General features: G+C 38.0%; 5 protein-coding genes and 1 long non-coding RNA gene across 6 annotated transcripts; all 6 read right to left on the reverse strand.

Moving 5' to 3' along the window:
• Positions 1-10,696: 10,696 nt before the first annotated feature.
• Positions 10,697-11,332, reverse strand: LOC149813611 (uncharacterized). Its single transcript, XR_016428196.1, has 2 exons — positions 11,099-11,332; positions 10,697-10,985 (listed from the first exon to the last, which is right to left on the reverse strand). It is a non-coding gene; the product is annotated as an uncharacterized LOC149813611 (long non-coding RNA).
• Positions 11,333-12,901: 1,569 nt separating this feature from the next.
• LOC149813612 (hyperosmolality-gated Ca2+ permeable channel 1.8-like) lies at positions 12,902-16,286 on the reverse strand. The gene is made up of 6 exons (XM_089991158.1): positions 16,157-16,286; positions 14,896-14,997; positions 14,286-14,405; positions 14,069-14,149; positions 13,499-13,839; positions 12,902-13,151 (listed from the first exon to the last, which is right to left on the reverse strand). Exons 1-6 carry the CDS (start codon positions 16,271-16,273, stop codon positions 12,902-12,904), a joined length of 1,011 nt encoding a protein of 336 aa, XP_089847284.1. The 5' UTR covers positions 16,274-16,286.
• Positions 16,287-34,869: 18,583 nt separating this feature from the next.
• Positions 34,870-35,244, reverse strand: LOC149813613 (uncharacterized). Its single transcript, XM_089991160.1, has one exon. It carries the CDS (start codon positions 35,242-35,244, stop codon positions 34,870-34,872), a length of 375 nt encoding a protein of 124 aa, XP_089847286.1.
• A 2,782-nt stretch (positions 35,245-38,026) lies between these two features.
• On the reverse strand, positions 38,027-38,584 carry LOC149813614 (uncharacterized). Its single transcript, XM_089991161.1, has 2 exons — positions 38,453-38,584; positions 38,027-38,386 (listed from the first exon to the last, which is right to left on the reverse strand). Exons 1-2 carry the CDS (start codon positions 38,582-38,584, stop codon positions 38,027-38,029), a joined length of 492 nt encoding a protein of 163 aa, XP_089847287.1.
• Positions 38,585-42,121: 3,537 nt separating this feature from the next.
• LOC149813615 (transmembrane 9 superfamily member 2-like) lies at positions 42,122-48,071 on the reverse strand. Its single transcript, XM_089991761.1, has 8 exons — positions 47,849-48,071; positions 47,374-47,578; positions 46,111-46,151; positions 45,414-45,999; positions 45,181-45,318; positions 44,883-45,039; positions 44,315-44,799; positions 42,122-42,547 (listed from the first exon to the last, which is right to left on the reverse strand). The coding sequence occupies exons 2-8, from the start codon at positions 47,517-47,519 to the stop codon at positions 42,328-42,330; spliced, it is 1,773 nt and encodes a 590-aa protein (XP_089847887.1). The 5' UTR covers positions 47,520-47,578; positions 47,849-48,071; the 3' UTR covers positions 42,122-42,327.
• Positions 48,072-62,058: 13,987 nt separating this feature from the next.
• On the reverse strand, positions 62,059-69,163 carry LOC149813616 (uncharacterized). Its single transcript, XM_089990875.1, has 2 exons — positions 67,707-69,163; positions 62,059-62,286 (listed from the first exon to the last, which is right to left on the reverse strand). The coding sequence occupies exon 1, from the start codon at positions 69,097-69,099 to the stop codon at positions 67,753-67,755; it is 1,347 nt and encodes a 448-aa protein (XP_089847001.1). The 5' UTR covers positions 69,100-69,163; the 3' UTR covers positions 62,059-62,286; positions 67,707-67,752.
• Positions 69,164-72,089: the final 2,926 nt, after the last annotated feature.

The raw sequence follows: 72,089 nt of genomic DNA on the forward strand, positions 1-72,089 counted from the left end.
TTTGTTTGATTTATGCATTCACTATTGTTACCCAAAATAAGCATATCATCAACATATAGACAAATAATAATAATTGAGCTACTATCTACTTTACTGTAGACACATTTGTCCGCATCATGAATTTTAAAACCATTATGCACCATAGAACTATCAAATTTTTCATGCCATTGCTTAGGGGCTTGCTTTAACCCATATAAGGATTTCTCAAGTTTGCAAACTTTGCGCTCTTGCCCTAGCACTACAAAACCTTCAGGTTGCTCCATATATATCTCTTCATCTAATTCTCCATTCAAAAAGGTCATTTTCACGTCCATTTGATGGATTTGAAGCTTATATATGGCAGCCATGGCAATCAGAATTCTAATAGTAGATATTCTGGTTACAGGAGCAAAAGTATCAAAATAATCAATACCTTCTTTTTGTTTAAAGCCTTTTGCAACCAAACGTGCTTTAAATTTATCGATTGAACCATCAGCTTTTAATTTCTTTTTGAAAATCCATTTGCAGCCAATAGTTTTGCAACCAACAGGTAAATCCACTAATTTCCAAACATTATTAGACATAATTGATTCTATTTCATCATTAATAGCTTCTCTCTAAAAGCCAGCATCTTGAGAAGACATAGCCTCTTGAAAAGACACAGGATCATTCTCAATTAGAAATGTATAAAAGTCAGAACCAAAATTAGTTGGTTTTCTAATGCGTTTACTGAGTCTAACTTCAGTTTCTGGTTCATCAACACATTCATTAGAATATTCAATCATGTCATTTAAAGGAAGTTCATCTACTATAATCTGACTGCCATCAAGAAGAGAATCAAATGCATTTTTATGTTCTATGAAAGATGCATCTCTAGATTCTACAATAACATCATTAACAATGTCCAAAAATCTATATGCTTTACTATGTTCAGCATACCCAACAAATGCACATTTAAATGCTTTAGGTCCAACCTTCTTCCTTTTATTTTCTGGAATTTTAACATATGCTAAACAACCCCAAACACGAAAATAACTAAGATTAGGTTTCTTACCAAAACACAATTCATAAGGTGATTTATCAGATTTGGAATAAGGAACTCGATTAAGAATATAACAAGCAGAAAGTATAGCCTCTCCCCATAAGTTGGAATGCAAACCCGTATTAAGAAGCATAGCATTCATCATTTCTACAAGTGTTCTTTTTTTCCTTTCTGCTACTCCATTTTGTTCAGGAGTTCTAGGTGCTGAAGTTTGATGGATAATGCCATTATCTCTACAGAATTTATCAAATTCTTCTCCTAAGTATTCACCTCCTCTATATGTTCTTAAATGTACAATATTTGTTTTAAACCTATTTTGTACTTCAGCAAGATAAAGAAAAAATTTGGAAAAAGCTTCAGATTTATGTTTCATCAAATAAACATAACAAAATTTCGAGTAATCATCTATAAAGGTAATGAAGTACCTATTGCCACCACGACTTAAAACATTATCCATCGTACACACATCAGAATGCACTAATTCAAGCAATTTATAATTCTTTTCTACACTAGGAAACGGGAGTCTAGTTAACTTAGTTTGAATGCATGTCTCACACTTATGTTTATGTTCTATTCTAACATGACAAGGAAGAAGACCAAAGTTATTCATATTATGAATGCAACGAGAATTTATATGTTCTAATCTTGAATGCCAAAGAAAATATGAGTCAACCATATAAACAGAAGTAGTAGCTTCATTTATGCTCATCTTGAACATACCACCAGTGGCAAACCCTTTTCCTACAAAGATTTTTCCTTTGGTCACAGTTACAATCCCAGACTCAATAACAATCTTAAAGCCATTTCGTGACAGTAGATCTGCAGAGATTAAATTTTTTCGAACTTCTGGAGCATAGTGGACATTTTCAAGTGTCAGGACTTTCCCGGAGGTGAACTTAATTTCCACACTCCCTTTTCTCAGCACTTTAGTTGAGGAAGAGTTTCCCATAAAGAGATTGCATCCCTCCCCCACTACTTCATATGACTTGAACAAGTTCCTGTCGTTTGCCACATGAACAGTGCTTCCAGTATCCAGGTACCAGTCCTTATTTGCAGCCACCATAAAGGTTTCAGAGATTACAACAACAAGCCTTTCTTCTGACTCATTTGGCTTAGGACCAGTCCTCTTCCGTTCTCTGCATTCTCTAGCAAAATGGCCAAACTTGCCACAAACATAGCAACTAATTTTCTTTTTATCAGTTGGATTTTTCCCTTTCACAAAATTCTTTTTGATTTTCTGGGTTTTCATGATTTTGCCACCCTTGTTACTAACAAAATTCACTTTAGGATAACCTTCTTTAGGACTCGAATTCTTTTTGTCACGAAGACGAGTCTCTTCCTCAATTCAGATGTCCTTAAGAAGGCCATCTAAAGTGATTTTCTCATTTTTATGTTTTAGGTGATTCCTGTATTCTTTCCAGGAATCTGGCAGCTTCCCAATGATGACAGCAACTTGGAAGTCATCATCAAGATACATACCTTCTCCTTTGATCTTATAGGCCAGTATTTGCATCTCATGAATTTGAGCAAGTATCGGCTTATCATCAACAATAGAAAAATTAACATACTGATCTACGATAAACCTTTTGTTACCAGCATCTTCTGCATTGTACTTGATCTCGAGAGCATTCCACAACTCTCCAGCCGACTCCAATGGTGAATACAGGTCAAAGAGTGAATCGGCTAAAGTGTTCAAGATATGCCCTTTGCATCTGTAGTTGTCAGTATGCCACTTCTCTCGCTCTTTCTTCTGTTCTTCTGTCTCAACTTCTCCACCAACGACAGTGGGACAGGACTTTTTGAGGACATAGTCGATATGCAGCTCGGACCGCAAGAACGATACCTTTGATTGCCACCGCTTGAAGTTTGACCCATCAAATCGATCGAGTTTTTCAAGGTCACGGCTAAGCAAATTGATGGAGTTGGATGTCAAACCAGAGGCCATAATGAAGTTCTAAAATTGTTACTCCAACCTGGTGAAAATTGGATTTCTGAAAAGAGATTTCAAGCCTAGAGGCATGTTCTTAAGATCGCTATCTTTAGAACTTCAATCGCCCCACTTCGGAAATTCTGAAGATGCAAAAAAGGGTTTAGTTACGACTGAGTTCCCAGAATACAACTAGGCTTGAACCTCAAGAGAGTCACTGCTTCGCAAGAACAGATGACCTCTACCACACATGAACTCTGCAAGCCAAACCGAGAAGAAAGAAAGGAGAAAACTGGAGAGTCAGAGATTCTGATGATCTTCAAAAGACGAAAATAGAAGAATTTATAGACTTTTAGAGAGGCCAAAACGTTTTGCGATAAATGAGATTAATGGCCATAAATCTGACGGTTTGAAAATAGGACGAAAAGATACCTGAACGGTCACCCACCTTTGACTGTTAATCAAAGGCCTCCAAAACCGTCCAACAGTCACAAAGCGCCTTAAACTCAATATAAATGATATTAAAACTTTTCAAACGGCCAGATATCTCAAAACTGAAAAATTCAAAATGGATATTTGCGTCTCATATGCACCTCGCACCGCTGCGAGCGTGCGAAGTGTGCCATCAAAACGCCACATTGCGCCTCAAACGCCCTTGCGCACGCACGCGCGAACGGCGCGTCCGTTGCTGCACGATGCGCAGCAACGTCCGCAAGCCACCCACGGACACAAGGCTTACCAAAGTAAAGAATAGAGAACAAAGTCTGTATTTAAACAACTAGAAAAACTGATTTCTCTTAGATATGGGACTAAACTTTTTAAAACACTTTTGGTGGAAAGAAATCATCAATTTTAAAACTTTCCTAACATTGTAACCATAGTCCTTGATCTACATATGAATAATGATGAATCCACAATGCTAGAGAAAAATCTTAGTGACAATAATAAGGTTTCAAATTTGTCATACCACGCTCTTGGGGCTTGTTTTAGCCCATACAGAGTTCTCTTGAGCTTACACACAAATTCGAGTCTTCAATTATCTTGGAACCCATGTGGTTGTTCTAGGAACATTGTTTCATTTAAATGATCATGTATAAAAGCATTCTTCACATCAAGTTGACGAATCTCTCAATTATGAACAAGAGCCAAGGTAAGAACAATGCAAATAGTGGCAGGTTTAATAACTAGAGAGAATGTTTTCATGAAATCAATACCAGGGATTTGGTCGAAACCTTTAGCAACCATTATAACCTTGAGCCTTTCAAGAGAGCCATCACTTTTCAGCTTACTTTTATAGACCCACTTACATTGGACATGCATATTTGGTTACCGAGGAACCGATCCCACGTGTCATTCTTATGCATGGCTTTTATCTCTTCTTGTATAGCCTTATTACAACTTTTATGGGCTAAGGTTGATTTCAGAGTTCTAAGCTCAAGAGGAATACCACAAAGTATTTAGGATTTGGTTTAACTATTTCATCTTTTATGGGGGGTCACCATATGATGACCACTAATAGACATTGGATCAGATTGAGACTCATCAATATGAATGTCAAGACTAATAGAATCAACCTCGTGATAAAAAATCTAAAACTGGACCTTTAAAAGCAGAATTAGATTCACTTATGGTTATTAACTATTCTGTTTTGTCTGCATATTAAGGTTCGGTCTTGTTTCCTGCATGACATATGGATCGATTCTCGGATATGATCCGGATGACGTCGCACTCTGTTTATTTGAACCTCCCTGAATACCCTGATTGTCTCACTCTTTAAGGTTGACTAGCTCTTTTGACTGACTGTTAGTTGAGAACAAAGTACCTAGTTTAGAATATGAAAACAAAGATTCATCAAATACCACATGTCTAGAGATATAAACTTGACTAGTAGGAGGAAAGAAACACTGATAGACTTTATATTGGTCACTATACCCCAAAAAAACACATGGTAAGATTTTAAGGTCAAATTTGTTAGAGAAATAATTCTAAAGATAGGGACAACACCAACACCCAAGCTCAATTATAGACCTATGACATCTTTCTGTCATGCTGTTTTGTTCAGGCATTTTGGGATAGCTAGCAGATGCATGAAAAAACAACTGATTTCATCAATCGCTTATAGAAGATAATCTAAGTTTACATCATCCTCAACCTATCATTGAGTCAGAAGCAGTTTGCATGTGCATGATCAACCTTCGATCGGACATGGTGGCGAGTCTTGTCACTTTTGAAGAGCTTGCTTCCAAAGCCACAATTCAAATATTGTTTTAATTCAAGTCCCCAAACTCTCCACCTTCATCAGTTTGAAATTTTTTTATTTTTTTTCTAAATTGTGTATGAACCATACGATGTAGTTAAACAAATTTTAAACATAGATCAAACTTATATCTTAAGGGAAACAACCAAGTATACCGTGAAAACTCATCAACAAATAAGGTATAAAAATAAAATTTCTAGTGGGACATGACAAGGGTAGGGCCCCCATAAATCACAGTGATTTTTTCTAAACACCTCTTTACAGTGTTCTTCAACGGGCAAAAATGGTAAGCTGACACATTTTTTTTCATCTGACAATTGGCACATATATCAGTCTTAACATAATTCAATTTTATTGAAATTAAATTACTTTTTAAAAGAAAATCAACAACTTGAGCATGAACATGACCAAGTCTTTGATGCCACGTATCCCAATTAATTAATATCTCTAAATCTAGTAAAAAATAAAACATGATTGGTATATATGCCCCTCGCCAACTCTACTCCTGGTTGCCACCACTTTGTCTGTTTGCTTGTCCTTAATTACAAAACCACTTGATGAAAAACTCAAATATATATACCACATCAAAAGTTAATTGACTCACAGAAACTAAGTTTTTTTCATCTCAGGAACAACAAGAACATTTTCTAAATTGACTAAATTATCACCACTACTAACCTTAGTAGTAGATCCAACATGAGTAATTTCAAGTTTTTCACCATTACATACTATAATCTTCTTTGGACCATAATATTTTGAATACATATAGAGGTTACCTGAATCAATAGTAATGTGAGAAGTAGCTCTAGTGTTAGGAAACCAGGTTTGATATTGTGTATCTGCAAGTTTCATTGCAGCTTGAGAAACATCTTCAACTTGATAGGCATGATGACATCATCATAAGTGGGAATAGGTGGCTTTAGCATAGTAGCAACAAAGGCATCATAATCATTGCCTAGGCTATTCAATAGCCAAAACACCACATCATCAATAGCCAAAACACCTCATTTAACTGGTTTGCCTATGGCAGTTAGTTCATCACAAATTTTCTCAATGATTTTTCTTTCGCTATGATTGAAGTTTCTGGGTTAGAAGGAACTCACATTCTTTATATATATGTGTGCAAACGCCTTAACCAGAGTATTCTAGACTTCAGTAATGTCCGAAAATCAAGTACAAGCTCCAGAACTTCTTTAGACGGTCTCACTAATCTACCCACAAAGGAGTTGTTCAGACTTCCTTCATGCTACAAATTCAGGATTTGGTTGATCACCATAAGCTCCTGGAATAATGGCAGGTGGCAAGAATTTCTTCATCATTGAGCCCAAACATGTCCTGGCTTTCAATGAGGCCAATAAGTTGGGTCTTTTATAACAAAAATTTGATTGGTTGAACTTAATTGTAACAAAATTTGCTACATTAAGGTTGAATGGGAATGAAATCTTTGAAGCGATAGAAGACATCTCACTTGGGAGATTAAATAGCCATTAAAGGTGATGAAGCTCCCTCTTTCGGGTCGTGAAACTCTGATACGATGAAAACAATTGATGCTTAAGCACAAACACACGGGCACACACAATTTACTGTTAGAAAAGTTTTAAAATTGGTAATTTCTTTCCACCAAAAGTGCTTTAAAAGGTTTAGTCCCATATCTAAGAGAAACCAGTTTTGGTTTAAATACAGGCTTTGTTCTCTATTCTTTACTTTGGTAAGCCTTGAGTCTTTGGGTGGCTTGCGGACGTTGTTGCGCATCGTGCAGCAACGGACGCGCCATTCGCGCACGGCGTTTTGATGGTGCACTTTGCACTTTGCACGCTCGCAGCGATGCGAGGTGCAAATATCCGTTTTGACTTTTCGGTTTTTAGTTATCTGGCCGTTTGAAAGGCTTTAAGTTGCAAGAATTTCTCCATCATTGAGCCCAAACATGCCCTGGCTTTCAATGAGGCCAATAAGTTGGGTCTTTTATAACAAAAATTTGATTGGTTGAACTTAATTGTAACAAAATTTGCTACATTAAGGTTGAATGAGAATGAAATCTTTGAAGCCATAGAAGACATCTCACTTGGGAGATTAAATAGCCATTAAAGGTGATGAAGCTCCCTCTTTCGGGTCGTGAAACTCTGATACGACCAAAACAATTGATGTTTAAGCACAAACACACAGGCACACACGATTTACATGGTCCAGTGATATCACCTAGATCCACAGTATAAACTCTGCTCAATAAGAGGCGTGAAGTTTTGTTTGTATACTTATATCTTTTGTACAAGGATTCAATTAGGAGTCTTACACCAATTAACAACTCTTAATTAAGAAACGATAATTATAATTATCCTGACAGAGACTCCTCTATGTTGGACGTCTCATCAAAGTCCTTATTCATTATCTTGCTAATTAAAGTTGAACTCTTGATCTTAGATATGAGATCCGAAGCAATCATACACCCTTGTTGTGAGGCAACCATGGTAACTTACAAGGTAGTAGTAGGGTTCTTGCTGAAAAAAAAACCGAACCAACATGAAAATAAAAGGCATGTTTGCAATGCCTTTTGATTCTTGAATTTTCTTAACATCTTGTGATTGTAAATCAAAATCACAACAATTATGAATTGTGATTGCGATTGCCAGCTTTGATTGTTTGTGCTTTGAATCTTGTGAAAGTTTGTAATAAGATTGGCGTTGTGACCAACAACTTTATAGATTGTGATTGTTCATCTCGCTTGTGATTAAATCAAATGTCTCTTGGCATCTGGTCCAACTTGAGACTCCACATGAAGAATTTGCTTGAATATGACATTTTTTTTCTTTCTTTTCAATATTTTTTTGAAAAAATCTTTTCAATATTATTCCATGACTTAGATTTTATTGACCCAATGGTTGAAGCTTTTGAATCAAGCCGTTGGTTGGTTAACAGTCAGAATTTTAAACACTGACCACGTTTTTCAATGTCTACTTGATCCGAGGCAAGTTCCTTGTGGAGGAAGGCACATTAAAATAAATATTTACAAGTTTGAAATTTTTCAATGCATGTATTTTCAACCATGGTACAAATCTCACTTATCGGGATTTCTTCTCAAATGAAACTAGTGAGAAGGGGAAAAAAACTTTTTTTAAAATGAATGTACAAATCTTAATATGTTTAAAAATTTAAAATATTTAAACCCCAAAAAAGGTTTAAATCACAGGATAGGATATTGTGGACAAGAGAAAAATTGGATTTATTGTGATTTTTAACAAGATTTTAGTTTCACAGTTATATCTTTGTTGTGCATTGTGTCAAGATATTGTGATACTAACGTGATTAAGCAATGAAAATTACTTTTTCAAAACAAAAGATTTTCCCATCATTGAGAAAACCCGGAGACCGAGATTTGTGACATTTTTTTTAGTCACCGAGATTTGTGACATTGGTTGGACATAAGCATGAAAAACAGATCTGATCCGGGTGGACCATGCTTTGACCGCATCAAAACTAGCCCTTCACTAGCTCTGGATCCGATATGGATTCACCATATATTCCAGTTAGAATCTGACCCGTGTACTAGTGGATCCAGTTATACTGTATATAGACATTGTCATGAAGCAGATCCAAGTCAACTTGTTTTTTCTGGACCTGGGCTAATTAAACAGGATTCCTTCTATGTAGGGATGGCAGTGGACCGGGGGAAAGCGGGGCCCCACCCCGCCCCGTTTGGACCGGGGATGAAGGGTATGAAACGGGGATGGAGGCAGGGACGAAGGTTAAAATCCATCCCCGTCCGGGGGTGGAGGCGGGGATGGACGTGCACTTTTCCCCGCCCCGCCCCGTCATCCCCACCCCGACCACTTTTCCCCGCAATATCCCCGCCCCGCCCCGCCTCATCCCCGTTTGAACCGGGGATGGAGGCGGGGGTGGAGGATAAAATCTTGAGGCGGGGCGGGAGTGGAGACCTTGTCCCCCGCCCCGCCCCGCCCCGCCCCACTGCCATCCCTACTTCTATGGGTGCACAACATTGTAAATGGAACCTGTTGGAAGGTCATGCCCATACCTGACCCAATGAGAGAGAGAGAGAGAGAGTCAATCAGGTTGGGACCCAAAATTTGGGTCTGGGGCCGGACCTGGCTCATCCCGGAACCAGTACTCGAAGTCCATAGGTGTACTGGGCCCGCTGAGGAACCCTATGCAAAATACACAGCCTCAAATCTGCCTAAAATCCAACCAAGAGAAAATGAATCAAGGAAAAATTGTGAATCACATCATGAACACTAATGAGAGACGAAGGAAATTATGATACCGTTGACAGTTCCATCATGATTGTCCTGTTCCCAGAGTCCCAAATGGGTTGGACTCGGTGGATCCAGATCTGGGTCCACCTTTTGATGATTTTCAACCAAATCAGTGTCCACATCTAATCAAGCCAGGTAAGTTCATGGTCCAGGTGGGTTTGGATAATTTTACATGATCCAGTAGGTAGGACCAGAATGGATCCGCTTCTGCTTCTATACTCCGCGAAGAGGGAATCCACTTTCGTGTCAAAAGCTACGTCACAAAGACAACAGACACGAATCGGGACTCAACGTGGGTACAAAACGTGAATTTTGACAGTTTTTTTTTAAATTTTCTATATTAATATTTTTGATATCTTATAAAATTATAAAACAATACCTGCACGTGTCATAATGTTCTAACATGTCATGTTTCCTGGACACGGGACACTGAATGGCATGTTCCTGTGACATAGGTCCAAAGGTGCACAAAACAGGAACTCAACTGAGCTGGGATTGGTCCATGGAGTCTAAACCAGGAAGGTGAGACCAGATTGTAGTGTTCTGTGATTGGCTGGACATGTATAGAAATGCTTCAACGTAAGTTCATTTTGGGGTCTTGGACCAATCCTCCATTAAAATCTGATCCAACTTGGCCCAGACCCAGTTTGATATTTCAAGAACTAAACAGGTCGCACTATCATAATTTGGGGGTGTCAATGGGTCTGGTTTACCCGGACCCAACTTGGACCAAACCCTATAGGGTCCGGGTATGGTGATAAAAAATAAGACCCGATTAAGACCCAGGTTAGGACCCAAAAGTCCCATTAATACATGGATCCTGGTATAGTTTGTGAAATTGTATACCAGACCTGGGCCCGACCCGAGGTCCTATTAAGACCCACAAAATTTTCAATGTAAAAACGATAAAAAAATATTATTTTACTGGGTATGGTCCGGGTCTGGTTCATGTAGTTCTTATAGGGTCCAGGTATGATTTTTCTTCTAGTGGACCCAATTAAACTCAGGTCTGGACCCGATACCATACCTGAAAATTGGTCCCAATTCTGGTTCTACCTGGGTCCGAACCAAACCAGACCCGTTGACCCATTTGTACAGGGGTCTCGGGTTCAAATCTCATGGGAGTTATCACCTAGTTTGAGCCGATCAAGAGAGAGAGAGAGAGAGAGAGGCACACATTTCCCCTACAGTGGTCTGAAGTGAAAAAAAAGAACTTAAAAGGAATCTTAAGGAAAGAACAAGTTTAAGAGAAATTCATGCATAGCTTGCATAGCTTGTTGTTGTATAAGAGGATTCAATGTCATAGTGGTACACATAATGTGGTGGAGAAGGAGAGCTGAGTTCACTTGTGATTGGTGTTGTTGCATGAGACTCATTCTTGTCACCCCTCACTTCTCCCATCTCCAAATCTTCAATAACTCGGAAAATTGGGTGCAAGTAAGCATCAGCTAAGTAGGCCTTTAGATTCAGATCTGGTTCCGTCGCCCGCTCGGTCATGTCCTTAGCCATGGCCTCCTGGCAGTTGAACAATGCAAAATTATAAGCAGAGTTGCATTTGTGATGTGTTGGACTAAATGGGATAACTAGGTAAATTCTGATGAGAATATCAAAACAAGCATTTAGCTCACCTCAAGTGGATGCTTTCGGAATGCGGGTTCAAATCTGCGCTTGCAGTATTTGTGGAACCAGAATGTTAGTACAGGTAGAACAATAAGGAGGGGAGTTGAGTCTGCTGCTTTCTTCGTGCTGAGAAGACCAAGCAGAAGGAACTGGGATATAATCAAGCTTGCGATTATGCGCCCATGAAGGTGGGGCCAAAATGCAGCTATACTCTCATATTCTTGATCATAAACATTGATTATCTGGAAAGTCAAGAAAGTGAAAGTACTTGAACTGTTTACGCACCATATGACATAAAAGGGATAGTTGCAGGTATGAGGTACAGAAAATGACAAGATGAAGACAACCACAGGTGGTTGACATAGCATCAATACATTCAAACATGTATCATGGACATGGATGCATGTGATTGCTATCATGTTAAAAAATTCGGTGATTTTAAGAAATGTAAATGCATTGAAGGAGAAGATACTATAGAATCTACAATCAGAAAAAGGAATACAAGAGAAGTTACCAAATTCAAAAGCTTATAAAATCTTTATCTAATAACAAAAAGGAAATAATGAAATATGCAAAAATGTACAAAAGGTACTAACATATTACCACTAGAAATTTAACAATTCATGCCGAAAAATAAGCAACTGATGTATAACAACAAACATCAAATTCTACATTAATGAGAAGATCTAATGTAAGGGTGTTGAACCATAAAAACATATGAATCTCAATCATAATTGCAATTATGACCAACTGTAGGATTTAGAGTCTCAGATCATGCTTACTAATCCACTAACCAGTCATAATTAAGGCTCATTTTTTGTCCAATAAATTTTTATTAGCTCAATGTTTAGTCTTATTGCACCATACAACAGTAGCATACTCTATGAAATTTTCAGAGCCACTGGCATGAGGACACAAAATAAAAAATGAAACAAGGATCTTATTTTCCAACCGTTCTCATCATTTCAGCTGGAATACAAGGAAAATAATTTCAGAATATTGTTTTGGTGAAAATAGGGACATCGGCAATCATGTATCCTACATCCACTGAAACATGGCACATAACAATACCAATAAATGGACATGATAAATGCCAATAATGTGTTCTACACGTGCTTGTGTGTGAGTGCATGTGTTTATGCATGCATTGTATACACATGCATGTGATTGCCTATCTGTGTGTGTGTGTGTGTGTGTGTTTCACATTCATAACAATGATCTCTTGAGCTTTAAAGATTGGATCCCGTGTAATGTAAGATAACTGCTGGAACCAAAGAAAAAACTAACCTGGTGACGGTAAACAAGGAATGCAAAGCCAAAGAAAACGACGATAAAGGGCAGAAGAACTGGAGAAACAACTGCATACACAAGCCCAAGAAGAAAATATAGCTGAAGCTTTGGGAGATTCTCTGGAATCCCAATGGTCCCTGGATCCATTGCACGTTCTCTTTCTCTCTCAGTTTTCACCAAGAACATATTTTTAAGATGGAATATGACCAGTGGCTTCAGCTGAAGAATCTCACTAGCGACACCAGCCCAACCGTCAACCATTATATATGTCATAAAAAATGTTGCCTTCATTGGAATTGACACTCCGATGGTTTTTGGGATGCTGCAAAAATGCTACATATGAGATTTGTTGTCTATGTAATTAAAAACTCCATGCTTGAACTAAGTGATGTGATGAGAGACCGAGAACATCCATGAAGATGTAAATGAATCCAATGCACGAGTTTTCAATGATCTAGGTTCTTAGTCACCCATATGCAGTACATACACATATAAGCCAACAGTTGCTTGATCAGAGGGCCTTACTCGGTAGGTGGTTGATGTAGAAATGAATGAAGCTGTTGAAAAGCTGTGCCAGTGATTATGCTCCCCAAGAAAACATTCACCAACATGAAATAATAATACTTATCTGCTGCTTTTCTCTCTAGCTTTGACAATGCCACATACCCTTCAACTTTAGACATTATCAGCAAGATTGCAGGAAGAAAATATAAGAAAATTTTTAATGCAAGTCCAGGAAGAAAACCCTGAAGAAATGATTTGATCACCTTCCTGAACAAATAACATCAAAATATTAGCAAATTCTGATATGAGGATTTCCATTAGAAGAAAGGGAAGTCAGTAAAGCTTTATATGTTAATTGTAAGTCCATCAAATAAACTAGGAAAAACAGCCACTACTTAAAAAGGATTTTATTTATTGCAGTTTGCAGTCATTTCCCTTCACCAGAATGAAATAAAAATAGAACATGAATCATTTTAACACAGTTTAAGCAATAAAAAAAATCGTGTTCCAATGAAAAAATAGAACTCCACTCTGAGTAATTAGAAAATAGTATTATGGTCATATAGAAGCATGAATTTCAAAAATATATCAACAGAACAGAGTGAAATACTTACAATTCTATCACTGGTCTGAGAAAGGGAGCAACTTTTTCTAGACCATCAAGATTTGCAAGTGACTGCACAAAAGCTATAGGTATCATATAAAAGAACACTAGTGCAAATACAGATACTCCTATTACAAGCTTTCGAATGCTCAGAGAAACAAATGGTATTGCTAGATTCTGCCAGTACACGTCACGTGGTTCAGGTGCCCAGTCAGTTAACCAAAGTGTAGGGTTCTTGCTTTGTTGTGTCTGAGCACATACTGCAGCACCCCATCGTGAATCAAATGAAACAAAAGTTACAGGCATAATAGCCTTTGGATCCTTTAGAATTCTCTGACGCTCAGTGGTTATCTGAAGCATAAAAGTGCCAGATCAGCTTGGGTACCATAGTAGAAACACAAGCTTGAATTGGATATTGAACGTGGAAAACTTAAGAAGCACAAACATGTACCCGAAAAACTATATTTGAAATTTATTTCAGAAACACAAAAAAGCTATTATTAATCATCAGTAGCTATAGAATATAAACCTCTGAGAAGGAAATTGCCTAAATAGTTAGAAACACAGAGACATTACGTACTTTTTTCTCAAGGTGTTCAACCTTTCGTTTATAGAAATCAATGGAATCCACTCTTTTACCATAAAGACCAAGAAATCCTGTCTGGACATGCAAGAAAAAAGTTACCTAAAGAAACCATAAATAGTGAAAAATATCATGCAACTGCACATCATTTAGTCCTTTATAAGTTGCAGTTATATAAATATAGAACAAATATTGGCAAGGACTACATCTGAACCTTTCTAGTAGGCCGCGCCTCTGGATGCCTTTCAAACTTGAGCTGATTATAGTCTAGCCAATTCTGGAGCCTTTCCTTTTCCCTGACAAGCTTGGCAAACTTATTTCCATTGTAAACTACCTGAAAAAAAAAGATTAGTTATATATCTGCACCTAACAGAAACACTGCCACTATGAAAGGAGTGTAAATTTAATTTTCCTTCCACAATGTCTAAGGAAAAGGCTGAATCAGTGCCATATGATTTGAAGTGATGGATGGCAGCCATTAACACAAGTGATTTACAGAAGTACAGCTGTGTGCATGCACACACACTAGCAATTTAAACTGCTAACAAGGAGTTGATTCAGCTAATCAGCCTGAGTTGAGCTTCCCGCAGTATGTTGATGCTAAACTAGCACTAGGTGAAGATAACTTCCAATAGGACAATATGTGGTAAACAACTGCACAGAGGTCTAGATGATGCACAGTATTAATTGAATTGTTAGCTACCTAGTTCATGTTTCAACTCTTCAGTTTTTTCAAATGTGAAGCTGCACTAAGCATGGTGACATGAAACTGGATGTTCAACACAGAAAAAGAAGAAATAAAAAGCTAGACTTATCTGACTGACCTGATGAGTAAGATAGTGATTAGGATGATTGGTCTGAAAAAAATGCTCCACATTTTCTGATATTGTGCGCCCAGAACCAGATGGTACATTCCTAACAATCACCTGTAACAAATTTCCCGAAACAAATAATTTGCATCAAAAGCATAAGAATAATGACCGAACATCTAGTTTAGAAATACTAAATTTCTCTTTCTTTGCCTACAGAAAGTTCACTTCCTATGATAGTATTGTTGCATTGCGCAGTTGCCATTGTGAAATATACTGAATGGGGATTACAGAAATTAACCTGTGTTACTGCAATGCTAGTGTACCTCTCATGCCAATCATTACAAATGGGCAACAGAAATACTAAATTTTCTTTCTTTGAATTTCCTATGATAGTATTGTTGTGTTTCACAGTTGGCATTGTGAAATATACTGAATGGGGATTACAGAGTGTTACTGAAATGCTAGTGTACCTCTCGTACCAATCATTACAAAGGGTTAACCGAATATTATACATTCAATCATTTCCATTGGTCTTACATGGCAATGAAGTAAATTTTGAAACAGAAGTAACTGATTTCAGGGTAAAAAATAAAGACTTTGAATTACATTCCCACTGAGAGAAGTCTTGACTAGGAGTAATATGCACATTATACTGCAAGATTGTCAAGCAAGATTTTCTCATTGCTCTAATGTGTGCAGACAGCTTGCACTTCCAAAAATGCATAGAAATGAATATAAAGCTATACATATTAGAATCACAGTCATGAGATATCATATTCCACATTGAAAGATAAAAGTTTTATGGCTTTCTCGACGTTGTTAAAATCGGGCCATTAAGTGAATCAGTTTTTCAAAAAACAATAAGTTTGGTCTGAATTGAATCGAATCAGATCTTTTTGAATTAGATCATTACAGAGATTGATTTCAACTTAATTTAATTTTTTATAAATATATTCTTTAAAAAAATATCTAAGTGAACAGATTCAGACCGATTCTAGCAATTTAGCCAAAAATCAGCTGATTTTTAGAGGGCTGCTTTGATATGAATCAGCTGATTCAGGCCGATTTGATAAACATTAGGCTTTGTAGAAGTATGTAGTACTTGTAATCTAGCAGACATGGATCCAATGTAGTAACAGTTACCAAAATGCCTTCCAGTAAAGTATGCATGTATTGGTAAACAGTAGAAAAATGGGTTTGATCTACAATTCATGCAAATTTTTCTGACAGACATCTTCAACACTTCAAAATAAGCAAAAAAAAATTAACTCACAGTGAATTGATCAACACGGCGACTTTGTGAAGCCAAAAACTGTAGCCTCATGAAAACAATAGCTTCATATTCCTTGTAGAGCAGGAAGCAAGTCCATATTGTGAACATGTAGGCCATAAATATGTGGAACCAAAACCTGCAGGCAAATGGAGAGCCCATCCAAGGCGTTAAGACTCAAGACTTCCAATTATCACTTCAAGCAACATCAGACACAAATTAATCACAATCTAAAAGGACTATATTGCACTTCTGAAAAACACAAAAGCGATTTCTAAGAATTCATAACTGAAACCAATAAATTAAATATGAAAACTAATGGCATTTTATAAATTGCAAGATCACTTCACATGTTTGTTGGCTGGTGAAGCATTTGATATGTTTTTGTTAAGGGATCTAACAGTTTTGTAGTTTGTACCTGACAGAGAACTCTAACAACTACCATGCAAGCAAGTGCATATTCAGCTGGAACGGCAGTAAGTGATCCTCGTAGGAAGTAAGTAACCAGACATGCTAGTGGTTAGATTGAGATATTGTAGCAATAGCAATCTCATTTATGTGGTCAGGTAATGAATTTTTTGGCTTTACTGAAAATAGCACTTTCTTGACAATCAAGAATTAATGCCAATACACAGCTATTTTGTCAATGTAAAAGATGTACAATGAGTCAATGGCTGAATCCATAACAATTGTGTGTGTAAGATAGCACCACAATTGAGAATATACACCAATGGGTTTGGTGAATGTATGAATGGGCTTTCTATTTGGATATTTGATGCATTGATTTGTTTATGTATGTCATTAGAAACTGTCAACTATTTATCTTGTGTCAAATCTCATCAAGTTACTTGCTAAATAGAACTTTTGAGAAACTGTAGCTTCAAAGTTTTATATCCTTCCCCTTTCTAGATACATATCTCCGAAAGCATAGGAATGGAAACATAAACTGTAGCAGAATAACACTGCAGACTAATAACAATATATCTAACTTGCTTCCACAATTTCATTTAGACTATAAAGGGATACAGAGACTTACCTTTGAGATCCAGCAGCAACATTTGATATTGATAGCTTATCGATGTTGCTATATACCAAGTCCTTTTTCCAGAAAGAAGGATTTTTAAGAGTAAGAGTTGTACCGGATAAATTGACTGGAACAAGGACTAGAATGGAAAGTAAGGTCATTGGAACAAATACCTTCAATCTGTTGTGAAAAACATGAAGTATTAGAGATTTATTAAACTAGTTATAAAATTACCAAACTTTCACCTGAAGAATTCAATGGAATCACTAAATTGAAGAAATTTACCTCAAAATGTCTTCACTTGAAAGTAACTAGAGGTCAAGCAAAGTAACAATATTTCTAGCTTCAAATGCTAAACAAAGACAGGCGTAAGCCTGCCCCATTTCTATCGGTATAAGCACACATGCCAGCACGGGCCAAAGCAACCATGAATCAAGGATGATAGATCTAAATGGTGGTTGCAAGGATGAGAGAATGTGGCGGTTAATATGTTTTGAAAACTAGATATACACTCCGAAATTGCACTCCACTGCACTTTTCTGCCATCGTGAGAATACAGATTCCTCAAACAGCCTTGTAGGTTTTCCCTCCCAATTTTGTGGTAGACCTAGAAGTGGTCTTCCAGAGACTCACAAACACAGTAAGGCGCATCTTCCGAAATGGAGGACAAGGGAGGTACCAGTCTCCCTAAGCCCAAATGTTGGTTATGGTCCTTCCAAAGGGCGATATGGATGTACTAGGATATCAAGATAGTGAAATTTCCATAAGAATTTGTGAAAAAGATATGTAAAGGTGAAGCAGACCGTGAAGATGGTGGTGGAGTTGGGTGAGATATTGTCATTAAAAGAGACAACACAGGTACATAACCACACTGACAGAACTATAACCCAAGAGAATTACAATGACCAGAATGCCAAACATCAAAATTTGCCAAATTAAAGACTAATTCAATCCTCAATGCAGAAAAGAAGGCCCCCCAAGTAGGTAAATTCGAAGGTAAGCCGCTAACCACACTGAAACAGAACTATAACCCAAAAGAATTACAGTGGACCACAATGCCAAACATCAATAATTGCCAAATTAAAGACTAATTCAATCCACAAAGCAGAAAAGGAGGATACCCAAGTATGTAAATTCGAAGATAAGCCCCAGAGTCTATGCCGGCGTGGTCGATTATCTGCCTCTCGCTCATCTTAAGCGCTTCTGGAATCCAATTCAAGAACTTCACGTACGTCATGAAATCAAGATTGACGAATTTCCTGACGAAATTCCCCGACCTTTGCGGGCTGTTCCTCGTCCCGTTGAGGTACCACTTTGGGAAATAGACTCTGTCATTGATGGGCTGGATTCTGAGAAGAGCAAAGGCAACAAGGAATGCAAAAGCACTCAAGATGTTTATGACAGCAGAGACTGCAAGATCTTCCAATGTAGCCATTTATCACAAGATTAAATTTCTCTTAAGGAGAAAAAAACAAGAAAGAAGGAAAAGAGAAACCTGGTTTTTAGAGAGTTAGAAAGAGAAAGTTGGAAAGAGAAACTGGAAGGGGAGTTAGGACAAGAAAACAAGAAAGAAGGGAAACAGAAATTTAGTTCTTAGAGAGAGAAACTTGAAGCAAGACAGAGTTGCAAGACGAGCCAAGGGAAAGAAGAAGGTGGGTCTGGTGTGATTTTGGAGTCAGAGAAGAGTGGTGAGTAAACTTCACAGTAGCTTTTTTGGGGTTTATCACATGTTCAGCACCACTTGTGCACCACTTTTGCCAATTTTAACAATGTTGGTCTCTCTCTCTCTCTCTCTCTCTCTCTCTCTCTCTGGAGATGGGTACTATTATGAGATTTTGGAAGACAGACGATCTCTACCGATACGATTGACAGAATTTCGGGATGCACTCACATGCTTGTCACCACCATGTTGATGTTTTGCAATGTTTAAAACTCTCTCTCATTACCAATAGATATATATATCTCCCTCTCTCTGTCCTTTCTGTTTTTATTTATTCTTACTGCGCAGAGGTAGAAAGGCGAGTGGCCAACTGACCAATGCTTTGGGCCTTCAGCCCAAAGTCTCACTGTCATCCACCAAAAGTAGGCGCCGTTTCTTCCCCTGCTTAGACCTAACGTTATTATCTTTTTGGGCCTCAACAAAGACACCAAAAAGCTAGCAAAACGTTAAATCGGACAAGTTCTTCTATCCCTGTCTAAAAGGTAACGTCCAACAAATTATTTAAATCTTTTGTCTGGATTTTATTAAAAGTTTGCAACAACGCCCTTATCTTTTTTCTCATGGACATACACCAAAAAAAAAAAAAAGACTAGTTTTATTAAGTGACAATAAGTTCCTAGGGATCCCTTCATCTGTTAGGGGTACTTGTGATTGTCACCAAGTTGACTGTATGTCCCAAGTTCGAAACCCACATGTGATGCCTCTTACCATAAAGTCGGTGTGCTCTCCGTGGGCAGGAAGACCTTAAGAGTTTTACCAATGGGAGGCCAGCCAATACGCAGTCTGCCGTGGACTATAAAAAAAAGGTTCATAGTCTGCTTTATTATTTCTGTTCTGTTTGATTATGCTTATCTTGTAAATATGGGGTCAATGTTAGTATTGGAATCAGACCTGTATTGTTTGGCCAACAATTCAGGTGTATCAGCAAATACCAATACTCAAGTGTATCATTGTGAATTGGCCAAAAAATAATTAAAAAATAATATGTGTCAATCAGAACTTAACACTTGTTAAAACTATTAAAATAATATTAAAAAACCAACTTTAAGTTATTTTTTATATTTATTAAAAAATGATCGATTCGGGTCCGTATGGTATCAATTTTCTGACAATACGATGCATATCGGCCGATAGGCACCAATACTGACAACACTAGTTTTTCTCATTCTACCTTGTCGGTATGAGACCATGCTATTATGGTATGTCTACATTGTGGGTGCCATGACATAAATCATCTAGATTGGTTAGAGAATTGATCAAGGAAATATATAGCACAAATTCATGAACTCGTAGCATATCTGTTACTGATAGAAATTTTCTAATTCATGAACTTATGAGCCTCTTGACTAGGGGTGGCAATTTCTGACACGACCCGCCTCTTAGGCGGGTTAGGGTTGGGCTTAAGCCAACCCGTTTAATAAACGGGTCGACCCGCATAACCCGTTTATTAAACAAGTCGGGTTCGGGTTGGGGGTATGCCAACCCGCCAACCCGGCTGACCCGTTTAATAAACGGGTTAGGCGGGTGGGTCAACCCGCCAACCCGACCCGCCAACCCGTCTGCCAACCCGACCCGTCAACCCAACCCGCCAACCTGACTACCTGCCAACCCGACCCGCCAACCAGAAAACCCGTTTACCCGACCCAACCCATTTATTAAATGGGTTGGCGGGTCGTGTCGGGTTACCCGTTTATTAAACGGGTCGAGTTCGTGTTTGCCACAGCTGACCCGTTTAATAAACGGGTCGGGTTCGGGTTGAGGTATGCTGACACGCCAACCCGCCAACCCGACCCCATTGCCACCCCTACTCTTGACACATGGAGAAGCCCTTTTAGGGAAGGACATGCCTCGTAGTTTCTTGAATTGTGTATCCTTTCTTCCTTTCTTTTTTCTCATAAAAGGGCATTTTTAAACTGCCAAAAGTTTACTCAGGAGGTGTTTGATTCGAGAACATGAGAGGACAATGACACGGTGTTCTGTTCTTTACGCAGACAGCCTGGGATACACGGACAGTGCACGCAAAAATTTTTTTTCAAAAGGTGTCCATATTTTTCTGTCCTCTCTGTTTCAGGGGAGAAGGCAGACTCACGCTGAAGGACAAGTCAGTTCAAACAGTTTATGGTAACTTAAGGCAACCAATCCAGCTGGCAGCGACAGCGTGGGACAGCAAAACACGTCCCTGTGAGACATGGGATGATGTGTCCCTCAGTCCTACGTCCCACGTTTGCATGATCGCGGGGGAGGCCCTATTCCCACCCTCCTTCCCCACGTTTGCATGATCGCTGGGCGACACCAGGCCAGCCATTTTCCGGCTGGTGGCTGACCAAAACATGGTCGGCCCTCATTTTTTTCCTTTTTGTTGGTGAAAACCAATTTTAGTTTCCTGTCAACCAAACAGGTCATTTAACTTGGCAAACCAGGTTGGACAGAAGCTACCAACAGGACCTCCGCTTGTCTGGTAGGAGCAGCTAGTGCAAGTCACCTTGTGTTGAGACGTTCCAAGTTCAAATCCAAAATCCCAATGGTATCATGCTTGCCTTTCAAAAATAAAAATAAAAAAGTTCGCTAGAAGCTTGGTTTTTAGGCAAAACTTGGTTGGCCAAAAACCAAGTTTTACCCCTTGTCATCCAAACAGGGCCTAAGTGTAGATGTTGGCCTATCCAAAAGAAAAAGAAAACGGGGCATTTTATGTGGAGCCCACTAAAACAAACAAGTCCTAAAAGTCCAAAGTGCATAAAATGTGGGAATTGGAGAATGCAAAAGCAGAGCATTCAAAAAAAGATAGGAGAGTGTATGGTAGTCATGCCATTATTAAATATGAACGCCTTTATTCCTTTCCCAATTCCATTCTCTGCACGCCTGACTTAGTGCAGTGCAGCTCTTTTTTGAGATATGTGTGCCCAAGTGGTCCAAACCCACTTTGATTAACCAATTAAATGACTCTAATCAAGTCGCATTTATCATCCCTTATTGAAAATAGCCAGCCTGATGACATCGAGTAACATTCATTGTTGTTAAAATTGGTTCACTAAATGAATTGGTTTCTCAAAAAATAATAAAATTGATCCAAATCCATTGAATCAGATCATTTTTTTAATAGAGTCATTTTAAGGATTATTTTTATTCAATTCATATTTTTATCAATTTTTTAATCCAAAAAATTAGCACTTTTGGGGAAAGCCGAATCAACCCTTATATAGTTTCACTAAGGGAATTAGGCTGATGATCTAGATTCATTTGGATAACATCGGTGTCTTCCATCTTGAGTAGGGGTTTCAACAGGTCAGGTTTGGTTCGGACCCAGGTGAAACCAGACTTGAATCAGATTTTTTGGTATGGTATCGAATCCAGACCCAGGTCTAATAAGGTCCATTATAAGAAAAACCATGCCCGGTAAAACTGTATTTTTTTTTATCATTTTTACATTGAGAAATTGCGAGTCTTAATCAGAACTCGGGTCGGGTCCAAATCTAGTATAAAATTTCGCAAACTATACTCGAGTCCATGTATTAATCGGACCTTCCGGTCTAGACCCGGGTCTTAATTGAGTCTTTTTATTTATCACCATACCCGTACCCTATAGGGTTTGGTTCGAGACTGATCGGAACCCGGCCTGTTGACACCCCTAATCTCGAGGATAAACACAAGAATAAACTTAAAAAAAAATGGTGGTAAGTGGCAAAAAACAAAGAGGTAATGGAAAAGAAAGAAGTGGGAAAAAAGAAAGGCTCATTGGCACCCATGTGAGGTCCAAGGTGAAAAAAGAACCATGTGCATCATTATGAAAAAGCCAAAGCATATAAAAATTCTCCCTTTTTCAATGCTGCCAAGATGCTTTTAGCATTGGAAAAAGAATCTAAAGATAATTTATTTATTTTCCTAAATAATTTAATTGATTAAAAAAATATAGGTACCCACCTAATTGTAAAGAGAATCTAAAGATAAACATTTAATTGGTGCTAAGTGAACATAATCATCAATTTTTTTATGAACTTGGTCATGTTTCATGTGATGCCAAACCCAAGCTTAGACTCAATCATGAATACCTTTGTTCAAGAAACGTGTCTTGAAACCTGGCGTTTCATCTTGTATCTGAACTAGGGATGTCAAAGGATTAGATTTACATATGATACCCAACAGAATTTGAATCCCATTAATCGGATTTGGATTTGGATTTGGATTTGGATTTGGTATGCAAAATTGCATCTAAATTCAAGCTCGAGTCTGAACCAGATCTTAGTTTGACGATTATCCAACCCACTTACATATAAAATATAAAAAGAGTGGAACCATGAAGTGGGTCCACATTATCAACCCCGTATGTTGCTTTCCACAAGGTCATCATTGCCCATCATAATTGAAGTATCAAATTCAAGGCATACAATTTTGGGGAGAATTCCTTCGCTCGTGTACCAAACAAGAACTTGATTCAGTTCATGACAAGTTTGATCCCAAACACAGCCGGTGTTCCTCATCATCCACAGTTCGTGGATCACCAAACAAGGCCTGACCACCAGGGGTGCCAACGGGCCTGGTTTACCCAGACCCGAACCAATCCCTATAGGGTCCGGTATGGTGATAAATAAGAAGACCTGGGTCTGGACCCAAAAATCCAATTAATGCATGGAACCGGTATAGTTTTGTAAAATTTTATACCAGACCCGGACCCGGCCCGATTTCTGATTAATACCCGCATTTTTTCAATGTAAAAATGATAAAAAAAATTGATTTTACTGGGTATGGTCCGAGTTTGGTTCATGTAGTTCTTATCGGGTCCGGGTATGGTTTTTCTTATAGTTGAGACGATTAGACCTAGGTTCAGACCCGAAAATCTGATCCAAGTCTGGTTCCACCTGGGTCCGAACCAAACCCGACCTGTTGACACCTCTACTGACCACATCAAAGGTCAATTCCTCCGGGTCACAATCCATTTTCACTCCTTGGAGCTCCAAAACACTCGCATACTTCATGTGTGAAAATTAATGGCTTTTGTTGAACCGGGTTCAACATAAAACCTGATAGTCGGATAAAGGTATAGGGATAAAGACCGCGAATAATAAGGGATCGGTTCCGGGTCAATGCGAATATTATCCGGATCAGGTTTGAGCCGTGACTTTGTGAGATATCTGACACGAAGGAACCCTGTACAAGTTTGTTATATCTGCTTTATGTCAAAAGATGCATTCTAAATACTGGTTAATCCATATAATTTGGGTTTTGGATCCCATTTTCTCTATCCAACTTCACCTAGATCCGAACTGAAAACCGGCTAAACCTAATCTGGTTAGAATCGAGTACACCCAAATGGGTTGGACAATTGACCATATGAGAGCATAATGACACATTTCGCTAGATTTATGAAAATCTCGCAATAATATCCTGATTTTTGGTCAAAACATAAATATCACGATTTAAACACGTTATTTAAGTTTTGAACGACTTTTTATCATGAAAAAACCATGTGGTTTTTTATTTTTAAATGTTTTTTATTTATATTGTCTTATAAAAGATATTTTTTTATGTTTTATTTTATTTTTATTGCCAAGATTTAAAAAAAATCAAATATTAGCGAGTTTTTGACTGCCCATATTTTGCCATTTATAACTTTTGGCACTGTGATTGAGAGCCCTACCGACATTGCCTGAAATGTGTGTGTGTACAACATAAGTTTTGGGAATTTCATTAGCTATGTCACAAAGATTCGTATACAACCTGACACACGATGTGATTACGATCGCAAGTTCAAATCTTTTCTGAAAAAAGGACACAAGGACACAAATTTTATTATTTGTAATCAATAAAAGTATTTTTGATATATATATTTTTTGTGAAATATTATTAAAATAATTAATTATTAAAATTATATACGTATGTGCCAGTGTCAATGTGATCATGTCCGAGCACTAGGAACATGCCACAAAAAAATCACTTATTAAAGCTTATAAATTCATAAATTGGATATGCAACAAGAACTATCGGTGTGCTAAAAACTTAGTTGTCAAAAGCTGCGTTTAGGCCGCTTAGGTTGGCTAGATATAGGGCCACCGCTTAGGCTTATGGGTCTAGATGGTAGGGCTCTATTTTTTTACCTAGGTGGCTTAGGTTGTTCATGCCTAAGTCATAGGGACATAATTGTTATATTTTTAATTTTTTTATCTTTTTTTTTTCTTTTCTTTATGCTCTAAAAGCTTTCTTTTTTTATTCTCTCACTTTCTTCTTTTGCTTTTGCTTTTCACCTTATTTTTTTCTTCTTTCTCCTCTATTCATCCCTCCGCTTAGTTGTCAAAGGTGGAGCCTAGGCAACCTAGCCGAGGTAGTCTCTCGGTCTGATGCACAGTTCCACACCCATATATATGTTTTCTATGTAATTATATATAACTATATATATTAACATATCATAAACATTATTATAAATTTATATTATTATGTGTTTATATATTATATATATATATATATAATTATATATATACATACGTATATGTGTACTTAATTCATATATAATCTATAAGTATATGAGTTATCTATTTGACTATTTTTATGTAATATAATTGATTTACATAGTTCGATAACATGTTATTATTTGTGTATTGCTTATTGTTGTATACATGTTTGTTATTAATTTTAGTAGTTTTTTCATATATTTTGTATGTTTTAAAAAAAAAAATTATTTAGAGTATCACCTAGGCCTCACTTAGTTTTTTTAGGAGCTCACCGCTTAGGCTCCGCCTAGCACCTTTGACAACTAAGGCCAAAAAAATGTTAATTAAAACTCGGTATATGACCATGGAGCTTAATTAAAAAATGTTCCTCAATCTTCATCACCGAGGCTCTTGGCTTGATATCAAAACTCTGTATATGACAAATATCATGATATTTTGAAAAATATTAGGAAAATGCAATATTTTGCCATTTGTTTTAAACATTTAAATTTCAAAGTATATTGAAACAAATAACCACGGTTCTATCCTTTCAATAAATGGACTAACATTTTTATTGCGATATTACATTTCATTTGCAAAATATTCCTTTTGTGTTTTTAGGTTTTATTCTTTTCACTGTATACTAATGATATTAAATTCATTTATTTTCCTAATAAAAGCTTGAACATGGATTGGCATTGATACAAGAAACCTAGAGCTAACCCAGATCCATCTTTCTATTTCTTTTTAGCAGATGTAGATGAGGATTAATTGTGATTAAGCTAATGTTCAGCACTTTTCAGCTCTACTTGTTACTTTCCTAAAGTTTTATCTTTATAAAGACTAGAATGTTAAGCTAATGTCCATATGGTTGGGCTCTAGATACCTAAGATTTAGGTTAAATATTTTATTATAAAAACAAATAAAATTAATGAATATATAAAATTAAGTATATGTTTATAATAAAAATATTTTTATTAAAGAAAGGTATATGAAATATATTAAAGCAAACAATTAACCTTATATACCACTTGCATCTAATAAAGGGAACAAAGATACCCCACCACCTACACCACCAGCTGTTCAAAAAGCACATCAAGAAATCAATCATGGTGGTACCCACAATCCTCAATCGAAAGTCCAAATTCTTTGTCATCAGCAGGGAAAAAAGAAAACAAAGCTATCCATGAGTTCAAGTGCTAAGGCAGGCAAATTTTTTAAGAAGCAATATCATTATCTTCGAAAAAGAAAAAAAAAGGCAATTATTAGTTTTTTGTTTAGAAGTTATAGACACCCCAATTTTGACCTAGTAGTCTTGTGTCAAAGGCCGTCTTTTAAAAAGACAGTTACCCTAAGTCATTTCAAACATATTTCGACTTTCACTATAATTTTGGCCTATAAAACAATATCCTCAAGGTCTTTGTCTAAAAAGAAAGTCAAAACTAGAGAGTCTTAACTTTCAAATATAACAGAATTCAACAAATCAGTTTGTCTACCTGAAAACCCTATTTTTAGGTAAGGTCTAATTTGATTCTGATTTGACCTTCAAATCGATAGAATTTGATTTTTTATCAAAAAATAAATTAAATTAAACGATGTTCGCTTTCAAATGCGTCAAACCGAACCTCAAAAAGATGCACGGTTAGGGTGATATGACCAAAACAAGTTAACATGTGGGATCAAACTCAAAGTTATTAGATTGAGCTAAGAAAGTGCAGGAATAAAGATAAACCTTACCGAAACCTTCAAAAAATCTAAGATTTGGTGACTCGACATTCCTAAACCCAAAACCTATCATCTTAACCTACCAAAACCTCATTTCATATCCCTCAATAAATCTAACAACTAATAAAACCATGCCAGCTCAAATCATCAGCCAATCAAAATGAGGTTGGCCTCTCCAACTCTTTCAACATCTAAAATCTATCACCAAGAGTTTGAAGTCTACCTGTGCTCTTAGCCCTACACCCTCCCTTTGCTGAGTTAACTATCCATCTTCTAGATTTAGATCCAAGTCCACTCTGCCAAACCTGAACCCCATTTATTTTCATCTTATTTTATTTATTGGGGCATGTTTAACTCTATTTTTTTGCATTTTTGTCATTTTCTCATGTTTTCAAGTGTTGGTGGTGTCCCATACCACAGACCTTACTTTCTTTTTCAAGAGCCTTAGTCAAGGTATGTCGAATTGCACGCCAAGAACTATAAGACAAAAAGTTATACCTCTGAATCGGCTGATCCTTGCTCACCAGAGGAAAAAAGACTCATTTTTAAATAAAGAAACCCTTATCTCTCATAATCAAATATATGGATCCATATTCAAAAACCCATTTTAAAATATATTTCAAATCTTTCCAAAAATAAGGATCCACACCAGCCAAACCCTGTGCTCCCATCATGGTCATCCAATATCCACCAGGAAATAACACAAACTTTGCCATGTAAGACCTGAACCGACCACCAACGAAGAAGTATATGTACTTTAAATGCATACCATTGAAAAGAAATATAAAAGAGGATGAACTTACTTGGTTCTTGTGGATGACAATTAAACGTGGGGATGTAGGTGACAAGGAGAGGAGGAATATAATAAAGCATGATGAATGAGATATATAAATTAAGTAAAACTATATAATAATGAGCTAAAATAATTATAGTAACTTTGAGAGATCCTACAAAGTTAGTTTTGGATAGGGTAACTTTTATAGATTAAAGAAAAAAGGTAGGGGGTCATTCCAATATATAGAGAGAGACCTATTTTTTTAATAAGTACATAGTTGGAGAGAAATCCTACAAAAGTAGTTTTAGATAGGAAAACTTTTACAGTTTTGGATAGTTAGTTTGTTAGATATTTTAAGGAGGGAGAGAGGAAGAGGACGTTCTCACCATTTTATTATATATCATTTATTTAACATAACTAAGAGGGGGAGGAGTAATAAATGAGTAGGGATCAATAGAGATGCTAAGCGCCATGCTTATTCGACACAGGCAATCACATGACAATATTTCATGTGGGGCCCACCCACTACTATGTAGTTGTGGGCCCTCATGCGATAACGTCATGTGAACTTATATTTTGTAATATTTCCTTTTTTATGAAAACTCTATACAAATGGCCATACGAATCTAATTGTATTCTCAACCCAAAGGGCAAGAACCTCAATTAATAAAAAAGTTATAAAGCATCCTTTTTTGGCATATGATGCCCTTGTTGCTGCTTTTATAATATTTAGGAAAGAGAAAGAAGTGATATTATTTTCTTTTTGTTCACATACATTTTAGAAAATAATTAAAAAATTATCATATTACTAATAAAAAGAAGTATGGAGGCTAAAGAAACCCCATATCAATACAAAAACAACAAGAAGTAAAGGGGTCCAATACATGCATTTCTTGGCCCCTTAATTTCTAAATTTGTTATAAAGGCAAACACCTTAGGTCTCCCATGATCCATCCCTAAACTTGGTTTATAGGGCAGTTGTACAAGGGTGACTAACCAAGGTGATATAAACTCAAAACCATAGTTACTTGAAGTGCCTTTCTAGGGTAAAGCACTTCCCAATAAGCAACATAAAGCACCATCCGAAACTCGCTTCCATAATCGGAAGTATGCCTCTTCTTAATTTCTATTTTTTTTTGAAAGGCAAACTGAGTTTAGGCAGAACCTTACCAGTTATACAACTATACCATTGGGTTTTGAACCTGCAACATCCTAACAAAAGGTGACGCGCACTAGCTGCTCCAACCAGACAAGCAGAGCCCCCGTTGGTATAATTTCTAAATCTGTTATAAAGGAAAACAAACACCTTTCGTTTCCCATTCCTAAACTTTGTTTATAGGGCAATTATACAAGGACGACTAACAAAGGTGATATAGATTGAAAACCATAGTTACTTGAAGTGCCTGCTTAGGGTACTACGAAAGTAGAAAACACCATGGAAAACTCGCTTGCTATGCCTTCACAACTTTGCTTGAGAGCCAGCAATGGGACCTAGTAGCGTTAGCGAACAGATCTCTGAAAGGAAGGGTTTTTTCTTTGGATCTTCCCCTTGACCTAAAACAAATTTTGTATAGTTTTGAGATGTGTATCTTTCAAAAATCTAACTGTAATTTGAACTATACCTCAAAGTTACTAGCTCATTTAATTAAAAGGGGGTTATGTAAATCTTGGAAAGACAACCCCTCCTTATTGGATCCCTTCAGAGGATGATACTAACACAGTGTAATCTTTTATTTTATCAAAATGAATTCTGTTAGGTGTCTGCCCAACCCCAACTTGCCTTCCTAAAAAAAAAACAAGTATGCCTCCCAAACTTCTCAATTGCTTTTTTTTTCTGATTTCCTAGTCGATTCTCACTTCATATCCCTTACCCCCTTGATTTCTATATTTTTTACATTATTATACCTTATATTTTACTATAACAAGTGTTATACCCAGTGTTGTGAGAGGCGTACGCCTCAGTACCTGAAGCGTACGCCTCAGAGGCGAGGCGCACGCTCAAGGTACTGAGGCGTGCTGTGATGCGCAAATTGCCGGTGGATCCACCTACTGAAGCCTTCCTTCATCCCCAAGTCTTCCTCCTCCGCCCGATTTGTCGGCTGTGCTAACCCCAAGTGCCGGTGGATCCACCGCCAGGTGCCGGCCAGCTGCTCCACCACCGCTCCCTGCCTCCCCTCCCACCGCTTCACTTTCATACCAGTTGTGAGAGGCGTACGCCTCAGTACCTGAGGCGTACGCCTCAGAGGCGAGGCGCAGGCTCAACGCCTCGCTTCGCCTCATCGCATTTAACAACCTTGGTTATACCTGCTTGCTAACTTAATATATATATATATATATATATATATATATATATATATATATATATATATATATATATATATATATATATATATATATATAAAGGCATTATACCCGCTTGAATATACACTGTACTCGCTTCTGTATTTTTCTCTGTGTTTTCAGTTTTCACTTCAGCTCATACCACTTCCCGCACAGTTTCTTGTTTTGCTTTGCATACATTTACACAATCGTTAAAGACAACATATCCTCCTTTGTGCTTCATGATCATGCATAATCTTATGCATATTAGATACATGTTTTTATGCATGATTCATCACGAAAATGAATTAATTACTCATATTTATCAACATTTTTTAGGGCATTGATTAATTTTCAAAAAGAGGAAAAATCGCACAAAATTGAGTTCACTAGAGTGTTTTTAAGTATTTGATTTCTTTTAGTAGTCTCCTTTTGAAAATACTTTTTAGAGAATATAGTTTTAGGAATTTTTGAAAACTTAAGTAGAGTTCTAAAAAATATAGTGTTTAACCTAATATTTTTTTTTTATAAATAGTACTAAACAAAGAGAGGTCGGCGTCTTCCCTTGGAAAAAATGACAGCCCCTCTCTCCTCTCTCTACCATCAGTTCCTTCTTCGTCCCTTCTCTTCTCTTTTTTTTATTTCATCTTTCTTCTAATCTTGTCTATCGCAGGCAAATCTTTCCTCCTCATCGGAGCATGTGTTTCACCAAGGGAACGACCACTTCTTCTCTCAACCCCTCCATCGGAAGCGGCAGTGAGGTTCGTTTATTCTCCCCCATCTCTTTAGTTGTTTTACATGTAGTTTAGATTTATTTTGCTTCATCGCATGCATAAAAATATATTTTCGCATTTCATACATCGTATTTTATTTTCAGCAATCTTGTTTCATTTATGATAGTTTGATTTCCTATTTGCGTTTTTCTGCATATTAAGTTAGGAACACATTGCATTGTAGAGTAGTTTCTTTTATTTTATTTTCGTTCTAATAATATTCGTTTTTAGAAAATGCAGTCTATATTTATATTTTTAGGCAAGCAAACACAGACCTGTGTGACCTCGCATTCACGCAAGCCAGTTTGGTTCGCAAAACATTAAGAGACTGGCGTGAATTTCTAGTTTCACGCAAATCTTGATCTGATGCTATTTTTCGAGAAAAACAAATCATCTGCAAATCACACAGATTTGCGCGAATTACAAATCATGTTTTTCTGATCTGCAGTTTTGTGCGCAAAGGAAATCAAGTTTTGATTAGAAGCGATTTAGCGTTAGAGATTTCCTTTTTTATTAGATTTGGTGAATATGTTGTTCGTGGTTAATTCAGTTCACTGTGATTCCTAGAATCACATTTGTGAAATTCGATCAGATTTACACACTGCACATTCTTTTTATTGAAAAAACGGATCCATCATAACATGCGAAGATTTCATCGTGTTTAGCAAGAGCATGCACAAGTGTATGAACCGCAACACACGTCAATCGTTGGGTCTGATCATGCAGATCAAACCACAGTTGAAGTGCACTTCATTTAGTGTGCTTGCTGAGCAGGTTTAAGCAGATCATCGTGATTTTTAAATCATGATTTTTTTAATCTGTCTAGCGCTCTTTCATTCAGCTCCTGCACATGCGCGTGAACCAGATCACGTCGTTGGCAGAATCAAGCAATCCAGTGTGATTGACGCTGGTCATTTTTCTGGCTTACAGATTTTATTTCTAGCTGCATCAATTAATTAACTAAATTTGTTTTTAAATAATTTTTTTAATTAATTAGTTTAGATTAGAAACTATTTATTGCTTTGTATAATAAGTTAGTTAGATTGATTCAACGTTTTCTTGTAGTTAGTTGTTAAGTTGATACTTTGTAGTTAATTAGTTTGGTTTGCTTTTATTCCTTTTTGTAGTTAGCTAATTAGAATCTTTAGTTTGTTACATAATTTGTTAGTTAGTTAGATATATCTTAGTTTTCATAGTTTTTATTTGATTTCGATTTTTATAACTAACCTTCATGTTTTAGAAAATTATGTTCTGTGTTTTTTTTTCTTTTGTTTTTGTGTTTCGTGTTTTGCAGGTAAACCTCCGTGTGTGAAGGGATTGATTTCCTTAGGGTCATCCCCAAGCAAAACAAAAAAGCTAGACCGTGAAAGAACATAGCCCTACAACTTTTGCTTGTTTTTATTTTTTTAGGACCATAGGCCATTTGATTTAATTTGGGTTGTAATAATTTATTTTTTGCTCGAACCTTTATAATAGGGTATAACGTTTGATTTGTTTCTTTTCTCAAGGCAATAAAACTTGTCTTTGTGTGGGGTACAAAAGCTTTTAAACATGTTCTCTGTGTTCGACCCGGATTTCACCATTGGTGTGAATCAGAGTTTTAAGATTTGATGCACGGTTTGCATAAACGATTTTTATTGAAAAATACATTTTAAAATATTTTCATGAAAAGTTGCATCAAATTTTTGGCATCGTTGCCGGAGAACGGCGATTTAAAAACTGAGTACCCACTTTATTGCCTTTTTTACATTTATTTAGGATTGCTAGTTTATTTCTATTAATTATTTATGATTATTTAGTTTAATTTCCTGTTGATATTTAGGACTGTTTAGTTTACTTTTGTTAATTGATTAGGATTGCTAGAACTACGTTGAGTGCAAAACATAGAGCCTGTTTATTTTTATTTCATGGTCCACCTATTAGGGGACCCTCTTAAGTGACTATGCATGTAGTTTGCTTTGAAGCTCTATATCTGCATTGAGTGGTGGTTGTTTATTTTCAGCTTTCTATCATTTTATTTTTGCATGCTTTCATGGTGTGGTTTGATGGTGATTGTGCGCTAGGATAGTTAGAAAACCAATCCTTATGATGGTTGTTACACCGATCTCTACCCAAAGTGTATGCAAGGGCGATGCTTGCTTGACCCCAAGCTCATTGAACCCGTAGAGGACCCAAAATCAATCATTAGGAGAGTCTGCAGATCCGACTCCATGGTTGAGGATCAACAAATTACTCACATTTCTTGACAAAATATTTTATTTCTAATTAATATACTCCCGCCTCTTGCATCGCGAGACCTGATGTAGGAGCAAATCAATTTGAAATCAAGGGCAGTGTCATAAAGATGTTACCCTCTTTCTATGACCTTAGCACTGAAAATCTCTACCGTCATCTCGATGAGTTTCTAGAGATTTGTTCTACTGTGCGGATCAATAATTTTAGAGATGACACATTGAGATTAACTCTTTTCTTATTCTCCCTAAAAGATAAAGTCAAGCATTGGCTGAAGTCTTTGGATACAATTCAGATTACCACTTGGGGCCGGATCTAGAAAAAAAATTTAAAGAAATATTTTTTAATTGGTAAGACGAACTAATTTGGTAAGGCTATCACCAGTTTTACACAAATTAAGGGAGAACAATTTCATGAAACATGAGAGAGGATGAAAGATCTTCTCTGGAAGTGTTCCCACCGCCAGGTGCCCCGATGGCAACTGGTGGAGTATTTTTATGATGGGCTGACCGAGAAGAATCAACATATGGTTGATGTAGCTTGTGGGGGCACTTTCATGCTTAAGAGTGAGGGTGAAGTGTGTGCTTTGTTCGAGACCCTAAGCAAAAAATTTATGTAACACGCTTCAACGTCTTAAACTGAAAGGGCAACACCTACCCCTATTAGAGCGAAGAAGGTTGTCATGTACGAGATAGGAACACACCTTGAGTTACAAAACAAGGTCAGCCTACTAACCCAGAAATTTGATCAGTTGTTGTCAAATCCATCCACAGTCGTGCAAGTGTATGTGTTGTATGCTAGCCCAGCACACTATGTCTTTAATTGTCCCGCGATGCCACGTATAGGTTTGTTCTTGTCATGTGCAATGTCAACATCTTTTAGGCTCTTTATAAAGTCTATGTAACGGGCTTTCGGGTCAATGGTGCCCAAACTAGATAGCTTTAGTGCACCAAGTGTAAACACCCCTCAGGCTCTACTTGCTAAAACCAAATAGGTCACAAATATTGCCTTAGACAAAAAAGTGATTTCCTTTTTTGTCCTTTTCGATATGAGAATCAAACACTTCAACTTGTGTTTGAGTTCAACTACTAAAGAACAACGAAGACATCAAACGACTAAACATATGCTCATTTTCTCTTATTCTTGATGTTTTTCATTTGCTTAGTTTTTCAAACATAAAGCTGTGCATATTCATATCCGTGATTCAAAATAAACTCTCACATTCATCTACCATCCTTTCTTTGAAATCCGCATAAATGACCACACTTTTTAGTGTCAGATTTTTTTTTTCGTGGGGCTTAGAAATTCTCTAAAATGTTGGATCATGTAACACATTCATATAAGCTCAAACTTATTTCTTAAAAGCCTAATTTTTATGAGTTTTTATTAGGGTAATTATATAGATAGAAAAAAAAATAGGTGCAAACTATACTCTCCCCCATGCTTGAATGACATTGTCCTCAGTGATACCCCCCATGCTTGAATGCAATTGAATGAATGCACACTAGAAAACAAACACATAAGAAAATGGATATATATATCACCTGATGTATACGTTGGAGGTTGTTCTGTTACCTGTAACTCATAAACCCTACAAAAAAATGAGATGTATACATGACCTATCATTCGTGCACAAAAACCAAAAAGAAAGAACTATGCACAAAACTACAAAAAACTATGAAAAACTAAACTAGATGCTAGTCATACACAATATACACTGCATGCTTCCTTACACATCCACAAAGTCAATGACCTCGATATCCCGATTTGTAATGACATCAGAAATGCATGGCTTCAACCTTTGCCCATTGACTTTGAAGTTCCTGCCTATTCTTGGGTCCAAAATATCAACAACACCATATGAAAATACCTCCTGGACTATGAACGTGCCATCCCATCTCGACTTCAGTTTCCCAGTAAACGATTGGAGTCGCGAATTAAAGAGCCAAACTTTCTGACCAGGCTCGAATTGCTTCCTCAAAATATGCTTGTCATGAAAATACTTAGTCTGAGCTTTATAGATTTTGGCACTCTCGTATGTGTTGTTTCGCAAGTCCTCGAATTCACTCAATTGAAGCTTTTGTTCTACGCCAGCTTTGGCCATGTTAAAATTAAATTTCTTTGTCATCCAATAGGCACTGTGTTCCAATTCCATAGGGAGGTGACATGGTTTCCCGAATACCAACCTGTAAGAAGATATGCCAATCGAAGTCTTGAAAGCAGTCTTGTACGCTCATAATGCATCATTTAAGTGCTGAGACCAATCCTTTTGGTCTGGTCTGACCGTCTTTCCAACAATCAATTTGATCTCTCTGTTGGAGACCCTGACCTGGCCACTAGTTTACGGATGGTATGGCGTCACAATTCGATGATGCACCAAATACTTCTTAAGCAAGAAAGCAACATGTACATTCGCTAATAATAGCTCTCGAAACACCGAACCTGCTAAAGATGTTGTGCTTAATGAACTTAAACACCTCTTTATTGTCATTGGTTTGGGTGGTCATGACCTCAACCCACTTGGACACACAATCTACCGCCACCAAAATATAACCATTTCCGAACGAAGGTGGTAAGGGACTCATAAAATCGATGCCCCAAACATCAAAAATCTCAACGACAAGAATAAGGAGCAGAGGCATAATATTGTGCTTAAAAATATTCTTTATTTTTTGGCATTGCAAACATCTCTTGCATAACTCATGTGAATCTCTATGCAGTGTCGGCCACCAGAATCCAGATTGAAGGACCTTGGCTACGATCTTTTGACTGGAAAAGTGGCCTTCACAGGCCAAGGAATGATAAAAAGCCAAGACTGACTTGAACTCTTCATTGGGAATGCACCTTCGAATCATCTGATCCAAACATAACTTTAATAACTCTGGGTCCTCCTAGAAGTAATGTTTCACCTGTGCCATAAAACGATCTTTCTCATTTTTGTTCTAATGCACAAGGAATCTTTCAGTCACCAAGTAATTAATGATATCCACGAACCAATGCAAACGCTTCAAATGCAGAAGCTATTCATTTAAGAATTAATCATCAATCTGTCCCTTATCAGTGGATGACTCCACTATCAGTCTGGATAGATAATCTGCTACACGATTCTGACATCTGCTTTTATCTCGAATTTTGAGATCAAATTCTTGTAGTAGAAGGATCCAATGGATGAGATACAGTTTGATATCCTTTTTACTCATCAAATACCATAGGGTGGCATGGTCCGAGTAAACAATAACCTTGGTGCCCAACAAGTATGGACATAATTTTTCTAATTAAAAAACTACAGCTAACAATTCCTTTTCAGTAGTAGTGTAATTCATTTGAGCATAAAAAAGGGTCCTGCTAGCATAATAAATCACATAAGATTTTTGTTTAATCTTTTGGCCAAGAAAGGCTCCAACCGCATAATCTGACGTGTCACACATGATTTCGAAGGGCACTGACCAATCAAGAAATCGTAGAATAGGAGTTGTGGTGAGGGCCTACTTAAGACATAAAAATGCCTTCAGACAAACATCATCAAAATGAAACAACTGATCCTTAGAAAACAGGTTACAGATTTTGCTAAAGTCCTTGATGAACCACCTATAGAAACTTGCATGCCCTAAAAATGAACGCACTTGCCGCACAAAGGTCAATGGAGAGAGTTTTGCTATGGACACCACTTTGGCTTTATCGACTTTGATCCCTTTCTCGGACACAATGTGTCCTAGAACAATCCCCTGTTGAATTATGAAATGACTCTTCTGCCAGCTAAGCACAAGATTTATCTTTATATGCCACTTAAGCACTCTCGCTAACTTCTGGAGACAATCATCAAATAAAGAACCATACACTAAAAAATCATCCATGAAAATCTCAAGGATGTCATCCACCACGTGGGAGAAAATAGCCATCATGAACCTTTGAAATGTTGTTGGGGCATTACAAAGCCCGAACGACATTGTCCTGAATGTGAAGGTGCCATAAGGACAGGTGAATGTAGTTTTCTCCTGGTCTTCGGAATGAATGACCACTTAATTATATCCTAAATAGAATGAATGACCACTTAATTATATCCTAAATAGCCATCCAGGAAACAAAAATAGTGCTGGACTGCGAGTCGCTTTAGTATCTGGTCAATGAATGGTAACGGAAAATGATCTTTTCGTATTGTGTTGTTCATTTTTTGATAATCGATGTATACTCGTTAGCACATAGTATTTCTCATGGGAATGCTCTCTCCTTTCTCATTAATAGCAACAGTGAGCCCAGATTTTTGGGGGACAACATGGGTTGGGCTCACCCACTAACTATCGGATATGTGATAAATGATCCTTGCATCCAACCACTTGACTACCTCTTTTTTCACCACCGCCTTCATGTGGGGAATCAGCCTCCTTTGCATTTCTCTTGAGGGTTTAACATTGTCTTCCATGATGATCCAATGCATACAAAAGGAAGGTCTATCCCCTTGAGATTTGTCACAAACCGATCGATCGCCTCTTTATACTCATGTAAGACCTGAAAAAGCTGGCACTCTTGAGTGCTCGTTAAGTCTGCTGAAATAATGACCGGTAGGGTCTGATCATTTCCTAAGAAAGCATACTTGAGCGAAGCAGACAAAGGCTTTAGCTCAAGTTTAGGCGGGTTCTCAATCGAAGGTTTGGCAAGTTTCTCTGCCAAATCTGGGAGGGGCTCAAAGTGGCAGATCCACTGCAACTCTCTTGACAATCTATCAATTAATGCAGAATTATCTCTTCCGAGTGATTTATCCTCCTCCTTCTGAGGTGGATCACTCAAAGTCCATAACGGCTTTGCTTCTACCAGGTCTTAAACTAAATCAACCTGGAAGGAAGCATTCTCGCCTGCAAGGCCCATCGCCGCATTGAAAATATTCAACCTCATCTTTCTGTTAAGCGGCAGTTAGTGCACGCATTGGCAGTAACTAATAAAGGTCGATCTAAGATAATGGGCGTCTGCCTAATCTCATCAACTCCCTCTATATCCAAAATGATGAAGTCAATAGAGAAGTAGAAATCCTTCACCTTGACTAGAACATCTTCAAAATTCCCTCGTAGAACCTTGATTGATATGTCTGCCAGCTGCAGGGTCATCAGTGTAGGCTTCATCTCCTTTAACCCGAACTTGTCATAGAAAAAATTCAACAAGATGTTCACACTTGCCCCAAGGTCGAGCAAGGCACACTCGACAGTGATGTCTTCTATGACAGATGAGATAATCGAAACCCCTGTGTCCTTAAACTTGAGAGAAGTTTAGTATTATAATACTGCACTTATCTGTTTAGTCAAATAAATCTTCTTCCGCACATTAGACCACAACTTCTTTTTCTGCGTACAAAGCTCTTTCAAGAACTTTGTATATGCAGGGACTTTCTGTATGACATCCAACAAGGGGAGGTTAATCTGAACATGCTTGAAAATCTCAAGCATCTTCTGCATCTTCACCACTTGCTTGCCAAACGACTAACGACTGTAGTTTTTCTAACGCTTCAGGAAAGGAGGGCTTAGGTATGCATGATTTGAAAGGCTCAGGTGGTGAAACCCTCTCACTTTTCTATAGTGTATTTATAAGGACTGACTGTGCATCAATCTGTCTCTCACTTTCTTCTGCAATCTCCTTGGTTCCATGGAACTCCTTCTCGCTCCTAAGGGTAGTAATCGTCTGGGCCTGCTCTTGGTGTGTATTAGTCATATGCAGGCAATGAATGTGTTCCTTTCTCCTAGGGTTGACCATGGGTTGGCTTGGCAATGTCCCCTATAACCCGAGTTGGTGAAACCATCTTAACTTCTCTTGGAAAAATCCATAAAAAACCCCTGTCCCTTCCCAAAACCAACCCAGACCAGGTGGCTACCAATTGAGCTATCAAAGACTCAGCTTTCCTCAAGCTCAAACCTCATTTAGTCAGCCTCAATCCCAAGAGCCCATATCTAGCCAGTCCTTTGAGGATAAAATGCTTCAGGCTTTTGTGAACATTAAGGCAAACTTGAATTCTCATACACAGTCCATTGCGAAGTTGGAAACTCAGATGGGACAGCTTGTCGAGAAAATAGATATAATGATCAACTGAAATTTTTTCAAACTGTAAAAAGTGAGAAAAAAGAAAGAAAAAGAAAGTAGAAAGTGAGCCTAATGAAAACTTCATTGCTTAGAAAGAATGATGAAAAATTATGCAGAAAACATATGAGTGAAGATGAATAAGTTATAGCATAAGTTACTTGATTTTCTAAGAATAAAACATAAATAATTGTGAGTTTTAGAAAGGTAAAGGAAACAAATTTTTTTTGTGGTGGCATGCGAAAACTCTAAATAGGTTGTGAAAGTGTAATGACATGAAATATTTGTTCAGACGAACTTCTTAACTACCTAATGCTTCTTGAATTTGAATCTTGATGTATACATGATGAGTAACATCACTGCAAACCCACACGAGACCTTACTTGTCCATTGAGATAACCTAGGAGTTTAAAGGGCTTGTTGCATACACTAAATGCAACAGTGATTCCTACAAAAGTGAGTTAGGTTGTTTTGCATGTGTTGTTTCATTTTTGCTACGGGTCAGTTTGCTTAAAGACTAGCAAATGATAAGCATGAGAAAATTTGATCATGCATAATCTTATGCATATTAGATACACGTTTTTGTGCATGATTCATCACAAAAATGGATTAATTATCCATATTTATCAACATTTTCCAGGGCATTAATTAATTTTCAAAAAGAGGGAAAAATCGCACAAAATGGAGTTCACCTGAGTGTTTTTAAGTATTTGATTTCTTTTAGTAGTCTTCTTTTGAAAATACTTTTTAAAAAATGTAGTTTTAGGAAATTTTAGAAATTTAAGTAGAGTTTTAGAAAATATAGCGTTTAACCTAATATTTTTTTATAAATAGTACTAAACAAAGAGAGGTAGGCATCTTCCCTTGGTAAAAATGCCAACCCCTCTCTCTCTATCATCGGTTCCTCACCCGTCTCTTCTCTTTCTCTTTCTTTGATTTCATCTTTCTTCTAATCCTGTCTATCGTCGATGAATCTTTCCTCATCATCGGAGCGTATGTTTCATCGGCGATGATGTTTGCTTCTTCTCCCCCATCTCTTTAGTTGTTTTACATGTAATTTAGATTTATTTTGCTTCATCGCATGCATAAAAACATATTTTCATATTCCATACATCGTATTTTATTTTCTGCAATCTTGTTTCATTTAGGATAGTTTGATTTCCTATTTGGGTTTTTCTACATCTTAAGTTAAAAACACGTTGCATCGTAGAGTAGTTTCTTTTATTTTATTTTTGTTCTAATAATATTCTTTTTTAGAAAACACAGTCTATATTTAGATTTTTAAGCCAGCAAACAGACCTGCGTGACCTCTGATTCACGCAGGCCGGTTTGGTTCGCGAAACATTAAGAGACTAGCGTGAATTTCTGGTTTCACGCAAATCTTGATCTGACGTTATTTTTTTGAGAAAGACGTCATCTGAAAATCATGTAGATTTGCATGAATTACCGATCATGTTTTTCTGATCTGCAGTTTTCTGCGCAAAGGAAATCAAGTTTTGATTAGAACCGATTTAGCGTTAAAGATTTCCTTTTTTATCAGATTTGGTGGACACGTTGTTCGTGGTTGATTCAGTTCACCATGATTCCTAGAATCACATTTGTGATATTCGATCGGATTTACACACTGCACGCTCTTATTGAAAAACTGATCCATCATAATGTGTGAGGATCTGATCGTGTTTAGCAAGTGAACCGCAACACACGTCAATCGTTGGATCTGATCACGCAGATCAAATTGCAGTTGATGTACACCGCATTTAGTGTGCTTGTCGAGCACGTTTAAGCTGATCATCGTGATTTTTAAATCATGATTTTTTTAATCTGTCCAGCGTTCTTTCATTCAGCTCCTGCACACGCGCGTGAACCAGATCACGCTGTTGGTAGAATCACGCAATCCAGCATGATTGACGCTGGTCACTTTTTTGGCCTACAGATTTTATTCCCAGCTGCATCAATTAATTAACTATATTTGTTTTTAAATATTATTTTTAGTTAATTAGTTTAGATCAAAAAAATGTTATTGCTTTGTGTAATCAGTTAGTTAGATTGATTCAACGTTTTCTTGTAGTTAGTTGTTAAGTTAATACTTTGTAGTTAATTAATTAGGTTTGTTTTGATTTCTTTTTGTAGTTAATTAATTAGAATCTTCAGTTTGTTATGTAATTAGTTAGCTAGTTAGATATATCTTAGTTTTCGTAGTGTTTAATTGATTTCGATTTTTACAACTAAGCTTACTGTTTTTTTCTTTTGTTTTGCTTTTGTGTTTCGTGTTTTGCAGGTAAACCTTCGTGTGTAAAAAGATTGATTTCCTTAGGGCCGTGCCCAAGCGAAACAAGAAAGCTAGACTGTGAAGGAACATAACCCTGCAACTTTTTTTTTCTTTATTTTATTTTTTTAGGGCCACAAGCCATTTGATTTAATTTGGGTTATAATAATTTAATTTCTACTCGAACCTTTGTAATAAGGTAGAACATTTAATTTGTTTCTATTCTTTAAGGCAATAAAATTTATCTTTGTGTGAGGTACAAAAGCCTTTAAACATGTTTTCTGTGTTTGACTCAAACTTCTCCACTGTTATGAACCAAAATTTTAAGATTTGATACACAATTTGCATAAACTATTTTTATTGAAAAATACCTTTTAAAATACTTTCACTAAAAGTTGCATCACTTCATGCTATTTCTTCAACATTTTCTTCTCCACTTTAGTTTCTCGTATTCATTTCATATCCTGGTAACTATCCTCAAGACTACAAGCACATACATGGGGTTTATTAACCAACAATTATTCCAAAATTAGTGAGGCTTTCTTGCCCATCTGAAAAGCACATTGATTACATGTTTCTTCAAGATAAAAAAAAAAAGAATCACAAGGCTTTCCCAACAGATTAAACATGATTAGAACACAACAACAAAATTGTATTGTGGGAAGAAAAAACTGAAGTTATGAATAGGGGCATAAATAAAGACAACAGGAATTGATGTTAACATCCAGTTCTTTTCTACAACTTTTGGAACTAGTATGGGAAAATTGAAAGAACCAGCCATTGGATGCTTCAAGGTCATTCGTGGCAACATCACAGCAAGCTAGACAATGGCAATCACATAGCTGATCTTGATCAGGCCACCTACTCGCATTTGATTGATCGGTATATGTGGCGAACAAACAGCAATGATGCACGAAAACCAACGGTGCCCAACATGAGGAAGAACCCATAGCATATGCAGGCCATGTAGCCAAAGAAAAAGGATGTCTGCATGAAACCCGACATATCCGATCTCGCATGGTAATAATAAAGGCAGTAGCCAAAGATAAAAACTCCAGTCGATCCTCCGCAGAGTACAGACCTGCAATACCACGTTAGCTCACCAAATGAGACATCTTAAAATATCAAGATGGGCATTATTTATAAGCCTTTGTGGTACAATATTTAAGTCTCAAGAAGGCTAGCCAACATTCAGATTAATTTATTAAATAGGTAATGCATTGATTACTTGCACCAGGATTACTTCTTGCAACACCAGAACACCCAACATATGAATATGCACTCTCATGTGGAGGAAGAGTATAGAAGGAAAACTTTTATCAGCAAGGAGTCAGAAATGCTGTTTGATCATCCAAAATAAAAATCAGACTAGAAAACCAGAAGGAACAGTTTCATGGGCTCAAAAGAGGCATGGTTTAGCTATTTAACGAAGGGCCGAACAAGAACATGTTACAGATATAACATGTACCTTAGTTCTGGTATTGCCGGCTGTTGCATTTTCTTGTAATGTTTTATAAAAGCAAAAATTAGGGTGACTGGCACACACCACATAAGTCTAGCGACCTCAATGTTGCATTATTCTCTTAAATTTGTGAAAGCAAGTTAATTGAACATTACTATGCTACCCAACCGAATTCCTGTGTACAGCTAGATGTCATGATGCAACACATTTTACAGAAACTTCTTGGAAGGTGGCGGCAAGAGTTGGTTATACTGAAGATTATCTTTCAAAAATCCCTAATCATAATTGAGAAGCTCTAAAGATAATAATAGCTTGTTGTTAGAAGTATAAGATGAACCTTAGTGAGAAAATCACACTTGCACCATACAAACAAAAATAATAGAAAAGATTTTAAAATCTGACCATCAGAATGATTTCTGGTGTGGATTTGTCAAAAGTCGGCCTCAGTTATTTATGCCTAGCCAAATAAAGGAGGAGGAAGCTAGTGGCATTTTATGAAAGTGCAAGGTCAATATTTCCCATATTATCGTGAATATGTAATACCCTCATACATTATATTAATTCTGCTTTCTCCTGATTGGTGAAAAAAAACAGTAAATAACATTGAGAAGCTTTCTTTTGTTATTTCATATATCAAATTCAAAAGTTTTTTCCTTTTTCCTCTTCAAACATACAAAAGGTATCTGACATTGAAACTCCATCAGATTAGCAAAAAGATAGAAATAGAATGTATCATCAACTTCCAATCTTTCATTTCAGTTTTCCTAAGGCTCACAGAGATCTTACTAAAAAAAACTTTTATAGCAGGAAGTAGTATAGTCTTGAACCAAAGAAGCAGCTAGTGTACAAAGGAATTATCTGGATGCAACATCAGAAAAGTATTGAGATTACAGTGGGGAGAAAATAGTGGATACAAATGTGCAATCGACCGTGAAAGAATCCAAAAATGTCCGAGCTCAAATATCAAGTATCATATCAAGATCATTGAAACAAGTTCTTTATGCGTGAAAACTTGTGACATGATCAGCCATACAGGTGTTCCTGATACAGATAGTTACTGGATGAACATGGGCAGAAAAGAGAATAGGCTATCTGACTAAAGAGAAACACCAACTAAATCACAATTACATTAGCAAAGGAGAAAAAAAAGAAGGAATTTAGTCTAGCATATTATGTAAAGATAACAAGATTAATACAAGTTGAAATGGGAAAATATCTACAACAACAAAAAGAAATAATATCATAAAAGGTTAAGATGAAATGGTACATATCTAAAGAATGCAACATAATATGCATATGAACATGTAAGTAAATTGCCAATGTCAAAAAAATCAAAACATGAGAGGATGAGTTCATATAATTACCATAAAAGGTATTAAATCTTACCTCCACCACCATTCATGGTCCTCAACCGCGAGCTGGAAGTATGTCAATGCCACCGTGATAAATGCAGTGACAATGATGAGGATAATGAAGACTACAAATAGGATGCTGTAAATGGTATAGATTTTGTGACCCCATACACTTGCAAATATATAATATAGCTCAATATAGATAGCGCTAAAAGGAAGAAACCCAGCCATGGCCATCTGAGGAATGGTTCCCCTGTACCATGGTAACGGAGGTATTTCTCTTGGGTACTTTTTTGTGCGACAAGGGGCCTGGAACTCAGTCTTGCTGTTCTTACCAGCAATCCCACCCAAGACAAGCAATGGCGAAGTCACCAATGTCCATATAAGAAGAATCACCAAGATTGTGCCAAAGGGTAAAGCTGCAGTTGCACTATATATGATAGCAACAGTATTTAGGAAACAGAATGTTAAGAAGAGGGGTCCACAGAACAAGCACCCAGTCAACAACAAATTTCTAACCTGAAAAGAACGAGAAACCAATTAATCCAAAAGTATAAGATCATAGAAGCAGAGAAATAACACTGAAAAACTTGAACCAGTACCCAGTTTGTTCCTTCTAGTTGCATGTAAGTGGAGGTTGCAGTGTAACCAGAGATTCCAGAGGTAAGAGCATATATGACAACTAATGCTGTAAACAATGCTCCTCGGTTGTATGGATAAAAGACCCCAACCAGTGAAAGGATAAAGATGAACATTGCACTGTTTTATGCATGCACAAATATTAGGCTCTACAGGAACACATGAAAACTTCAATATACGCTAGCAAATGTGTACTGTCTTGGATGGCATGAGATTATTCACCAAAATGATTAGTACATAAATTTAGTGGATGATACGTACAGAGCTAAGAGCTGAGTGCCTGATCCAAGAACTGCAGCAAATAACGATTTGTGCTTGGGAAATCGGAACACATCACCATGGATATACTTCCACCCTGTCTCTTCTTGGTCATCGGCTGACTCCTCATCATGGGAGTATCTTTGTTAAAACATAGGGGAAAAGAATCAGCGTAAAAAAAAGACAGGAAACCCTTTTAAAAAGATGAGCATAACTTGAAAGTGAGATGATCTTACTTGATAAAGTCATTCTTAAGCACACGCATGAGGATAGTTGCAAGAAACCCAGTCAGGAGAAGGACTGTCACACATGAATTTATTATAGAGAACCAATGAATTTCCAAGTGTTGAGGGGTTGAAGAAGACTTTGAGTACTTCTCCATCCTTTTCTCAAAAGGGATATCAGTTTCATTCCATTTCACGGAATATAAGAACTCTACCTCTAATTCCTTGTCCTCTGATATGTCAACAGACAAATTAGGATCTGTCTGAACACTAATCTCTATGACACGGTCCTTGTTGTAGGAAATGTCGAAGTGGATATGTTTAAAAAGTGAGTACTTAAACTCACTTGGGTCATTTTTTTCATCCCTCTCAACCTTTCCTATGAATCCCCAAATAGGCAAATCATCATAGTACATCTGGAAGTAGTAGTCCTTTGAGACAGAATCCCTAAACTTGGCAACATCTTCTTTTGACAACTTCTTCTTGCAAAGGACTTCTGATTGTTTGTCCACTCGAAAGTCCAGCTGATATGGTGCATCCACTAAACGATCACCATTTAGAACTTCACCAAGATCTTCTTTTTTCTCATGCACATCATCTGCAATTTCGTGAAAAGAAACCTTATGCACTATATCAACCAAAGAATCGGCTGTTTCAAGTAACAAATCATCATGTTTCTATGACTGAGAAAAAGCAATTGAAAGCAAACCTGGCATACAGAATGGCAGATCATAATAGCGGTATGTTTCACTGCAGATATGAGAAAGAAAAAAAGTTTTATTATGATGATAAAGGATCTATTACACTTGATAAAGATGAATGTCTATAAGGATAAAAGTAGAGACAGTCCAATAAGAAATTAACCATTTACTAAGTCATTGTAATGAAATTAGTGTCCATCGCTATCAGATCTGCAAACACTACATGAAGAAAGCCAAAACTATGAACAGTGTCAGTCACATGTTCTGAGCGTTTGCATGATTTCTGCTATGCAACACTAAAGAAAGCAGAGAAAAAAGAAGCAACGTTCTGATATGTAGGCAATTAGGCATGAAATGGATGAAAAGAGGTCTAAGACTACAGCCAGGAACAGTCTCATATGCTTGCTTCAGATTGATATACGAAACTAATTAACGTGGGAGAAAACTCAAATCATTACATCCAATATGTTAAAATCCATCAGATTTTCAATTAGAAACCTCCAAATAAAGAGGGTCTAACATATGATATTCTCTCAGGTAACCCATAACTTTGGATACTCAATTAATCAAAGTTTCTCATAAATGGGTTTCAGTTGCAACATTCAGGAACCCCTTGGCTTCTCCGTAAGGTATCAGAAGTAATATGTTTCATTCACAACAAGTAATGTGAAGCGATGTTTCTACAAATTTTCATTCGACTCCCATAAGCACCCTGCCCAGCAGTCCCACTTGCCAATAGTTGCTGAGCAGGTACAGAACATCAAAACCATTGTCAACTGGCTTCCCAAGTTTTGAATTTACCAATACCAAAATTGCATTACCTAAGAGAAATCGTAATAAAATGTTCAATGAATAAGTCAAGACAGAGTAGGACGCAGATGACAGTTCCATAACTGCACAGTGGTCTGCGACTAATTGAATCTCTATGATAAGTGCTACGGCATTGATAAGTACCATTCTAGTGAGGATAAAAATCACACACAGAACACCCATGAGAAAAAAATCCCACCCGCAGCACCTTTAATAGTCTCTAAACGGCAAAGAACCTGAACGAATCCAGTGCAACCATAAGACATTTTAAAAAAAACAAATCTGATAATGGAGAACCAATACCATCACATATGAACAACCTAAGTAAAACCATAAGGAGGATTTGCACATAAATAACCACAGAAACATAAATAGATAAAGATCAGGACAACAAGAAACCAAGCTATTAAAAAACCCATAATTTAATAAATGATACCAATAACATTCAGATTTGTATTTACCTTGGGTTGTGGAAAGGACCCACTTTGTTGACATACAAGGGCACCTTATCTTTCCCGTTATACTTGTGATCTGAACCGCCTGCTTCAACTCTGAGACCAGAAAGCAAGAAAACCACCAACAGAAAAGCTCCCACCATCTTTTTCATTTTCGATAATGTAAACTACCCTTTTCTCCCCACCTTGTTACCCTGCATAAGAATCGATTCTTTTGCCCAGAATCGTCAACAAGATCCCGTTTTTTAGCACGCCCACATGATCATAGAAGGAAAAACTTGGATCAATAAAATACCCAACTACAGATCAATGGGTATGACGAGCAAAATCCAACAATTTGCCGACACGCATCAAAAGAAGCCCAGCTTTTTAGGACACCCAAAATGGTTTTAGAAAACAGGGCAAAGAGAGAAGAGTGGGGAGGAAGACCCAAGTGGGTTGTCAGGAGAAATCACTACAGATCTGAGATGCAGAAGTCTACCTCTCAAGCAGGAACCCTTCCTGATTGCTTCCAAAATCTGGCAAGTGGATTTAAAGAGGCGACTCTCTCTCTCTCTCTCTCTCTCTCTCTCTTCTGACGATTTGTTTTTGTTGTGGTGGTTCAACACTTGAAGGTTAGGAAATGGGAAGTCAGTTGAGCGTTTTGGGGATGGGACTCAAGATTCAAGAATCAAAACACCATAGTTTGGACCAACCTTTTCCTCATTCAATAAAATAACAGAAATATCCATTCACTTGAAGATTGCTGTTAGCAATCTATTTTTTCAGTCAAATGCGCTTAATTTTCTTTCCACCCCCTTAGTTATAGCTGCCTTATACATACAACTCTATAATCTGTCTTTTTAGGTTGATAATTGGTGCCAATCATGGCATGAAAACATTGAATAGAGACACTTTTTTTTTTATAATAAAGACACTTTCATCACCGACTGCACATTGGCTGACGTCCACTTGGTAAAAACCTTGAGGTCCCGCTTCCCATAAGAGAGTACACCCAGTTTTTACCTTGCGGCAAGGGATGGCGCCTGTGGGTTTCGATCTTGTGACATCCCAACTTGGTGACATTCACAAATTGCCCCTACCATATGAGAGGAACCCTTATGGGTCATTGAATAGAGACATTTTTCATATTTTTTAGACTTTTTTTTTTGTAAATCGCACCTTATGAATGTGATCTCGAAAGTTTGTTTAGTAGAAAATGAGGTTTGAATGATGTGTTTGTGAAATGTAAGTAGGTTTTTTAAGGGCACAAAAGATCAACAGCCTACAGTATACAAAAATTTTACAGCTCAAAAAAAGTCTAGTTTTATGTGTAAAAACACAATCCAATGTATGATCCTTAGCTGCTCAGCAAATAAAACTATGGTAAACACATCTATGTGGTAAAAATCAGTAGATGCAGCTTGAGCTTATGATTTCCAGCTTAGTAGTTATGTAACTTCATTAGTACCAAATATAAACTTATTTTATGCTAAACTTAGGCTTAAATATGAAGCTTGTGGGAGGAGTAGGGATTTACATGGCATTAAAAATCCAAGTTATACCTACTTAGGGGTGGCAAAACCTGACATGACCCGCCAACCCGCCTCTTAGGCGGGTTCGGGTTGGGCTTAAGCCAACCCGTTTAATAAACGGGTTGACCCGCCTAACCCGTTTATTAAACAGGTCGGGTTCGGGGTGGAAGTATGCCAACCCGTCAACACTACAAGAAAATCATGGATTAGCGACGGCTTATATCCGTCGCTAATCCGTCGCTAAACTGTTTAGCGACGGATTAGCGATGGATAGAGGCCATCGCGAATTTTTGTCGCTAATTAGTGAAAAAACTTATTTGTCGTTAATTCCGTCACTAATTTGCGATAGATTAGCGACGGACATTATCCGTCGCTAATCCGTCGCTAAATTTTAAAAAAAAAATAAATAAAAAATGATCCCTGTCGGGCGGTATTCCGGCAGCAATAAGCTGGACTTATACCGCACCCGACAGGCATCGTCGTCCTCCGTGAATCGGCGTCGTCGTCCTCCGTGAACCGGCGTCACCGTCGTCCTCCGTGAGCCGATGCTCTCCGGCGTCGCCGTCCTCCGTGAACCGGCGTCACCGTCGTCCTCCGTGAGCCGATGCTCTCCGGCGTCGCCGTCCTCCATGAACCGGCGCCATCATCTTCTGTGAATCGGCGTCGCCGTCATCCTCCGTGAACCAGCGTCGCCGCCCTCCGTGAACCAGCGTTGTCGTCCTCCGTGAACCGGTGCCGACATCCTCCAGCGATCGTCGACCGTCCTCCGGCGTCGCCGTCCTCCGTGAACCGTCTTCCGTGAATCGGTGCTCTCCGGCGTCGCCGTCCTCCATGAACCGACGCCGTCATCTTCCGTGAACCGGCGTTGCCGTCATCCTCCGTGATTAACCAGTGTCGCCGTCCTCCGTGAACCGACGTCTTCGTCCTCCGTGAACCGACGCCGACGTCCTCCAGCTATCGCCGACCGTCCTCCGGCGTCGCCGTCCTCCACTCTCATGTACATGCTCTCCAACGCACTCTCCGACGTCGACGTCCTCCGAAGAAGTCGGTTTAAATCGAGTGCGATCGATTTAAATTTCGAAAGGGAGAGAGGGAAAATTTCGCGCTCGGTTTAAATCAAAAATTAGCGAGGGATTTAGCGACAAAATTTTTCCGTCGCTAATCTGGCGCTAATTAGCGACGGATTAGCGACGAAAAAATTTCGTCGCTAAATCCCTCGCTAAAATGTTTTTCTGGTATTGAGAATTAGCGACGAAACAATTGTTGTCGTTAATCCGTCGCTAATTAGCGACGGATTAGCTAGAGAAAACTTTCATCGCTAATCCGTCACTACTTAGCGACGGATTCATGAAGAAAGTTTTCTCTAGCTAATCTGTCGCTAATTTGCGACGGAAAAAATCTGTCACAAATTTCCGTCGCTAATTAACATTTTTCTTGTAGTGCAACCTGACCCGCCAACCTGACCCGCGAACCCGTTTACCCGACCCAACCCATTTATTAGATGGGTTGGCGGGTCGTGTCAGGTTACCCGTTTATTAAATGGGCCGGGTTCGTGTTTGCCACAGCTGACCCGTTTAATAAACGGGTCGGGTTCGGGTTGAGGTATGCTGACCCGCCAACCCGACACGATTGCCACCCCTATACCTACTAAGCCCTAGTGGTTTCCCCTTTGTGCATGTGTGTGTGGAGAGAGAGATGCTAACACTCGTTCGGTTGTTAGAGATAATGACGTGTTGGGTCAATCTAGAGAAGTTAAAAGAAAACTGACTCATGGTACGGATAATAGTGCTAATAAGAATTCAGTTGTTAGAGATAATGATGCCCTTGATAAATCTAAAGAAGTTACAAGACGACATGGCATAACATAAAGAGTTTGAGATTTTTGAGTTTATCATTTTTTATAAAACGATAATCAATGCTTAGTATTATCATTTGATATTATCGTTTTGTAATAGTCGGTATTCTTAACGTTGTAAAATTATTTTGCATATATATACATACTTGACCTCTCGATGGACAAGAGAGGAAAAATCGAGCCTTTCACAGTGTTTGTTTTCCTTTCATAGTATCAGAGTCATCAACCTCTAACTAGTCCTCAATGGCTTCTCCATCGTCCTCTATCGCTTCTATGACTCAGTGGAGTGAAATTGCCAGTCTAGTCTCAATTAAACTAAATGGGAACAACTACTTGTTGTGGAGATCCCAGCTCAAATCAATTATGATTAGACAGGATCTTCTCAAATTCGTCGATGGCTCCTTTCCTCAACCGATCCCCTTTATTGTCGTGACAGCTGATGGAAAAATAGAAAATCCAAATTATTCTATTTGTATTCGTTCTGCCTAACTAGTCCTCAGTTGGATCAAAGCTATTGTGCCTTAAACGGTTCTCGATCAAATTATGAGAACAAAAACATCTTGCGAAGCCTGACTTGTCTTAAAAAAAGCTTATGGGTCTCAATCTCCTTTGAGACTCATGATTCTGAAGAAAGACCTGACCTTCATCAAAAAAGAAAATATGGATATGTTGTCTTATCTAAATCGCATAAAATTTCTCGCCAACTCTCTTGCTGCAGCCAATCATCCAGTAGAGGATGAAGAATTAGTCCAAATAGCCCTGAATGATTTACCTCTTGAGTATGAAAGTTTTGTGACATCTGTCACCACTAATCCGGCACTGTATACCTTTACAAATATCTATGATTTGCTTCTCAATTAACAAAAATGTGTGCTTTTAATTCATGACAAGACCCTTGAAACACCTGAACCCCAGAAGACCGCATTCACTGCCTTTAGAGAATGAAGTCGTGGTCGTAACTTTTATCGCAACCGTTATAGAGGACAAGGAAGAAATTTCTCTCCAAATACACCCACCAACAATCCAGTGTCTCAAAATCAAGGTAGCAGTGGGATAGTTACATGCCAATATTGCGGCAAATGCAGACATACTGCCAAAAATTATTGGGATATCCCCAACGCTTTCTCTGTCATGTCTCTTCAGTAATCCATCGATGACTATTGGTACCCTGATACTGGTTCTACAAATCATCTAACTATGGATGATCAATATCTTTTAAATAAATTGTCATATCATAGGGGTGAACAAATCATGGTTGGTATTGGTAAAATGCTTCCCATCTCCCACACTAGTAATCTTACTTTAAAATCTCATGTTTGTTTCTTTGATTTAAACAATGTTCTTCATGTTTCTATTATTATAAAGAACCTTTTATCTGTGAGCTAGTTCACTGAAGACAATGATTGTATTTTTAAATTCACTCATTTTGAATTCCTTGTCAAGGACTATCAGACAGGCAAGATTTGTCTCAGGGGATCAAAATCCAGTGTGAGACTTTACCCAATCAAATCGGATAGTCGTGTACAAGTGGTGGCTTATGCAGGAAAAGTGGCTTCTTTTAACATATGGCATCATCGTCTCGAACATGTCAACAAGAAAATTGTTTCTTACTTAAACTCTAGTCATGTTATTTCTGTTAACAAAAATAATCAAACAAAATGTGTGAGAGTTGTCTTATCGGCAAAGCTCACAAACTTCCTTTTGGCAATTATTTTTCTTTTGCGTCTTCTCCACTTGAATTGCTTCATGCTGACATATGGGGGCCTGCTATAGTACCTTTGAGTGATGGTTTTCGATTTTATCTTCTCATAGTAGATAATTTTTCTTGTTTCTCATGGTTGTTTTTATTACATAATAAGTCTCAAGTGTTTGAATGTTTCAAGTCTTTTAAACATGTTACTGAAAAGCAACTTCAACAATCCATCCACACTTTTCAAACTGATAATGGAGGTGAATTTACTAGTCACGAGTTTGAATTTTTTTATAGGATCATGGCATACTTCATCGATTTTTGTGCCCATATACCTAGAAACAGAACGGGCGCATTAAGTGTAAACATTGGCATATCGTTGAAACTGGGCTTGGTCTCTTGCATACCTCTACTTTATCGTATTCCTTCTGGGTTGATGCTTTCTGTATTGTTGCTTATATCATTAGTCATCTTTCATCCTTAGTCCTTAATTAAAAGACCTCGTATAAACTTCTTTTTCACAAACCATTCGACTATCATCATCTCTGTGTTTTCGGTGCCAATTGCTACCCTCTTTTAACACCCTATCATACTTCTAAATTTCAGCCCAAAACTACTCTATGTATCCTTCTTGGCTATGCCTCTCGCCATAAGGGCTATCTTTGCTATAACTTCTCTCACAACCACACCTATATTTCTCGCCATGTTTATTTTGATGAATCCATTCTTAGAATTGTTTCTTCCCCTGCTCTCCCCTCCTCACCTACACTTTCTGATTAGGGTCTCTCTCAGACTATCATTTTGCCTCCTTCTGATCCTCCTCAGCTACCTTCTCTTGATCTAATGCGCACCCCCCCCCCCCCTTGGATGTTTCGGCCTCTCCTGTTTCTCCTACTTTTCCCTCTTCTGTGAGCCATATCCCAGATATTGATCCACCTATTTCTGCTTCTCCTATCCTTGCCTCAATTATCAGTCAGTCGGTCGACCACACCCACCCAATGATCACTCACTCTATGACCAACTCCCTTAAACCGTGTGTGTTCACCTCTACCCAATATCCCCTCTCACTTGAGTGTTTTAGCTTTGTCGTACTTCCACCCAAACCGACTTCGTTTAAATAAGCTAATCTTGACCCCAAGTGAAGCATGGCCATGAATGAAGAATATCATGCTCTCGAACTTAATCATACTTGGCATAACGTTCCTCCTCTTTCCTATTATAATATCATTGGCTCCAAATGGGTGTTTCGAATTAAACAGCAGGTTGATGGCTCTAAGGCTCGCTATAAAGCTTGTCTCGTTGCTAAAGCTTTTCATCAAGAGGAGGGCATCAATTTTTTTGAGACCTTCAGTCCCGTAGTGAAGCCTACTACCATTTGTGTTGTTCTTGCTCTTGTGTTTTCGTTAGACTGGTTGATTCATCAGCTGGATTTCAATAATGCCTTTGTAAATGGTCTCCTTTCTGAGGATGTTTATATGACACACCTTCAAGGCTTTTAAGACCCCTCGTGTCCTCAACATGTTTGTAAACTAGATCGAGCCTTGTACAACCTCAAGCAGGCTCCGCGTGCCTGGTACCAGCATATCAGTTCCTACTTTCTGTCCTACGGCTTCCACATCTTGCTTTCTGGTGCTTTATTATTTATTTTTTGAGATCGTGGTTTGGTTATTTATTTACTTGTTTATGTTGATGATATTATCATCACCAGAAGTTCTTCAGTTTTCATTAAGCAATTAATCATGTGCCTTAGTGTTGTGTTCTCCATCAAAGATCTTGGGCGGCTAAATTATTTTTTGGGTATTTAAGTTCTTTATGCCTCCTCGAGGCTCTTTTTATGTCAGCGTACATATGCTCTTACGTTACTTCAACATGCCTCCATGGCTGCCGCAAAGTTGATCTCTACTTTGTTGAGCTCCACTACTCGGTTATCTAAGGATGATGCTACCCTTTTTCATGACTCTACTTTATATCGCAGCATTGTGGGTAGTCTTCAATATCTCACCATCACATGGCTTGATATTGCATTTGCAGTCAACAAGGTTCATCAATTTATGCTTCAATCCACAATCACGCATTGGTCTGTTGTCAAACGCATCCTTCGGTATCTCAAGGTGACTATTCATCATGGTTTGTTCCTTGCACAATCTTCTTCTCTCTAACTCAGCACCTTCTCTTATGTTGATTAGGTGGGGTAGCATTGATGATCGCAAGTCTATAAGTGATTTTGTCATTTTTCTTGGCTCTAATTTGGGTTTCATGATCCTCCCACAAGCAATGAACTATCACTAGGTCTAGTACTGAAGCAGAGTGAAATTGTTATAGGATCGAGGCAACGAGCACTAGAGGGGGGTGAATAGTGCTTTTAAATAGTGTCTTCGAAATTATGATGGATTTTGAAATTCGCAAAGCAGTCACACAAAGAACACAAGAATTTATCCTGGTTCGGTCTTTTCCAACCTACATCTAGTCCCCAAGCAAAACTCACTTGAGATTTTTACTACCAACCTTGTGTAACTACAATATCATACAGACCAAATCCGGTCCCACTTTTAGTAACAACCCTACTGAAAGCAAACAACTTCTTTAAACCAAAGAGTCTTTTCCTTTTACAGAAAAATGAAATAAGTAACTTACAATCAACCTACTATCCCTTCTTATGAATGCAAATGAAATGCAATTGGCTTTGAGGTTGTTGAAATACTCAACTCGCGAATTCACTCTCTCAAAAGAATTTGAGTGAAAAACTGGAGTGAAAATATCAAGTGAGTGAGAAAACGAATATGAGTGAAAAGCAAAGAATAATTCAATGTAATTCGATTGGATTTGATTCAATTCGTATGGATTTGAGTGTGGAATGCACTCATATTTATAGTTGAAAATTTTTCATATGTTGAGGGTATGAAAGAGTATCAAAATATTCCATTTTGAATGATCAAAATGTTTGAAAAATGAAAAGACTGTGCCTTTTAGAAGTTTCAGGAAAAATGGTAAAATTAGTCGACTGAAACAGTAGTTAGTCAACTGTAAGCAGACTGACAGTTATCATCGGTCGACTAATATGTTTAAAATAGTCGATTGAAAATCTAAAGTTTTGAAACTTAGTCGACTAAAGAAAAAGTTAGTCGACTGATAATATCATCTATAGACTGAGAAATCTTTCAGTCGACTGCTGCTAAATTTTTCTGAAAACACACATTCTGTCTAGTCGACTGATAAAACCTTCAGTCGACTGCTGCTAAAGTTTTCAGAAAACAGACATTCTGTCTGGTCGACTGATAAAACATTCAATCGACTAATTTTACAAAAATAATATTTTTGCTTAAAAATTTTGGCGCGAGAAAGTTGGTTGACTGGTGAGTCTATTGGTCGACTAATAAACATGAAAAATTAAGTAAAGAGTTTTCTAATATGATTTTCATGATGGGTTCTTTTAAAAAAGTTTTTCTAAAGACTTTTTAGGTGAAATGCAATCAAAATATGCACTCTAAGTAAGGCTCTTACAAGAATATAAGACTTTTAATGAATTTTACATTTGCACACTAGTCTTCATAGATTCTTCATCGAATTCTTCAATTCTTGTCATCTTTCTTCATTGCTTTAGCTGAAATGCATTTGATTCACTTGTTCATCATCAAAACCTTGTACTTGAAGTATCGTGTATGGTTTCATTGTCGTAACACAGAGTACAAATCCTTGGCCTATGCTGCATCTGATCTTATTTGGCTCAAATCTCTCTTCACTGAGCTCGGTTTCAATATGTCTTCTCCACCTACTCTTTGGTGTGATAATATTGAGGCTTTATATCTCGCAGCAAATCGAGTTTTTCATGCTCGCACCAAACATCTTGAAATTGATTTTCATTTTGTTTGGGATCACGTGCAAAAGGGACATCTTTAAGTGCAGTTTATCAACTCCTCTTACTATCCTGTTGACGGCCTTACTAAGCCTCTTCCTGTTTTAATGTTTACTTTCATTCGTGACAAACTCAACATTGTTGACCCTACATTGAGCTTGCAGGGACATGAAAAGGATAATGATGCTAAGTCAATCTAGAGAAGTTACAAGAAAACTGACTCATGATAAGGATAATAGTGCTAACAAGAATTCGATTGTTAGAGATAATGATGCCCTGGATAAATCTAAAGAAGTTACAAGAAGACCCGGAGTAACATAGAGAGTTCGAGATTTTTGATAAAACGATAATCACTGCTTCGTATTATCATTTGATATTATCATTTTGTAACAGTCGGTATTCTTAACATTGTAAAATTATTTTGAATATATACGTACTCGACCTCTCGGTGGAAAACACAGGAAAATTCGAGCTTTTCATAGTGGTTGCTTTCCTTTCAGAGAGAGCCATTGTGATTATACTCTTAATTTGTTTTTTCTTATATGGTTGAACTGTTCTCACGGTTTGTTATGAAGCTATCATGTACATGCTACCTGTAGAAGTGAAATAAATCAAGCAAGATTTACGGGTACATGGTCGTTATCATGCACGAGCACCATGCTTGCGCATTCATTTTTTCATATATCTATTACAAAGTTTTCCTCCAAGTGTACAACTTGATACTCCTTTTGATAAATAAAGATTTATCTTCTTTTATAGTTTAGGTTCAAGGTAACACAAGTCGTTCTTATGTACATAAAAATGCCAACATGTCCATGGTTTTTTTTTCGTTATAGTGAAAGAGTTGAGGTTATTTTGAGTAAATGAAGTTTTAGCTAACATATGCAAAATTGAACATTCAGATTATATTATTCTCATCCATGTTATCTCAATGACTTTGGATGCAGTTTTATACGCAATCAAGTTCATATGTGGATGTGAAAAGCCAAAACCAGATCCAACCCGGCTTGGCTAAAAGGACAATAAAATTCACTTAAGCTGTAATCAGTAAGGTCAAAGGTGCATTTGAGAGCCTCGGATCTCAGATTCAAGGATCTCATGATCCTCAAGATTTGGGATCTGAGGATTTCAAAAATATTTTAGTCCCCCCCTCCCAAGATCAGAAAAACCATGGATTTAGGACATTTTAATATCTAAAATATGAGGATACGATATCCCCTCTTTGTCTGAAAGTCAGATATGACACTGGTCCCCAACCTAGATCTGACCTCGAATGGTGAATCCTCAGATCTCTTAGGGCATTCAAACTAGGGTGGATCAGGTGCAATCACATTCAAACTAGGGTGGATCAGGTGCAATCACTTTCTAAAGGTGAACTAGTACATATCTCATTTACACTTTGAATGAAGTTGGGTATTGTGATCCCACCGACAAGAGAAAGATGGTCAATTAATACGGTGCCTAAGAGTTAGGGTTTTTGGCAACAATATTTGAAAGCAGTACAAGAGACAAAGAATTGAAAGTAGCCTAACCTAGTTAGGTGTTGAAATATATGAAAAGTTGAGGACAATGCCAGCTGGGTTGGAGGCTTACGTATTGTTCTTTTCTTTTTTTTTAAAGGCAAGCTGGGGTTAGGCAGACCCTACCAGTTATACAATGATATCATTGGGATTCGAACTTGCAACGTCCCAACATAAGGTGACGTGCACTAGCTGCTCCTACCAGACAAACGGAGCCCTTTCTAAAGCGGGTTTGAATACCTCGGTCTGAGAACCATGGATCGACATAGGGTTGTTTGGCCCCTTGCCGAAATTGATCTATGGTTCTTGAGAACCGTATTCTCAACCACAGTAGGTTATGTCTACTGCTGGTATAGGTGGGGAGCCTTAATCTCCCAGTTTGATAATAAAAAAAAATAAAATCGAAATGTGGCCCACTTTGTGATGCGAGGCATTCAAAATGAACCATATCAGTATTGTGAGATGCCCCTGCAATGCAAGTTCGTTAAGTCTTTTTTATGTTAAGTATTTCATGCTGCAGAACTGCTATTGAATACATCCATAGATGTATCTCATCATCTAAAACATAGTTATTAACAATGTTGTAAGTATCGGCGTATCGGCCTGTATATACGGTTCACCCCTGAATCGGCTGTTTTTAGTAAATGTAAAAAAAAATACTTAAAATTATCTTTTAATAACATTTTAATGACTTTAACACTTGTCACGTTCTGATTGACACGTAATATTTTTTTTTTTGGCCGATTCAGAACGATTCACTTGAGTATCAGTATCGGCCAATACCGATACTGACAACATTGGTTATTAAAGCCAACCAGACAACAAAACACTACAAGAAAAATGTTAATTAGCGACGGAAATTTGCGACGGATTTTTGCCGTCGCAAATTAGCGACGGATTAGCTAGAGAAAACTTTCTTCATGAATCCGTCGCTAAGTAGCGACGGATTAGCGATGAAAGTTTTCTCTAGCTAATCCGTCGCTAATTAGCGACGGATTAACGACAAAAATTGTTTCGTCGCTAATTCTCAATACCAAAAAAACATTTTAGCGAGGGATTTAGCGACGGAAATTCCGTCGCTAAATCCCTCGCTAATTTTCGATTTAAACCGAGCGCGAAATTTTCCCTCTCTCCCTTTCGAAATTTAAATCGGGCCCACTCTCCCCCTCTCCTCTTGCTTTTTTATCCTACCGGGTTGCTTCATTCCATCCCGTTCCATTCCCTTCTTATTCCCACGGAGGCCGGGCTGAACCTTTCAACTGGTCCCAATACTCTCAGCGCCTGGGCAGCGTGCTTGATGCCCACGAGCTTCTCCATGAGCTCAACACCACGCAAAATCGCCTCGTCACGACCGAGGCCCATCTCTCCGAGGTGCAGAACCAGCTTCACTCCTCCAACACCCTCCTCGAGAACCTGCTCACGGAGCTGGCTCGGCTGAAGGAGTCGCTGCCGGAACGGGGGAGCAATAGCGGCCAGAACGACCCCGTGGTCCTTGAACAATATGATGGTGCCAAGACAGATCACCTGGCTGGTTGGGGCCCCGATGTCCCCGACGAGGTGAGGAACGTGGTGGGTCCGCACAAGCTGCCGCTGGGTTTCTCGCCCACCTTCGGCTCCGAGGAGATCTACCCGCCGGTGGGTCACGCCTGCCGACGGTTCCAGGAGGAGCTGAAGCAGTACATGTCGTACGACATCGGGGGGACGTGCCCGGCGGACGACATCTTTGTGCAGCGGCTGATGATCAAGGGGTGCGAGCCCTTGCCCCCGAAGGCGGTGCCACGCAAGGTCTGCCTTTGGCGTCGTCGTCCTCCGGTTCACGGAGGACGACGACGCCGGTTCACGGAGGACGACGATGCCTGTCGGGTGCGGTATAAGTCCGGCTTATTGCTGCCGGAATACCGCCCGACAGGGATCATTTTTTTTTATTTTTTTTTTAAATTTAGCGACGGATTAGCGACGGATAATGTCCGTCGCTAATCTGTCGCAATTTAGCGACGGAATTAACGACAAATAAGTTTTTTCGCTAATTAGCGAGCAAAAATTCGCGATGGCCTCTATCCATCGCTAATCCGTCGCTAATCCGTCGCTAAACTGTTTAGCGACGGCTTAGCGACGGATTAACGATGGATATAAGCCGTCGCTAATCCATGATTTTCTTGTAGTGAAAGTGGGAAACTGGTTCATAGAACAGCACAGGACAAATAATATTCCACAGATTGCAATTCAGTTAACAATAGATTTTTTAAATTTGATTTCAATTTATTTCTCTTTTTCATTTTTTTTTGGTTTCCATGTGGGTGTCATTGCAATGGATCATTATGCATGCCATGAATATTTATACTGGAAATAACATAATCATAAATACTGAAATTTGAAGTAACTGTGGTGGAGTCAATGGACTTATCGTTTAGGTTGCACTAGCTACTTTCATAGGATATAGATCATCATATCCAAACAGGTTGAACAACAGCATTAATGATACTAAACAAAACAAGAAAATTGCATCATGTATATCCAATTAAGCTATGAGTAGAACATGCACTCTAGAGTATACTCTTTCATATCAGACCACATTTACAAAGAAAACCATACCCGGGAACCAGACCCTGTTCATACCCTACAAAATCGTATTTTTTTTATCTCTTTTACATTTAAAAAACATGGATATTAATCAGAACTCGGGTACGGCATGAAATTTCACAAACCATACCTGTCTCCATATACTAATCTTGTCCAACCTAAATTATAATTGGACCTTTTTATTCATCACCAAACCCTGACCCTATACGGTTTTCTATAGGGTCGGGTCCAGGTAAAACTCGACCCATTGACACCCCAAAAGTCGTTAAAAAAGAGTTGAGGATTTTAGCGCAGCGGGTCACACACTCTCACCTGATATGGATTTATGTGACAAAGACACGATGAGGACACGAGACACACCATTGTGGTTTTCTCTGGTGGAATCATATAGAGCTTGTTCGAACTCGTAAGCTAAGCTCGGCAAGTCAAACATAAACCAAAGGTGTTTGGCTCAGCTTGGCTCGCACAAGGTGGTGAAGTAGTAATAAATATATTTTAAATATATTACATATTATAATATTAGTGTAGGACAAAATAATTGAAGCATTTAGTTTACAGCCAATAGGTTTCAGATAAAATCTTATCTTCAACTCTAAGATGGTTCAGCTCGTTTACAAACCCATGCATAACTCACAAATAAGCTTTTTCTTCGATATTTTTGACAGCTGATATAATTGAAAAACACGATATTTTCATGACATCTTTGGATGCCTGAATAAAAGTACAACTGCCCTAAGCTGCATTGTGAGTCTAACCCATACTTAAAAATCAAGTGGTTTTTTGGGTACTTCCATTTCCACTTTCCAGTTGATTGGCACTTTGTTTAGATCCTATCCAAACCCATCCAAGTCTGAACCACCAATCTGGACATGGGCCACTTTAATTGGAGTTGGGAAAAGTATAGCTAGATCATGTGAGATTTGATCTTGATCTAGATGAGTTTAGTTTGCATCCAACTCAGACAATTGGGTCTGGGTAACTAGGGATAGCCAACAGGTTGAGCAGCCAGACCTGCCATGGATCGTGTTTGTACTGGGGTATGTACCAGGATAAGACTGGACTTGGTTGTGGCCCAACCACTAGATGAAAAAGATTTCACCAGGCCACAGTCCGTCAACCAGCCAACAATCAATCCATTTTAAGAGCCTTGTCCCGGTCGAGCCAAGCCAATCTGCACCCACTTTCGGAACCATGTTGAGGAAGCCATCAGCCAAACCTTTTAGTTCATGGACCTCACATGTGGGCCATGGATTGTGATCGGATCCAGAACCAGAATGAGACCAAGGATAAGCCTAACGCTGGTCACCAGGCCTAGCTCATCAAACAGTCCATGGCCACCAGGCAGTCCAATTTGAGTCGAGGTCAGGCAGGGTCGGCCCATAAACCACCTTGTATGAATAATGCTGTAGTGAACCAGGGATATGGGTGATGTAGCACATTCAAAAATGGATCTATTTCTATACGACCAATAATTTCTATCGCATTAATATAGCATTAAACAGGTGAAAGTTTCACATAGGTCAGATTTAAGTGGGTGATCATGTGCAATTGGCCCATGGTGCAATTGGTTATATCCAATATAGAAAACAGATCTGATATTTTTGACAAACCAAAAGCAATAAGGCTCTTTTTGGTAGCTGGTGTTGGAGGGGGGGGGGGGAAGGATACAAGGGGGGCATCTTCGACATCTGTGGATCCGACATCCTCATGCAGGCGTAGAAATTGGCGAAACCAAACGGTGGCGACCAAGAGGAATTTAGTGATTCTCCATCGTCGCTTGCAACTCCAGCTCCCAAACAGAACCTAAATGGTGTTGAATAAGACAGCCAAACGGTGAAGTCACATGGTCATACCAACTTGTCTTGTTAGGGAATAGTGATGTCAACGGTTTGGATTTGGTCAAATGCCTATCAAATCCAAAAAAAATAGTCAAATTCTGCAAAGTAAACAATATCCAATTAATAACTAGATTCAGATTGAAAATAGTCATACAAATGAATCTGAACTGAACCCAAATATGATGAATACCATAAGTTGATTACAAGTAAAAGGCGTATCAGATTAGCCATTTAAGTTAGTGGGATGCGGAATTGGTATTAGATTTTCCCATCTGGATCTGAATCCGACTGTGCAATATCCGTTTAGGTATCTGAACCAAGTCCAATCAGCTTACAATAGGGGCCAAAGCCACGGCTTGGATCATAGTCCCAAGCCTGCATTTGCAAGCAGTGACAAAAACACGGGTACAAGAGACAAGCGACTTGAGTTGGACAAGTGAATGCAAAAAATTTCTGAAAAATAAGATGTCGATATGGATTTTCTATTTTCTAATCAATAGAAAACATTTTAATTGGTTAATAGATAAAAAAAAATCTTTGAAATGTTCTTTAAAGTTAAAAGTTATCAAAAAGTATTAAAATAATGCTGGTATCTGTTAGGGTAGTGTCAGTGTATCTGACTCGTGTCACCCATGATATGCACTATACGGGGCGTGTCACTGTGACAAGTAAATCCAATGAAATATGAGTTGAATTTAGTTCCGGATTTCATAGAAACACCGGATCTGATAACACATCTCGGACAAAGAGGTTGGAAAACAATGCCCCAGTACTTTGGCAAGGAAAATTTCAAAGTTCAAATAGTATGCTTTAATAAAAGATTAATCAACTCCATACTTTTATAATTAAAAAAACAAAATTATAAAAATTCGAAACAGATATAAGAGTAAGAAATTAATAAAATCACGACAAAATCTCATTACAATCTTAGACAAATTTGCAACATATTGGAAACAGGCAAGATATTGAATTTCTCAATGGTGCACCTGTTATAGTCGGAAACAAGGGTTACGTATCTAAAAAAAGCACAAAGAGATCATATTTGACTAGAATCCAAAGACACATCCAATATAAAATATTGAAATGAATTCGGATCATATTAGAAAGACCTAGTCAGATAAATTTAAATCCAATTTGAACATACATTTAAATCTCATTTAAGATCAATATCCAACAATTTACCAACCGATCATTCAGTTTGAGCATAATCTGAAAAAGGAATCTAAACTATGCCTGACTGGTCTAGTGAAGCATGTAACATGAACCTAGCCAAAAATATTGCAGTAAAAAATAGTAACAATGGGAGACAACTTTGGTTGGCATTTGAGATCCATAAGTCAAACATATCATCTGATATTTTGAGTTTCTCGCAATTTTATTGTGAGAAATTCATGTGCCACGAAATCGTGATTAAAGTGCAAGATACTTAAACTGTTGCCTATTATGAATATACTATCATTATGTTATAATATTATTGTTACTTTTATGGGGGTTTTCATTCTTTATATCTTCTACATGTTTATTTCCATTATTCTTACCAGAGGATCTGAATCTTCTTGCATTACCCAATAAAAAGATATCCCTTATTGAAACCCAGAATGCCATCTAAATCAGATATTCAGAACACCATAATCATCTTCCAGGCAAATTATTTAGTGAATCATTTCATGTTAGGCAAGATTAGAATAATGTCAAGTAAAATGATTGCATGAACACTCCCCCCTACTACAATATGAAATGGTATACTGACACGTAAAAGAATAAACATGTTATTTTTGCACAAAAATGTCAGTCTTTTTGTTCAAACTCCCAGACGCCATTCATGTTGAAAATGCTGCCTTCATTTTCAGATTCATCTGTGTGAAATATGTCTAATGAACTACATTCAGTATGAAATTATTGATTAAGAATCTAACCCCAAAAAGGGAAAAAAAAAAAAGAACATTCAGATAGTGTCAAATGTATAGAGGAAGAAAGGCTCAAACTTCAATGGGCTGAAAGTGTAGATTATTAGATGGTCAGACATTATTAATGAAAATTCAGTTTGTTAGGCTACCAGCTATAAACACTACCAAAGTTTTACCAGCCAAGTCTGAGGGAAGTCTTGACTTCAATGGCTACAGTTTTGGTTTATTAGCAACATTTCATTTTGGTTTCATTTAAAAACCTTCACTACTGTGGTCTGGAATATCTAAAGCCACTTGAGCACACAAACTAGGATTAGTACTTTAACAGTAGTATTCCTTGCTTGTTGCATCCTTGCTAGTAGAAGTGCTAGAAGAATGACTTCTGTTACCAACGGGGGCTCCGCCTGTCTGGTAGGAGCAGTGATTGCTCGTCAGTCGTCACCTGGTGTTGGGACGATGCAAGTTCGAATCCCAAGGGTATGGTTGTAATACTGGTAGGGGTCTGCCTAACCCCCCAGCTTGCCTATCAAAAAAAAAAAGAATGACTTCTGTTGTGTAAGCACCACCAACCATACCCTTTTGATATGGACATGAACAACAATATCCATGATCATGCATGGAGGCGGTGGCAGCATGGAACAGGCAAAGAGATCAACAGGAGGACATGTTGTGGCAGAGAGAGGCCCACTTTGTGAATATAACAGAGCAAACAATCTCATGTTGGTTTCTTTCAACAGAAATATCTCACACTAAGCATGCATTAGACTAAAGCAATTTTAGCCCAAATGTCTCACACCCAAAGCATGTGATAGCCATTAGGATAAAGAAACCCTACCCAAGCTTGGACATAGAAGAAACACAAGGATCGACGGGTGCACCAGATTGAGAATAATAAACTGAGGCATCAAGGTTGGTGGCTAAAGGGAGGTACCTAGACGACCATTCACCAATAGCAAAAGCTGTCACCTGGGTACGGGTACGGCACGGGGACACGGCTATATATATATATATATATATATATATATATATATATGTGTGTGTGTGTGTGTGTGTGTGTGTGTGAAGCTACCCAATTATCCCTGCCCGACCCTGTCCCGATGGGTTTTTTTTTTCAAAAATCTGACCTTACGGATGTGTTCGGCATGATCGATTCAATAGGAATCGACTATTGGGTTATGCATTTTGGATGAATTAAACGGTTTTCGGAGCCTCAAAAGTTTTAAAAAATTGTAGACCGTTGATTTTGGAACCTTATAAAAATCTATCCACGCATCAGAATCAAATGATCCAAGACCCGATTCATATGAAAACAAGCACGTAGAACACATCTGTAAGGTTAGAATTTCAAAAAAAACACCAAAATTTTTGAAAAAAAAAAAACTCATCGGGTACGGGTCGGGCATGGATGGGATCGGGTAACTTCTCATTTTGCTATATATATAATTATATATATATAGTCACTTGTATTGTTAAAGGTAATTACTTGATGACGGTATTTCTCAAAGATATTTTCAAAAGTTAATAAATCTCGAAAATATCTCGGGAGTTTAAAAAATATAAATAACAACAAAAAAGCTAAGAAAATAATAAGTTGCATTGTTTTTCTTTCAAAAATATAAACATGTTTTAAAGGTTTTAAAATATAAAAGAAACAAAAAAATAGGAAATGCAAACTTAAAATAAGAAAAAATGTTTTTTTCTCAAAAAGTATCGCAATAATATCGCAATATTTTGTTTATGTCGATATTTTGAAAATATCGCAATATATTCCCAATATTATTGGCTACCTTGAAATAGCCAATAATATCGCAATATTTTCAAAATATCGGTGAGTGATATATATACTAAATATGACATAAATACAAAATAAAGTGAATGTAATATATTATATAATATAATATAATATAGGACATGCAAAATGGTGTGTCCATTACCCATACACGGGTACGCCACCTAAAGTGGCATGTCCCCGTAACATAGAGCAAAAAGTAATTTCAGCCAATCCAGCAGGTTGGCCAGTGAGAGCTGCTCTTTGAGCTTTCTGAGAAGGAAGATGTCCATACAGCTTGCATGAGCTTTAGATGTTGGAATCAACCAGGAAGGTAGATGACATGGTTCAGCATACCGACTCAAAGAGGAGGCTTCCTTTGTTAACTTCGGTAACATTTACAACAAGAAAATCAGCTGAATGTGGCATGCAGAGAGCAGATTGATACATGAGACATCATAACCCCTGATCTAAGGATATGCAGTTAGAAAAGAATAGTAGAATAGAAGCACTAACAAGGAATAGATTCTTGTACAGAAGAGAAGTAGATACCATCATGTTCTGAAAAGGCAAACATAAACAAAGAAAACAAACAAGGCTTCTCACAAGACTAACAGATAGTTGTTACCTTACTAGTGCCAGAAAAAATCATAGACATGGAATATCATTTTTTAATGCATCAAAAAGAAATAAAAAACAAGGAAGCCAAAGATGAATTCAGCAGGACAGAAGAACAGGTTTCCTACATATTGATCCATGATTATGAGACAAACTTGTAGATTCTTCTCAAAACTAGTTTTTGAAGGAGACCATAGCCCAGATCAATTAACCAAGAAAATCTTTTTAACATATGTGGTCACATGAAAAGAAAAAGATAATCTAACCTCATTGATGCATACCTAAAATATGCCCCATCTCCTTTATAATTAACTCTTATGTTCAATGTAGGATTGCTCCTTCCGATTAGCATAGCACATTGATGAGGATTCTCAGCCCTTATCCTAACGATATTTGTATGATTCTTAAATTACATCTAGCTTCAGTCAGCAAGGGATGTTTACCACTTATGCTGCAGTGCATAATCCAACATCACACCATGCTTAAACTACCCACCCCACCTCACCAGGTTTGCACATGAAGAGGTTTTGAGTAATTGAGTTTCAGTGAAAGCATAACCAATGAAGAAGCACAACACAAAGGAAAGTATTGAACCCATCAAGCCCTTATAATTCATGAGCTTCCTAATTGACCATTGCAGAAATAAGATCAATAAATCCTGGATAGGCTGCATAAACCCATGAACAGCACTTACGTCATCTTCCACTGCTTGCAGATATACTATATACTCAAAACACAAACAGGCTGGATAAACCCATATACAGCACTTACGTCATCCTGCACTGCTTGCAGATATACTGTACTCAAACAGCCCTTATGTATGTATCAACCTCCTATACAATGAGAACTGCACATCGCATTAAAAAAATCCCAATAATTCAACCATACAGAACTCTTCCAGCCACTAAAATTAATAACCAAGTTGCACCATCTCAAGAATGCAAACATATAAACCAATTCAGTATAACCAGCGCAGCAGTAAAAAAAAATACTAACTATGATAAAGGATGCCTTAAAAGCATAGCAAGATATGGAAAAATATAGGAAAAAAAAGGAATCTTCAGCATATGAATCAAGTCATGTTCAAGAACAAAGTTGGATTATGCATTGAACAGCAGGCAAAATATAGCAACACACAAACAACAAAAAGTGAACATCGGTATGTCACCAACCACCTGATCAGAAAGACTTCCAACCTTAAGAATTCATCTTGAATGATCAACAGGATCACAGCCTCCTAGATCATGGATTAGCTGCCTTGAATGCTTCAAAGGCAACCTTAGCCCTTTTAAAAGCAATCTCCAAGCGTTCCACATTAACCTCTAACATCTTACATTCCAATTTCCTCTGTTTTTCTTCAAGTTCCTTCACTTTAGAATGGTCTGCGGACCTGAGCCACTTCCCAATCACTTCATCAAGACCCAAGAATAGGCTCCCTATTTCCTCTGACAGTCTCTCTGATCTGGTGCCACTGGCATTGGCCATAGAATTATTGAAAATTCCTACAAGATTCTCATCATTTGGAATAGAAGCATTAGGTTCTTCCGGCTTCTGCTCTGGAGCCTTAACCTCGCCTTTGGATGATTTTGATCCTCTGCCACCATTCTCAGCTTTCTTAGGCATCTCACCACCACTCTTATGGGGACGAGACTTCTCACCCGATGCGGTCTTCGTCCCCTTCTCTTGGTCATCTTCTCCTTTCACTCCCTTAGCCTTCTCCCTCCAGATTTCCTTTGAGATCAAGAAGGCTTCTTCTTCGTGCGACGTCTTGAAGGCTGGTGGCTTTCCTTCTTCCTGCTCCTTGGTGACATTGATCTCACACTTCTTCCTCAGCCTCCGAACCTTGTCCGAGAGCTGGGTCTTGTTGAACTTCCCCATCTTCTTCTTCGAGAACTCAAAGAAACCCTGCATGTCAGTCACAGCCCCCGGCCCCTTCTGCGAGTAATCCAGAAGCGCCTTAAGGAGCTCTGTCTCGTCTTCATCCTCCCAAACCCTATTAGACGGCTTCTTATGATCCTGCGGGGTCTTGCCGCCACTGGGCTTCTTCTCTGGTTTCGCTACGCTGTCCGCCTTCAAATCATCCACCTTCATCTCCTCATCCTCATCCTCGCTTTCTTCCTTCTTCTTCCTTTTCCTCCTGCTGTCCTCCGCACGGGAGTCGTCGGCCGGACGCTTCGTCTTCGCCTGCACAGCGGGCACGGAGGGTTTCGGCGTCTTACCGTCCATCGGCTTTGAATTCAAGGATTTGGGTAAGATCGGCCCAGATGATGCGGCTTTCGACTGCGAAGCCTTCTGCGACCCGGTGGGTTCCTGAGGCGCCTTCACTGGTTGAGGTTCGTCGTCCGAGGAGTCTTCCTCTTCTTCTTCTTCCTCTTCCGACGAGGAAGATTGGGGTGGAGGAGCGGCGGTTACTTTGCCGCTTCGGCGAGAGTTTGAGGACCGACTTGGCGGTGGAGACGATATCGTCGAAGCCTTCTTTCCCTCCTCTTCTTCCTCTTCTTCTTCTTCTTCTTCCTCATCCTCCTCCTCTTCTACTTCTTCTCCTGGTGAGGAAGAAGAAGCACTCGAGTCGTCTTCTTCAAGAGGCATTCTTTTTTTTGCTAGGGTTCACTTCGAGTAGAGAATTGCAGATTTAGGGTTTTGAGAGAGAGAGAGAGAGTGTGTGTGTGTGTGTCTTGGGTAGGACCGTGGCACACCCGTTTTATTACAAAAAAACAAACAGGTGGGGTAGTTTGACTTCAAATTCATAATTTAAAGTTTTAAACCCAAAAATTTGGATTCAATAACGAACCCGATCTGAAACTATCTTTTTACATATAATCTCTTGGATATAAGCAGCTAACTGGGTCGCGATATCAGCACTTCTCATACCAAACCCGAGGCCAAGAGGACAATGCGCATTTTTTTAACAAATAACAAGATTTTGAAAAATGGGCCATCACAACCAATTGAACAGGATGTTTATCAGTATGCTTATCGGCAGAAAATGATCCGCTTCACATAGGCTGTTTTTTAAATATTGCAAAAAAAATAAAATTTATATTTATTATTATTTTAATGATTTTAACATGTGTCTGACACATAATTTTTTTTTAATTTTTGTCTGACTGATCACTTGAGTATCGGTATGGATATCGACAGATACAATTGAATCAGTGGTCAGGGCCAATACAAATACTGACAATATTGACCAAACCCATAAGTGCTTGTTTGATACCTTATCTAGGATTGAACGGAATGAATGATCAAAATAAACAAAATGCATGTTTTATCTGTAAAAATTATACCAAGTTTAATGTTTGTTTAGTCAAACAAGGTTGTCTTATGGGGTGGCAATCGGAGGGTCAAAATACCTCAACACTAACCCGACCCGTTTATTAAACGGGTCGAATGTGGCAAACATGAACACGACCCATTTATTAAACGGGTAACCCGACACAGTTAACCCATTTAATAAATGGGTTGGGTCGACACGACATGATTACACGACACGGTGGTGACCCATTTATTAAACGGGTTGACCCGATAACATAGACACGATAACCGCATAGGCACACACCACCACTGGAGAGGAGAGGTCTTGTGCTGTGGGTTGATGGGTGTAAACGGGTTGACCCGACCCGTTAGGAGTTAGGGTTATATATATATATATATATATATATATATATATATATATATATATAAACGGGTTGCGAGTTGACGGATTCATATAAACGGGTTGACCTGCCCGCCTAACCCGTTTATTAAATGGGTCAAACAGGTTGGCGGGTTGGCATACCCCTAACACGAACACGACCCGTTTAATAAACGGGTTAGGCGGGTCGAGCCATTTACAACACGAACCCGTTTAAATCAAACCTTAACCCAGCTAAGAAGCAGGTTGGCGGGTCGGGTCAGATTTTGCCACCCCTAGTGCAAACAATTTGAACACACATTGATACTGGATGGGATAACTTCATTTTAAATCATATGACCTAGATCAGTTCATCAATATTCGTGTTTTAACATATTTATTATGAATTGTAACCCCAAGAATATGAATATCATATTGGATCCAAATATCAAAACAGTATAAAACTTGTGCGAATACCAATTTTTTTATATCCCATTGTTATAATTGGTATCATATTAGATCCAATTATGAATGTGTACGAGAAGCTGAAAAATCCAACAACAATAAATGCAAAGATGATTTTCTGTCATAAATCTCATGTTTGTTTCACGTTATGACCACCTCAGCATGCAAAGAGGCGTCACTAATGAAAAAATTGATTCACTCAAGAATTGCAAAAGTAGAGGTTAAAATCCTTAAAATCTAAGCACACTCGAATATCCCTAAAATCTAAGCATATCTAAAATGAAAAAAAAAATAGATTTAACATGCATTCACTCAAGATTTGCAAAGACATGAGTTAAAATTCATAAAATATAAGCAAATATCTCTCTTTAAAATCTAATCCTACAATAACAAAGAAAGAGAGATATGTGTTAGTCGAAAGGATGAGAGCTCGAAGAGGCTTGCGCGTTGCCAGAGAAACGATAGTCAAGGCTCAAAGAGGGCTCGCTTGTTCCCCAGAAGAACACCTAAGGGATGGTGGTCGAGGCTCGCCAGAGAGACAATGGTCATCACTTGCCAAAGGAACGGTGATCGTTGCTCATCGAAGGTGGAGTTTTAGGATCGGAAGGCAACTGGAGCAAGAGGGGATATTCGGGGTCAGAGGAGAGAGAGCATTGAGAGAGTGAATGACCCAAATTTTTTGTAACCTTTTGTTCCCTTATCCCTATTCTTTTTGTAACAAGGGAGTGGAATGGTGAAATACCTTTCCTTAGGCGTGGCAGACGTGCATTTTGCACATCCCCCACGTCCAATGATTGTTTCATACACCGTCCCAACCAGCCGCACCCTTAACGCCTCCCTCCTCTTTCAACTCTACGTGTTTGAATGATTTAATTTTCTCATATACCGTTTCTCTTTTTGAATTATAAAATTTTAAATGTATTCATTTATTCGAGATTTTTCAAATAAAAACATGCAAAAAAATTTGATAATCCCACAGGAAATTCAAAGCCAATAACGCCCGTACTTAAGATAGGTCCGGTCACATCCTTTGATGAATGCACACAGCCTTGATGACAGTAATTTTCTGTGGCCCAAGTGGGCCCGAGCCGGGTGGTAAAGCAGCTGTGCGCTATAGAAACTTTGGTTCTTGAGAGGTTCCACCATATGATCACAAGGGGCGTAAATGGGGTTAAAGAGCCTGTTTGACAGCATGAGATGCACCTATGAACCAAGTAACAAGACCCATAGGCATTTTGGCACCACCCTAGAATGCAATATTGGCCAATTTGTATGACTTGGGAGATCCAGATTGTAGTTCCGGCATGCATCAAGAATTACTAGCCTGCCATCAAAACTACACCAAGATTAGCCAACATGGCAATTGTGTTCAGCAATGGAATCGTGAAGATTTTGTTAGCTAATCAACGGCATGCACAGCAGACACCATGCTTTCCATAACTGACCAGTGACCACCAGGGTGTTAAGAGATAGACCTAGTGCTGCATCATTGATAAAGATG

The sequence above is a fragment of the Nuphar pumila genome, chromosome 16, assembly GCF_984573655.1.
Source record: "Nuphar pumila chromosome 16, dmNupPumi1.hap1.1, whole genome shotgun sequence".
NCBI classification, from domain to species: Eukaryota; Viridiplantae; Streptophyta; class Magnoliopsida; order Nymphaeales; family Nymphaeaceae; genus Nuphar; species Nuphar pumila.

What these genes read in the sequence shown, in the direction of transcription:
- LOC149813612 (XM_089991158.1), bottom strand. Translation starts at nt 16,273, where the DNA reads ATGGCCTACATGTTCACAATATGGACTTGCTTCCTGCTCTACAAGGAA. An exon ending in TTGAACACCTTGAGAAAAAA is followed by an intron (nt 13,840 to 14,068) that starts GTACGTAATGTC and finishes TTTATGCTTCAG; the next exon opens with ATAACCACTGAGCGTCAGAG. An exon ending in CTCAGACCAGTGATAGAATT is followed by an intron (nt 13,152 to 13,498) that starts GTAAGTATTTCA and finishes TTATTTGTTCAG; the next exon opens with GAAGGTGATCAAATCATTTC.
- LOC149813613 (XM_089991160.1), bottom strand. Translation starts at nt 35,244, where the DNA reads ATGGCCAAAGCTGGCGTAGAACAAAAGCTTCAATTGAGTGAATTCGAG.
- LOC149813614 (XM_089991161.1), bottom strand. Translation starts at nt 38,584, where the DNA reads ATGCAGAAGATGCTTGAGATTTTCAAGCATGTTCAGATTAACCTCCCC. An exon ending in AAAAGAAGTTGTGGTCTAAT is followed by an intron (nt 38,387 to 38,452) that starts GTGCGGAAGAAG and finishes ACTTCTCTCAAG; the next exon opens with TTTAAGGACACAGGGGTTTC.
- LOC149813615 (XM_089991761.1), bottom strand. Translation starts at nt 47,519, where the DNA reads ATGAAAAAGATGGTGGGAGCTTTTCTGTTGGTGGTTTTCTTGCTTTCT. An exon ending in CTTAAGAATGACTTTATCAA is followed by an intron (nt 45,319 to 45,413) that starts GTAAGATCATCT and finishes GTTTTAACAAAG; the next exon opens with ATACTCCCATGATGAGGAGT. An exon ending in GGCACTCAGCTCTTAGCTCT is followed by an intron (nt 45,040 to 45,180) that starts GTACGTATCATC and finishes TGCATAAAACAG; the next exon opens with TGCAATGTTCATCTTTATCC.
- LOC149813616 (XM_089990875.1), bottom strand. Translation starts at nt 69,099, where the DNA reads ATGCCTCTTGAAGAAGACGACTCGAGTGCTTCTTCTTCCTCACCAGGA.